Source organism: Ictidomys tridecemlineatus, chromosome 12 (assembly GCF_052094955.1).
Source record: "Ictidomys tridecemlineatus isolate mIctTri1 chromosome 12, mIctTri1.hap1, whole genome shotgun sequence".
Taxonomy (NCBI): domain Eukaryota; kingdom Metazoa; phylum Chordata; class Mammalia; order Rodentia; family Sciuridae; genus Ictidomys; species Ictidomys tridecemlineatus.
Genome location: NC_135488.1, coordinates 11,360,936 through 11,433,024, shown reverse-complemented (window position 1 = coordinate 11,433,024; position 72,089 = coordinate 11,360,936). Strand labels below are relative to the sequence as shown.

The 72,089-nt window shown below is 34.7% G+C and overlaps 1 protein-coding gene across 1 annotated transcript; it reads left to right on the top strand.

Annotated features, from left to right (window-relative positions):
* Nucleotides 1–28,386: 28,386 nt before the first annotated feature.
* LOC144369505 (inactive N-acetylated-alpha-linked acidic dipeptidase-like protein 2) lies at nucleotides 28,387–59,962 on the top strand. The gene is made up of 2 exons (XM_078029782.1): nucleotides 28,387–28,581; nucleotides 59,764–59,962. Exons 1-2 carry the CDS (start codon nucleotides 28,415–28,417, stop codon nucleotides 59,960–59,962), a joined length of 366 nt encoding a protein of 121 aa, XP_077885908.1. The 5' UTR covers nucleotides 28,387–28,414.
* The last annotated feature ends 12,127 nt before the right edge of the window (nucleotides 59,963–72,089 follow it).

The window sequence follows — 72,089 nt, the reverse complement described above, 5'->3', positions numbered from 1 at the left end:
CTAAGGAATCCAGCCAGGCTCTACATGGTCTGTCAGCTGTAGCAATTCTGTAGTGAAAGGAGTTACCAGCCCCAAACCAGGTGTCCAATAATCTTGCTCAGCCCTTGACAACAGCTGGTAGCATTGTAGGGACTGAAATAATTCCTCAGGGTACTGGAGAGGAAAGAACTCTTTCTCCTCTAGGGATAGCCACAGCTATGCAATTTCAACAGCTGGATTCTAAGTTTACCACTGTTTGCTAATATAGTTCTTTAGTGTCTCATGTACTTTCCCTGTGGTGAATCTAAGGACCAGACAGGATAGGTCACAAGGAGTTCCTAAGAAGAGCCCCACGTTTTGGAATCAAATATTTGATATACATCTCTAGGGTTAAAATCTTTCTTAAAATAAATTGCTATCTCAGAGGCTTTTGGAATTCTTCAATGACTTTGAAATTCTCTGCTACTAGGAAACTTATTTAAGTCTATCTCAGTCCATCAAGAATATTCTAGTATTTTCAAAATCTTAAGAGGGAAAGGGTTGGGTCTCAAACCATTTTTTTTTTCTGAAACTTAAGTCCTCCATAATAATATATCATTTTCTTCTTCTGCTATTGGCCTTTATGAACGTAAGCAAGATAAGCAAGTTCTTTAGCAAGACCTCCATCAAAACCTTTCTGCAGAAAGATACCCTTGAGTTACTCACTGGCAACAACAGGAGATATCTTCCAGGTGCCTGAATGTCTCTACTTCCACATGCAGCTCTTACATGGTGGTTCTTCTTGGGCTGAGGATAGGGAGCAGGGTGACTTGGATCTTGCCGATTAAACTCCGTGATGTGAGTTTTCTCAGAAGTATCCATTTTGGTAGTTATCAGGATTATATAAGTCCTTCATTTTCTAAGAGAGTTTAACTTTCAAATAATTTTTGTTTAAGTAAACTTTGTCAAATATAGACATTGAAGTTCAATACGGATTCCATTACTTTTCCTGTCAAGGGCAAGCAACAGAAAGGAAGTAACACAAATATGGCTATTCTTTAGAGGGGTGCACACAAAATATATTTTGAATATATAACTCTAGCTATACTATGAAGAATTGGTAAGATATAGAATGTCAGATCATTTAGAAAGTTTATGGAACATTCTAGATGAGAGGTAATGGAAGGCTTAAAGCTATATTTTAGCCATGTTATGAGTGCCTAGATTTGTGTGTACTGGTTTTGTGTAACACTATATAATTTCTCCTTTTTCTGGGAAAATACATCAGGTATGTCAGAAGTAATATCTTTACTACCTCTCCTATACTGATACCCTAACTTCGGAAAAGGATCATGAGAACTGGAAGGTCTTATCTTCAAGGAGATTACCCCCAGTCCCCCAGCTCCTGGAAGGCTGCCATGAAGTTTGTTGTCTACAGGGTATTTGTTGGTAAATTGGGGGTTTTCTAGTATTAAGAGGCTATAAATCAGAACCAGGCCACTTCAGGATGAATGTAACAGCCTGAAGGTCACCATACACCACAAAATCATGCTATGCAGACTCTCACCATACCGTAATTTATCAGATAATACTGCTGCTCTGAAATTTAGGAGAAGGGAAAGGACTCCCTGCAGATCACTGAATCATGGCCCTATGCACTGGTTGAGGTTCAAGTTTTCTGACTCCCGATGCCAGCTCCCTTCCCACTAATCAAGAACTATGCTCCAGTCAAAAAAAGAATTCTTCAAGTTTGTATAAAAAGTCTGTGCTTCTTTCTACCTCCAGGGTTTTGCTCATTCTCCTCCCATAGTGTGGACTACTTCTCCTCTGTTACCCTCCACCTTTCTGAGCCCAAAACACATATATGATGTGTAATTACCTGATGTCTTCAAGATAGAATAAAACATTGTTGTTTGTAGGAAACAAAAGCTTCATATTTAATAACTTTGTGCTACTAAATTCTTTCTGCAACTGAATAAACTGATGTTGCCAGTGAGTAACTCAAGGGTGTCTTTCTGCAGAAAGGTTTTGATGGAGGTCTTGCTAAAGAACTTGCTTATCGTTCTTACGTTCATAAAGGCCAATAGCAGGAGGATAAAATGATATATTATTATGGAGGACTTAAGTTTCAGAAAAAAAAGCTTATGATTTATCTACCTTTTGTCATATTATGTCACACCATGTCCTAGTGATACAGTTTCTCTCAATGTCTTTCTCATGCTACCTATAACACAGGTGTAATGATTATCTCATAGCATCAACTTCTGCAGTAGGATTCTGTTGTATTTTAAATTTCACTGAGGGCATAAAAACAATCCCACAATGATAGTTTTAACTTACAGTTCATGTATGAGATATGAACTCTGCTTACTTTACTATGAATTTACAAAAATGAAACAAACCACACAATGTTCAATGAGTTTCTTGGCCTGCAACTAAAGCAAAATTACATTATAGAGCCTTGGTATTGTTATTGCTTTAGTGAACCTATTTATATCCAACTACATTGTTTGTGCCTTGACTAATAAATCCATTCGAAGCATTTACTGCAAATACAATCACCATGCTGAGCAATGGGCTAAAATAATTAAGGGTAGAAAAATAGCCATATTTTCTAAATATTCACAGTTTATGAAATAAAGATTTATCTTTTTTCCCCTCCAAACTGATCTAGATTTGTGACAGAGTCAGATAAATAAGCACATCCCATAGGGCAAAATGAAAGAGGTTATTATTATTCTTTACTAAATTTAAGAAAAAGTCTAAAATGTATGCTACATCTATGTGTGAGTGTATATAATATTTTCCCCCAAAATGAAGCTTTCCTGTGTAAAACTTTCCTAAAATACTCTTAAGAACCTTTAAATACAACTAAAATTGTATCAGGTTGGAGAAAAAGCAAACTTTATTTGAGATAACTATAATTTTCCATTATTACCCTTAAAATCTAAAATACTTGATGTATAATTAATAATTTTTTTGACAATCAGACCTTGCCCAACCTCAATGAGACCACTAGGGTCAATATTATTTAGTAATAAAAGAATGCCTTTGCAATGTGGTGATCATTAATTTATTTTATAATTTAAAATATTTTTGTTCTGCATAATAATTTTTTCTTTCCAATTCACTTTTTCTTCATCTTTTGACCAGGAGTAAAATGGTCTAAGAGGTGTATAGAAGGAAGAACACCAGGGTCATGAGGCATAGTTTGTCCTTGTAAAGTTATAATAATGGAATTTCACAGAATTTGAATCACTCTTTGCTGATGAAGTGTGCTGCAGTGTCTTAGTCCACTTTGTGTCATTAGAATATTGCAGACTGGGTAATTTATGAACAGTAGAAGCTTATTCAGCTCACAGTTCTGAAGGCCCAAGTCCAATATCAAGGTGCTAGCACCTGGTGAAGGCCTTTTTGCTGTCACAGCATGGTGGAAGACATCACACCATCACATTGTGAAAGAGCTGAAGAGAGTGCAAGCCTGGGTCTCTTTCTCCTCTTACAATCACTAATTTCATCACGGGGACCCATCCTCAGGAACTGATCTAATTGTCATGACCTCTCAAAGCACCCCCCCACCTCCATTCACATATGAATTAGAGACTGAGTTTCTCATACCTGTATTTAAAAGAAAATTTCAAATACTACACATGGAGATCTAAATATCATAATCATTAAGGGGCTGAGATAAGATAGTATAGATACTGGCCAATATTACAAATAATATATATATTAGAAAAGATGGTTGTATAGTAGAAAGAACAGTAAAGGAGCCAGATCCACTGTATTTAACCACATAATCATTGCAGATGATTATGGAAAATTGCTTTGCAAGAATATGGGGGACAACCAATATGTAAAGCTTTTGAAAACAACTGTGCCAGTATTACTTGAAAATCTTTATTACTAAATTAAATTGTCTTTGTTGTGAGATTAGAATACATAGAATTCCCGTGAATATACATTAAAATCGAATAATCCAAATCAACATACATTGTTTCTCTGTGATTAGCAAACATTTTTCCACCCTGGAGGGAAAATGGTAACAGATTAGATGTTATTGATTTGTGAATTATAGTCAAACTGAGAAAATGTACTACAGTGTTTCTAAGTATAAACTTAGAAACTTTTATCTTCTGTTAGAAGATTCTCTACTGCTTTGGCCCATTTCATTCCTTATCATTGGTTTCATTGTGTGATGTGCTGTCCATTGCACCACTCACACAAGATGTGTTTGCCATTAATACTGCAGCACTCTGAATAAACCCTGCAAGTGGGCTTTTGGAAAGCTACTGACAATGTGCATGAACTGATAATTGTTGGCATCGTGCTTTCAGTGAGTGAGAAGACAAATGCTCATCCATTTTGTGCCACTGGTGAATACTTTGCAGCTCTGTTTACCACGTATGCAGAATTATAGTATGCAACAACCACATAATGAAAGGTTATAAACCAATGTTTGGATGAAAAAAAAACAGAATTCAACAATTATGTAGTGGCAATGATTGTGAGGTGAAATATGGTAGTTGTAGTTTTTTACAAACAACCAGCTGAGGGACTTCTGCTGGATCCTACTATACATTTTATGCTACAGCAAAGCCAACAGCATAGACCTTCAAATCAGTCAGACTTGGGGAATGACTTGAGAAAGTTACCTAATCTTTACAATCTTCAGTTTTATTTTCTATGATATGAATGGAAAATGCTTGCCTTGCTGAGCTGTTGTAAAATTAAAGAATCATGTTTGAAAATATCTAAACTTTTGAAAAGTACCGGATATATCTAGTAGATGCTCAGTAAATTCTGATTATCAATATTTGGGTTATGTTTTATTATTATTTTTCTATTAATTTATTTATTTACTTGGGATTGAACCCAGGGTTTCTACTGAGCTCTGTCCATAGCCCATTTTATATTTTTGTTTTGAGACGGGGTTTCACTTAGGGTCTTGTTAAGTGGCTGAGGCCAGCCCTGAACTTGCAACAATCCTCCTGCTTCAGCCTCCTGCATTGTTGACCTCAGTGTTTTTAGCATAAGATATTGATTCTCCCATTACCAGCCTCTAAGGCTGTCAGCATAATGCAATGAGATAAGTATAAAGCACTTGGAAAAGAATAAGGTCTTCCATAAACATAAGGGGCAGTTGAGTTGCCCTGGTGTGCCCAACAAATACTGAATTCCAGAGTGCGTGAAGAAAGTGTGCAGCTTGGCTCATCTCTTCTCACATGGTTGACAGGGCTGTACAAATTTCCCTCGTGCTTATGAAACTGCAAATAGGCTGATTTAGTCTAAGCATTTTATCATGGGCCAGGTGCCTAGGAAGTCCCACTTTTTATTGCCAGGTTCTTATTGAAAGAAATAGAAAGGTGGTTGGCTTAAATTCCAGCTATAGGAGCTGCCAAATGAATTAAAAAAAAAAATAACAAAACAAGTCAGTCTCTCTAGCAGCACACAAGGTCGCCTTTCTCCTCTTTCCGCCTTCTTTCATTTTAATCTTCTGTAATGTGTGGTTTTCAGATTCCAAAAGTGTAAACAAAACTTGTCTGTTCTGTAGTTTCTATTATCCAGTGCAAATTGGAAAAGGAAACCATAATGCTTCTTAATCTTCTTTAAAAATTTCTTTTTACAAATAATTTATTTCCAAATATCAGTGTCCCTTACACAATTTGGATGGGGTGGGTGGAATAGAAAGAGGATTAATATCAACCTATTGCAGACAATTCTCCTTGCCTGTAGTGCAGCATGATCCATGCCAGCAGTTTCCCAGAATATTTGTGATCACTATGCTGGGGAGAAAACTCTGCAAAGACATCCCAGTCATTGAGAAAGTACTGGTTACTACATTTGCAGGGAAACGTACCTCAAAGGAATGAAGGTGGATCAAAGGTGCTTCTTTCTTTCATTTGTTTCTAGAAAACACATTTTCCCAAATCAAATTGAATTATATTTTTATCACGATGTGAATTTTACGAACAATTGAAAAATATAATTTTAAATGTTAAATGAAATTTTGTTCTTGTTGAATATATATATATATATATATATATATATATATATATATATATGAATTATAAAATTTTATTTTCCTTGTAAGTTTATATCTTCTATGTGTTCCTTACTGTCTCAAGGTGGTATGCTGATTTCCCTGTGTGGTTTCACAACACAATGTCTTCATTCATTACTCACATTTCATAGTGCATTAATAATCTCAACACAAGTCATTCCCTGGGCGCTGGATTCAGAGTTTTAAAAGATATAGGGACATTTCTTAAGCCTAGGTAAATATTAAATATCAGTTATGCGAGAGAGGGAGAGAGAACAATGACATTTGCTGCCAGCCTTGCAGTCCTTTGAGATGTGTGTTTGAGCACAAATGACTTGTTGAGTCTATGAAACAGATCTGGTTCAGCTGTGGTGCTTATGTTGGTTTTCAAATATAAGTTCAGATGGGTTGTTGGTAGAATATGCGTGTACATGAACTCGAGATATGAACTTTGGAAATGCAGTTTGAAATTTTATTCATTTTAAAAATTTAAATACTGATCTGAAAAAAATATATAAATAGAATTGGTTTTGACATTTGGAAACATGGTTAGGAAGAGTAAAACATTAAGGAAAATAGTTCCTAAAATATTAAAGGAATGCTTTATATTGAATTATATTTTAAATGAAATAAATTGAGCATTAATTCTGTCTGGAGTTTTAATTAGTTTGATAAGCAGATTGTGGATCTCAACTGTTCGTGTGATAGTGATCTGAACTATTGTATAAGGAAATATTTTAAACCTGGTTATGGCTCCTTCAACTAGAGGAGATACTTCATAATAGTTTAGCTCAAAAAGAAAAGGAACAAAATGTTATGTTTATATAAAAGGGAGTTTAAGAAAATAGAGATTTTTATTAAATTCTATTTTTCCTTCTGTGTTTTTATACTCTAGATGTATAAAATACATGAAATAATAATAATAATAATAAACAAGCAAACTCTTAATTACCAAATGCTAATTACTTTTTCTTTTTCATTTCAGCTCTCAGGAGAAGTGATTTTGCAAATTGCCAATGAACCAGTTCTGCCCTTTAATGCTCTTGATATAGCTTTAGAAGTTCAAAACAGCCTTAAAGGTAATTTTTCTTTAAATTATAATAATTTTAGAAAATGAAAAATTATTCAACTAATTTTCAACAAGGAATAAATGAAGTCACCTACTATCTCATTAGCTATGGTAATGGTGTCCCTCCCTTCCTATGGAGATTTATCATGAGAAGGGCCTGGAAGAATTTTAACTGATATGTCAACACAAATGAGATGTACACAGTGTGAACAGAAGAGTTTAAATCCCGGTCTCCCTGCTTTCTTTAATCAAAGAGATTTCTAATTCTGTTTCTGTCATTATTTACCAGTTACATATGAGATAATATAGTTCAGAGATCTGATCTATTTTTTTTCAACATTGTGCCTAACACCCAGTCATTCCAAACAATGATGCCCCAGAAATTTCTCCTTTGGGATTGGTTTCTATGGAGTATGGGCCCCATTCCATTTGACTGAAATGTTGTCTCTGGTCAAAGATGATAAGGAGACAACCAGAGAAGTATTTCCACAGACTCGATTTAGTCCGTTCATGTTTGAATATGGATCTCTCTTCAGAATTCTGACCCCACCCTAATAATTACTCTCACTTCCTCTATTTCTGTATATGAATCTTTCCATTAGGTTCCTATTTCCCTTCATTAACCACACAACAAAGAGCAATATTATAATTAAAGATTTCACTCTTGTCTTGAATCACACATCTTCCTATTAGGTCTTTAATGAGTCATTTGTAGACAACTACTTCTCAATGCAAAAGCCAATATTCCAACTACAGTGCTTAAGTGGTTATCTCTGAAAAACAAATCATTCTAGAGTCAGAGATTTCCAGTAACTAGAAATTTAGTTCTTTTTATTTTTTCCTTAACTACCTGGATTGCCATTTTACTCAGAAAATTCTCCAACAATTATTTTTTCCTTCAATAGTTCATAAAGATTCTTTACTAAAGTGGCTGAACAACTATGACTCAGGAGCAATAGAGCCATAGGTCTGTTTATGTCCCTCATGGTCCTCAACATGCTCTCCATTTTGTATACTTAAGTCAGTCTTCATGTAGTTGTGTTCTTTCCTGCTTTTATCTGACAGTCTCCAGTGTGGATACCTATAGCAGTAACTCTATCTCCCATACTTCAGATTTGCTGTCTAGAATATTTTGGGTTTAAAAACTGGATAGCTATGCATATAACATTTTGCAAAGTAAGAACAGAACAGGTATAAATAAGAGACCAAATAGTTCTGTGAATAATAACTTTTCTGCAAGAATATATTTTAGAACATCTATTTTATTTATTCTGTTGATTATTTTGCTTTTTCTTTGGTTTTCCTTTTCATCCTGTAGAAAATTGCAAATGATACTTTAAGCTTTCAGAGAATAAAAAGAGGAGGTCATTATTTACATTATTTAAATACTGTCCATCTAAAAAGGAGTAGCTATTATGCAGGTTAAGGATACCCAAAGAGCAGACTTCAAAATGTTATAATATAATAGAATTATAAATGATAAAGTTGTTTTCTGAGTCTAAATTTTCTTTGATAAATGTATAACATCTTAGTAACAAAGACATGAAAAATTATATTTAAGAAAGGTTAAAGCAATAAAGCCAGCAAAAACAAAAGTATTAGCAATAGTATTTTAAATGCTAAATGCTATCATTTTTAAACAACTGAGTTTATTTCTAAAAATCCATAACTAGACCTAATATTTCACATTATAATTGCTATGTGAACATTTTTGGTAAAGTAGGCTAATACTGAAGCTCAAAAAAGGACCTATTGTTCATCATTAGAATTATATTATTAATTTTGTTTTTGGTTAAGGACCACTTTCAACATATGAATTATGATTTTTTATTTCATAAAGTAAAATATCTACAGATTTTTTTCATATAATCATTATGGACTTCACAGGATCTCTTGAATTCCTTATTTATTAATTTAATAAAATAAAAACCAACTTAAAACAAAATACAAAAGCTAAATACAGCCAAAAAACAATTAAAATTCCCACTTCTGAGAAACATACATTCATATATAGATAGTTTTCTGTAATATAAAAAAGAGGCAGAATTTTTTTTTAAAAAAAGAGCAAATTTGAAAATACCATTATGCTTAAATTTTGCCCTAATATCGATCAATATCTTTTGATCAAACTTGCATTTTCAAAATGAATGTTACACTAGAACTTAGCAGTTGTGTTACAGGAGAAAAGATGTCTTTGAAGAAAGGTTCAATGAGTTCCTGGAGATAAGGGGGAACTTGGCTCAGGGAACAGGGAGTTCTTGGAATACCCTGATGGAAAAGAATTTCCACACAAGCCAGAGACATGGACAGAGATTTATTTAGGAAAGCAAGGGAACATTCAAAGGAGAATGTGGACCATCCCTAGAGGGAGAAAACAGAGCCAGTTGGTACGGAGTGTTAGGGGCTGGACTAAAGTTGGAATCAGTGTGGAAGTACACAATTTCATGCCAGTTTTTCCTGGGCTTGCACATTGCCCTCTTATTTTTTGCAGGCAAAGACATTGGTTAAGGATGAAGACAAAGGGTGTGGGTTGGGTTACTCAAAAGTGCAACAGTCATGGGCATTTCCTGCCACTCAATGATTCTTGGTGTTTTCTGCATTTTAGAGTTTTATGGATGTTTCATTTGAGACAGTTTCTCTACTTTTATCTCCAAATCCCTATCTCAGCTGTATCCAGAGTACCAAGGAGAGATCCAAATGGGGAGTGTCAATTTGGGAGATGTCCTAACTGAGTTGTTAAGAATTTGAATGAAGGTCTAAGATGTCTGGGGAATGCTTGGATTTAGAAATTGGGAGAAGAGGTGCAATCAGAGGAGCTCATGAAGGAATAACCAAAGAATAAGAGAAAAAAAAAAATGAATGTGAAATCTCAAAGCCCAATAAATTAAAGAAGAAGAAGAAGAAGAAGAACAGGGAGTAATGGACCATGGAAGATGCTACTGATTGGCTAAATGATATGAACACAGAATTTACTACTGTATTTAGCAATTTGGAGGTCACTGCGGGTATCAGCAAAAACAGACATTTTCATGCCTTTTTGTTGTTTTGGGTAGTGGTGGTAATGGTATAAGCAAAGCTTGATAAAAGGGATTTAATGGAGAATGGGTAGGAATAAACTGAATGCAAGTGATGTAATTATTAAGAATTATAGAGCAAAGAAACTTTATCAGATTTTTCCTTTGATGACAATGCTACAGTGGATAGGGAAAATTTGTTCAAACCAGAGAGAAAAGGAGAATTTCTGGACTGATTTTCTTGAAAGGGGAAGCATAAGTTTAAACGACTTTGCCTCAATTAAGAACTGTCTTGGTCCCTTTAGGTTGCTATAACAAAGTCCCTTAGATTTGGTAAATTATAAAAGCAGAAATGTCATCACTCAGTTCTGGAGGCTGGAAGTCCAAGATGAAGGCAAAGCAATACAGGTATCATTTTGCTCTATAACCTCACCTGGCAGAAGAGGTGAGGTAGCTGTCTTTGGCTTCTCTTATAAGAGCATTAATCTTATTTTTGAGGGTTCTAGCCTCCCTCATAATCAAATCATTGTCCCAAACACCCAACCTCTTAAGATTGGGAGTTAGGATTTCAACATATGAACTCGGGGGGAACATAACCATTCAGCCCAAAGCAAGAACACAGTAGTACATCCATAGCCATGTGCAGAAACACAAAGCTTATTGTAGATGGTTTTATGGGGTTGGGACAGCTCTTGCTAAGTCTCTATAGTCTGAAAAAGCAGTAAAATTGCTCTTTAAGGGAGTGGGAGAATAAAGAACTATAAAAATGTGACAAGTTTATTGGGCACACTAAGGGTCCAGAAGAAATAGATATTTAAATAAATATATCGCCAGCTGTGGTAGAGCATACCTGTAATCTCAGCTGTTCAGGAGGCTGAGGCAGGAGGATGATCCATTGGAGGCCAGCCTAAGCAACTTAGCAAGGCCCTAAGAAACTTAATGAAACCCTCTCTCCATACAAAAAAATTAAAAATCCTGGCAGGGATGTTGCTTGTTGGTAAAGTATCCTTGCAATCAATCCCCAGGACCAAAAATAAAACAAAACAAATCCCAAAAAAAATCTGTAATCATAAATGTAATTCAGCATAAGTATACATTTCTTCCAGCCTTCAGATGGAGATGAAGGTGTAAAGGATAAAAGATTTCTTTCTTAACTCATCACCATGTTGATAGTTGTTGAAAGATTGACAAGAACAAAGCCAACAGATTTATTTAATATAAATTTCATGTGACAGAAGAGCCTTCAGAAATGAAGGTCCAAAGAAAGAGAGAAATGATTATATTTTTAAGCTAATTTTAATGAAAAATAGACAGTTGTATAGGATCGTGGTGATTGTAGTACAGAAGGTTATGGCCTAATGATAATGAACTATGGAGGTGGGTGGTTACCAATGATCTGATCTGTTTGTTCAGATTATTCTCTGCATTCCTGTCTCTTCAAGGATAAGAATGTTTCTTCCTCCAGGTACAGGCAAGGCATCTTCGATTGGAAAGTTTTACAACCTACTTCATAGGAAGGTCAGAGAATTCTTTTATGGCCTGCTTCAGGGGAAAGTAGTGGGAGACGATCAGAGAGAACTTCTTGTTTTTGATATTTCCTCAAATGTCAAGGTGCCAAACTTTGGGATAATGTGTCCTGAAACCCATCATAGGCATAAAGCCAAGAGGTTTAGCTTTAACCAGGACCAGGGTTTTTCTAAAAGGATAGTAAACTAGTTAGATCAAACTGAGATTGCATGCAAAGGAGTGTTTCTTGTGATGTATCACAACACGGTAGAACAAAGTGAGTCTATGCAGGAGTGAGAACAAGGAGGGGGAAGAAGAGCCCACATCAGGTCTTGGGCAATTCAAAGAATTGATTCTAGAAAGATAGGAAGGGTGGTCAGCAAATGGGACCCTGGAAAAGGAGAGTATGGATATTGGCAATGATAGCATCCAGGCCAGCGTGGGACCATGGGAAATGTGGCAAGTGGTCATGAAAGCTAAACTGGCTAATACGAATGAAGACCAGAATACATCAACATGGACATTGAAATTGCCAAGAATTAAGACAGAAGTGGTGGAAGAGGGAGCGACTGTGAGTCAGGAACTAAATTCTTTAGAGCATGAACAGTAACTTAGAAATGACTCAGAATATCCTCCAGGGGCCCATGATAGGAAGGGCATGGGAAAAATTGAGATCCGAGAGGACATTGTCAATAGGCAAAAGCCAGGTTTTGACTCAAACAAAAAAGTAAATATCCTGAGAAGAGGCCACATTGATAAGCTTTTCTTCAGTAGTTACATTCAAGAACATGTCATTATGGGAGGAAAAAGACAAAACTAAAAAGCAAGACTTCAGTTTTTCTCCAAAGATTCCTCCCCAGGTCCGGCACTGCTTTGTACAGATGAGGCTCTGCCTGAAATGCACGTTCTGGGTTGGATGAGCAGGAGCCCTTTGGCTTCTTGCTGTTTTAACAGACTGCTTCTGCTGCAGGTGAAGAGCTCTTCCTTTGGTTACTTCTGTGTTTTGTTTTCTTTTGATGTGAAATTCCTTGAATCTCTCTCTGTCACTTTCACTCAGAAAATGTGGCCAGTCTTTGAGGTGCACCCATCTTAAAAAATAAAAGCACACTGAAACAAAATGTAATAGATAATAGGTTCAAAAAATTCTTTTTACCATGTCCTGGAAATGAATGAATATTTGATCAAAGTCCCATGGCTGATCCCCTTTAAAGGATACATTTTTGTAGTTTATCACTACCGAATTAAAATTATCATGGTCAAACATTATTTAAATGTTAGATAAATTGTAGGCACCTGTTCTATTTTTATTATATTGGTAATGACTTTGTTTCTAAAATAGAATACTTTAAAGTACTAATTGTGAATAATGGACAGGATTTACCAACACCTAAATTAATATTTCATTTTTGTCTACAATGATAGATAATGCCATTATCTAAAAAGAGTTTTCATATTGTGTTAACGGGAATATAATTTTACTGCTTAATACAAACTTAAGTTGTTGATATATTTTTTAGTTTGTTATGACAGTTAGCAGTGATTAGTCTTAAGTTGTAAATTACAGTAGGAAAAAAAAGTGACCTTGAAGGGCTGAACTATGAAATACTGTTTCTCCTTCCTGCAAAGTGTATAAGGATGAAGGTCTCTGAAACCCAATTGCATTTTCAACAGTGTAATTTTTAGCCCTTGACAACCGGCCATCTTGTTTATTTATTACACTAGTTTACAGTAGCAGCAGACCATTCTCCACCGTTCTCACAACCACCCGAAAGAAGGATAATTTACCAGTGAATAATTTGTTTGAGTTGATTTATTGTGTCATTCTTGGAAGCTCATTTTGATGAGTGACCTTGGCTCCTAATATTTGGTCAATGCCAAACACATAATATAAAATGAATATTTATATGGGTTTATGAAGATAGAGCACAAATAGTAACTGAAAAGGTAACTGACACACTTCAGATATATTTGTGACAAAGAAAAGTTTGCACCAAAATGCACTGGGACTGGTTTGTTGGGTCAGAGGGAGGCATCAAGGAAAAAATTAAAGTATAACCATATCCTGGAACCTGAAGCAGACTAAGAAGTGATCTTAGTTCACTATTTCCCACTTTATCTGCTTTTTAAGCATAAAGCAACACTTTAGATAACAACTGTAGAGTTCTGATGCTTTTTGTTTAATATTTGCTATTTTTCTTTGTCAAATTTCTGAATGTTAATTATTTAGCATTATTATAAAAATGTATATGACCAAATAAAGGAAAATAAATTTTTATTTGATCTAACTCTGTATACATTTATTTAGTGCAAGCCAAAGACTTAGCAAGAAACATAATTTTGAATTCTATGGCTTGTTGCCACCTCCTGATTCTCTCACTAAATGTAAAATAGTTATTGGCAGCATTTCCTCCTGTTCTTTGAATAACTGACAATGCTGATTTGATCTGATTTTTTCTTTTTTTATTATCTCTGATAGTTCATTAATGCCCATAACTTTATTTTAGAAGGGACAGTATTTCAAAGTGATCCTACCACTAAGAGAAGCATTTTGTGTCTGTAGTTTCAACTTTTAAGTGTCACTGTTAACTCCTACAATCACAAGTGATATAGACATATCTACTGTATTTAATCTTCTTTTTGAGTAATATAGAATGAATTTTCCAACTGGTAAAACAAAGTTCTGTGCTATACAAATTGCATGTCTCCAATCTTGGTTTTAATTACCACAAATTCCAACTCTACACAGTCCTATGGATAGTAAGGGATCTGTACACTGCTTACCTCGTGCTCCGAACTCCCTAAGAAGTCCAAGGCACTCTGTTAGAAATCCAAGCAACTCCAAGAAAGACTTTGTTCCCATGGGAATTCTGAATCCTGCTAGATGGGTAGCCATTGGAACCTGAATTGGCATTTTGAAAACTGACCTTTAGGTCACAAGGATTTCAAAGCATTCTCTGAGAGGTATCTTAACTTGCTTGCTTGGATTAATGAAGAAATCTGATAAAATATTTCTAACAACAAATTTAGTCTTGATGTTCAATATAATTTTGTATGAATTCTAACTGTAAAGCTCTGTTAAGAATTGTATTGCCTTTGTTGGTAATCCACACCTAATTCAGAAAAAGGACTTGAGACTATTGGATCTGTAAGAGAATCTGTTTTTTCTCCACATTGTCTATATTTGCATCTAGAAGGAAGCTTTTCTTCAACACCATTTCTTATATTTTTATCACATACTATCCCTTAATTATTATTCTAATATCCCTGTTCCTTTTGTTCTCATTGGAACCTACTTCTTTTATTTATCTTCTGTCTCACAGTCAGCTTCTCTTTGTGGTCATCCTTTACTTACATGCTCACCCAAGTTTGCTTTTCATTTTTAGTTGCTTACATGTGACAGAATGGGGATTGAAAGCTGCTAGTGAGTTCTCATTTTTTGTACTCTTACATTATAGTAATGGTCTGTTGTTTGATGACTTTTCTCTCTAAATGTATTTTTAGGATAAATTTCTTTGCCCATGACAGTATAGAACCATAATTCTTTATTCTATGTATGCTGTCTCCCTGGCAACACTTTTAAAGTTATTTCTATAAAAAATATTTTTGCACAAGGTCCTGGATTTGATCCCTACCAAGAAAATAACAACAACAACAAAAAAATCTTTTTATCTTGGCTTGTAATAGAACATAAATACCCTTGCCCTCATTGTGATTAATTTTGTTTTAGCTCCTTTTTTTTTTTTGGTCTTTTTCTATTTCCTGGTTTAGCCAATACATAATTAAACTCACATATATTATTAAACATACAATTCCAGATTTCTGCTGCAGGAGGATAATGGTAAGAATAAACCACACATAAATGTAATTCATAAGAATGTTTTGGCTCATTCTTCTAAAGCAGCCAATAACTAGATCATTTAATCACAAATATATCACAGTGACATCTATGAATGATAGAAAGAGCCCAAATTTCACTTTCTGCACCAGGCTGACAGACTGGTAGAACCCGTGTCATGTAGCATATTGAAATCTTGCTAAATTTTTACTTGCTGAGGCCATCTAGATTATTGGAAAATCTTAAAAATTTATAAATATTTTTTGTCACTTTGTTAAAAAGAAAGTGGCTACCTGAATTCTTCTAAACCTGCTGATCTGGCATTTTTGCAAAAAAGCATTTCTATTGTATTGTTTAGCCAAATTATCCATTGTCTTCTGTATATAATATCCTGTATATACATGCATTATAAAATCAGTGTTAGATTCTATGAGTATCAATACTCCACTAGTTGACAGATTTCTAGCTTTACCTGAGTTTTGCTTGTATAACATCGTTTAGTAACCAGCCAAGGTGATACAGTGTGATTCATACTAAAGAAGGCAGCATGAAGAATAGAAAAATGTAGAAAAATGAAGGACTGTTGATTCCACTGGCTGAAATCATATTGGCAATTTTTTTCTCTTCTCTTTAGTGATGCCACAAGATATTTTGAAGATGACATTAAATAACATACATTTTCCTCCCCAAATAATCTCCTATTCTGCTTTTAACCACCATATTATGTGCAACATAAATCATACTTTTTCTTGTCACTATAAATCAGTGAACTCTAAGCTGTGATTGTGCAATTGTTAGCACCTTTAAAACTGTGATAAGCTCATCCATAGAAGAATAGGTACTGTGAAATACTTTAAAGAAAAAGGCTGTGTTTGTTTGATATAAAAATGTAGTTTTAGAGTATGACCAGTACATTTCACTCTTAATTTAAAATGAAATTGAGTGGGTTTTTAAAACTACAGCCACAAAATAGAACCAAAAGATAGAGAAATAGAAATAAACTAAAATCCAAAAAACTTTTGGAGTATAAAGCCCTGAAGAGACCATAATAATAGACAGTAAAATCACTCTTTAAAATAGGACTGGTATAAATTTGTCAGAAGTTGTAAAACAGACATAATACACAGGAGTTTATGCCAATGAAACTCATCACACTGCTGAGGGCCATTACCAAGTAGGAATGACGCATCGAAATTTCCTTGCCAAGCGTACCCCATGCTGCTTAGAGGACATTTGATGGGACATTGCATGCATGCTTTAATGAGGTGACCTTGCTCAAGGACCAAGGCAGATCCGGGTTTAGAGCTGATCAGGTTTGAGGAAGTAACCGGCTCCTTGAGTTTAAGGCGTTGCCAGTTTAAGATAATGGGTTTTAAGGAAGTTGGAAGTTGAAGATTATTGCTGGGATTAGGGTGTTCCTGCTGCTTGTTCCCATTGAGTTCTCGTGAGATAAAAATGGGATTTGGAGAGAGCCTCGTGGAGTAGGTGGTTTGTGCGGGAGACAGGAGAACGCGTTTGCCCCTGGACCTGCGTGGAGGTGGTGTGAGAGCTGGAATAAAGAATTGCTGTTTGAACCTACAAAGCTGTGAGTGCCTCGTGATTCTGGTGCCAAGCCGAGACATTGGCCTTGGCATTTTGGTGGCCCGTACGCGGAACGTCTGAAATTTGGAGGTGAGTAAAATCGCTCCCCCCTGAGGGAAGGCGAGAGAATGGGTGACCATTTCAAAAAACAATGTGTTCTTGTTTTGATTTATTTCGTTTTTGTTTCAAGCTGCCTATCCCTAGAAATTTCTCAGGCAAACTGGAAAAAATGGTTGGCTCAAGGTTTGAAGTTTGTTAGCCCCGAGAAAGAGAAAATTGATACAGTGAATTTTTATTCAGTTTTTGTTTCATTCAGTTGTGGTTTTGTTTTGTGTTATCTTATTGGGTTGCGTTATCTTTATAGAAGATTAGAAATTATTAAAAAAGAAGCCGAAAAAGTGTTAAGTAAATTGTTAGAGATTCAGACCATGGAGGAAGACATTTTAGGTCAAGCAAAAGAGAAGGTCTCTCGAGCTAGTCAGAGAAAGGGAGAAAATTTAAAGGAAAAGGGGTTATTAGAAAAAAGGCCACAACAAGAGGCTGTCACTAACTCCGTTTTACCAGAGGGTGTAATTCAACCAACAGCCCCACCGATGGAGACAGCTGAGTGGCCCTCAAACCCCGTAGTTGATAGATGGGATCCTGAGACAGGACCTCAAAGATTAGCATGCCCTGTATTTGAACAGGTAGGAGGGCAGCGAATTCGCCGTGCTTTAGAATTTAAAACAGTGAAGCAGTTAAAGGAGGCTGTAACAACCTATGGTCCTCAAGCCCCCTTCACGATAAGCATGGTGGAGTCCATTACTAACTTGGACATGACGCCAGCAGATTGGGCTAGCATGTGTAAATCTGTGCTAAATGGAGGACAATATTTGTTATGGAAGGTTGCCAATGAGGAATTTTGCATGGAGACAGCTAGGCGAAATGCAGCAGCCGGTTACCCTCAAAGAAATCTTGAAATGTTATTAGGAAGGGGACCTTATGAGGGTCAGCGGCAACAAATGGAATATGATCCTGCTGTATATGTACAGATTGCTGCAGACGCAGTTAGGGCATGGAAGACTTTACAAGGACATGGAGATTTACAAGGTCAGCTATCTAAGGTAATACAGAGACCTAATGAACCTTACGCTGACTTTGTAGATAGGCTTATTCAAACGGCTGCCAAAATTTTTGGTGACACAGAACAAGCAATGCCATTAATAAAACAACTGGCTTATGACCAAGCAAATCGTTGCTGCAGAGAGGTTATTAGACCATGGAGACATGAAGATTTAAACACATATATTAAATTATGTAGAGATGTTAATGAACAAGGGCAAGTCTTGGCAGCTGCAGTACAACAGGCTTTAGATGCCAGGCTAGAAACATGCTATAATTGTGAACAAACAGGACATTTTAAAAGGAGTTGCCCCATAAGAGGAGGGTTTAACAAAACTAGAAATCAAAGGAATAGAATACCGGGTATTTGCCCACGATGCCGTAAAGGGAGACATTGGGCTAATGAATGCCGTTCTCAAACCACCATAGAAGGTACTCCCTTATCAAAAAACGGACAAGGATCAGGTATTTACCCACGATATCGTGGAGAAAGGCACCAGGCTTCATTGCCAAAAAACGGACCGGGGGGCCCAATGCTCCGGGGCCCACAACCACAAATATACGGGGCAGTGGAGGAACCCAGAAACCCCATCAGGGTGGTGCCCAGGACACATTGTCCATTAAATCCCTCATCAGACAAACCCGAGGGAGCGCAGGGTTGGACATCTGCGCCTCTGCCAGAGCAGTATTAACTCCAGAGATGGGAGTTCAAATCATTCCCACAGGAGTAAAAGGACCTCTTCCCCAAGGAACAGTAGGCTTATTGTTGGGACGTAGTTCATCTACATTAAAAGGACTTATGATAAGTCCTGGGGTAATTGATCCCGATTATGTAGGTGAAATAAAAATTATAGCTAGTTCTCCAGGAGGTATATCAGTAATTTCACCTGGAGATAGAATAGCACAGTTGTTAATACTACCCAGCCTACATAATAAGTTCTCTAGTCTTAATGTAGAAAGAGGTTCCAAGGGATTAGGCTCCACAGGTGTAGATTGGGCTATGTTGTCTTTAAATTTAGATTCTCGCCCAATGTTAAAACTAAATATTCAGGGTCGTGACTTTAATGGACTGCTGGACACAGGTGCTGACCTTAGCATCATATCTCTTCAAGAATGGCCAAAACATTGGCCATTACAACAAGCCACTCAAACGCTTCGAGGCCTAGGAGTGGCGACTAATCCCCATAGAAGTGCTATGGTATTAGATTGGAAGGATCCTGAAGGATGTGAAGGAACTATACAGCCATATGTTTTGGATCACCTTCCTATTAATTTATGGGGACGAGATGTCCTAGATCAACTAGGTTTGATGTTAACAAATAACATCAATCCTAATGTGCCCACTACTAGGGCTAGACAAGGTATCAGGAAAGAAAAAAGATTAGGAAAACAAGAACAAGGTATAGCAGCGCCAATTCAAATAGATCAAGGAACAGACAGACATGGGTTGGATTTTCAGAAAGGGCCACTGAGACAATCAAAATTACTTGGAAATCAGAAAGACCAGTGTGGGTTCCTCAGTGGCCCCTGACTAAAGAAAAGATACAAGTAGCCCATGATCTGGTCAAACAACAATTAGCGGAAGGACATTTACAACCTTCCGTATCTCCCCATAATACTCCCATTTTTGTTATCAAAAAGAAATCGGGTAAATGGAGATTATTACAAGATTTAAGAGCAATTAATAATGAAATGGTCATTATGGGACCTGCTCAATCAGGGATTCCTCAATTGTCTGCTTTACCAAAAACGTGGCATGTTTTAGCTATAGACATTAAAGATTGCTTTTTTTCGATTCCAATTCATGCCGAGGATAGTCCACGTTTTGCATTTACTATCCCTGCATTAAATCATGAAGGTCCTGATGAGAGATATGAATGGAAAGTACTCCCTCAAGGAATGGCTAACAGTCCAACTATGTGTCAAATATATGTTAATAAAGCAATCCAGCCACTTAGAAATCAAAATCCTGAACTAAAAATATTTCACTATATGGATGATGTATTATTGGCACATAAAGATAAAAACACATTGCTGGAATGTTATGCCACACTTACAAACTTGTTAAAAAATTATAATCTAGAGATAGGAATAGACAAAGTACAATTAAATTTTCCAATTAATTATTTAGGAGTTCTATTATCCTCAACCATGGTCCGTCCACCTAAAATTCAAATACGAGTAGATCAACTCAAATCACTTAATGACTTTCAAAAGTTGTTGGGAGATATAAATTGGATAAGGCCTTATCTAGGCATACCAACAGGAGAGTTGGGACCTTTATTTGATATTCTAAAAGGTCCATCAGATCCAAATTCACCCCGAATGTTAACTCCTAAAGCTAGAAAGGCATTAAAAATTATTGAGACATATATGGAAAATATGCATTTAGATAGAATTGATATAAGTTTGCCTTTATTATTTATTGTACTACCAACAAGAAATATTCCTACAGGAGTATTTTGGCAGGAAGGTCCATTATTGTGGATACATTTATCTTATTCTCCTAACACTATTCTTACTAGGTATCCTGAGGCTGTAGGACAATTAATACTCAAAGGTATAAGAGCAGCAAAGACAGTGTTTGGAATTTCTCCCAATAAAATTATTACTCCATATACTATGGAGCAAATTGATGAGTTAGCTAATGAATTAAATACTTGGGCAATAATCATGTGTAAATCGAATGTTTCATTTGATAATCATTTACCATCTAATCCTTTGTTGTCTTTTTGGTCTAAGCATCCTGTAGTTTTTCCTAAAATGACAAGAAAAACACCTATCATGAATGCTCCAAATATATTCACTGATGGGTCTAATAATGGTACAGCTGCAGTAGTTACCCCTGATCAAACTTTTACATTTTTAGTTCCCAAACAGTCAGCTCAAAAGGTAGAGCTTAATGCAGTTCTACAAGCTTTTGTGATGTTCAAAGATTCTGTATTTAATTTATTCTCTGATAGCCAGTATGTAGTTAATGCTATAACATCCCTTGAAGATGCTGGTAGGATTTCCCCTTCCTCTACTGTTTTCTCTTTGTTTTCCACTATACAAAGTCTAATCTGGGATAGAAAAGATCCATTCTTCATAGGACATATCAGGGCACATACAGGATTGCCTGGAGCCCTTAGTTTGGGCAATGATTTAGCAGATAAAACTACACATGATATACATATTTTTTCTACTGTAGAAGAAGCTACAAATTTTCATAAAAGGTTTCATGTTAACGCTAATACTTTACAAAAGCGTTTTAAAATAACTAAGGAACAAGCCAGGCATATAATAAAACAATGTCAAAATTGTGTGACCTTTTTACCACAAGTTAATCTTGGAGTCAATCCTAGAGGACTGATACCTAACCATATTTGGCAGATGGACGTCACACACTTGCCAGAATTTGGAAAATTAAAATATTTACATGTTACAGTTGATACTTCTTCCGGATTTTTGATGGGCTCCCTTCATGCCGGAGAAAAAACTAAAGATGTTATAGCTCATTGCTTACAAAATTTTGCCACTGTGGGTGTTCCTAAACAGTTAAAAACTGATAACGGTCCTGGTTATACGTCTAAATCTTTTAAACAATTTTGCTCATCATTTGGTATTACTCATATAACAGGAATCCCATACAATCCACAGGGACAAGGCATAGTTGAAAGAGCTCATCAAACTATTAAAACGTACCTATTAAAGCAAAAAGAGGGAATTGGAAAGGGGTATATATCCCCCAAAGATAAACTTAAAATAACTCTTTTTACTCTAAACTTTCTAAATTTGGATTCATCAGGACTTAGTGCTGCGGAAAGACATATGTATCCGAAAAATGTACATAAGCCTAAGGTACTTTGGAAAGATATTCTAACAGGACAATGGAAAGGTCCCGATCCAGTTATTGTCTGGAGTCGGGGTTCCGTTTGTGTGTTCCCACAGGGAGAACAGCAGCCGATTTGGATTCCAGAGAGGTTAACCAAAACAATTTCTACAGAAAAAGAAGATGATTTGACTGAAATCCATAACAGCTGAAATCCAGAGCTCCAGCTTGGCTATTCTTACATCTGCGACAGTGATTAACCATGGTGCTTTTTTTCAATATCTATTTTATTATTGCATTTTTCCCACATCGTAAAGTTCTATTTTATTTTTTGAGCTCATACAAACCTAGGTTAATGTTTTTCTGATCAGTTTTGTTTTTTGACTGTGTTTTATTTTTTGACTGTGGAGTTTTTAAACATTGCAATGGAGATTTTACCTAGGTAAAGCTACAAGGCCGTTATTATTGTCTTGTATGTTGTATGTTATGTGTGCCCTGTTTTGTGTTGCATGTCAGTATGTGTGTATGTCCATATTTTTATATGAGGAGCGCTCATGAAAAAATGGATCCGAATTTTTTTTTTTTATTCACGTGATTTAAGTGGTTTAATCTAATTAGGTAAACAGCTGTTAATGATTGTTTTCAAGGGTGGTTAATAGATCTGTTTGCTTACTATTGTTTTTAAAGGTGATTAACAGATCTGTTTGTTTACTTTCACTTTTCCTTTTCATTATATTTAATAATTCTGTTCAGGATAATGTCTCTTTAACATCATTGCCAGAATTCCCATCTCCATCCCAGTGCCGGTGAAGACAAAGAAAACCAAACTACAGCTTCTATGATAGCTACCACAGTAAACTGTATAAACTGATGCATCAATGAATATAACTCAACAAGTAATGCTCAATCAAGGACTTGATTTACTTTGGGAGGAAATGGAGTTCCGATTTGAACTGCCTGCAGAACTTGCCTGGACTATATATCAGTTGCATGCATTGTGAACTATCGTCTGGTGCAGCGAATTGTGGTACTGCTGGCATATTTTTGCTGATGGTGTCACCAGTGATGCAATTTCCTTGCCAGCGCACCCCATGTTAATTGTGGTAATGCTGACATCTTTGCTGATGGTGTCACCAGTGATGCAATTTTTCCAAAGGAGCCGTCAATTGGCTTGGTGTTGTGGCATTTCTGTATCTTCCTCCCTTCTACTAGTGATGGTCTAAAATTTGGGGGCCAACAGAGGTGAGGCAAGAACCTCACCCCCCCACTGGCACCAAGGTTAAATTTGGGGGCCAACAGAGGTGAGGCAAGAACCTCACCCCCCCACTGGTGCTTAGGCCTATCCACAAGCATGGCTGAATGCTGGACCGGTAGTCAGCGACGGGTTGATCTGATTGCAGTGGATTCAACCTAAGACAGGGGACTGACGCCTAGAGGTCAGTTCATCCGATGACGGGTAAGAACCATATGTTGAATTGGACAACCTACCAGGCACGGTCCTAAGCCACATTGCTTGTTGTTTAATTAATCAGAAGGGGGGAGATGCTGAGGGCCATTACCAAGTAGGAATGACGCATCGAAATTTCCTTGCCAAGCGTACCCCATGCTGCTTAGAGGACATTTGATGGGACATTGCATGCATGCTTTAATGAGGTGACCTTGCTCAAGGACCAAGGCAGATCCGGGTTTAGAGCTGATCAGGTTTGAGGAAGTAACCGGCTCCTTGAGTTTAAGGCGTTGCCAGTTTAAGATAATGGGTTTTAAGGAAGTTGGAAGTTGAAGATTATTGCTGGGATTAGGGTGTTCCTGCTGCTTGTTCCCATTGAGTTCTCGTGAGATAAAAATGGGATTTGGAGAGAGCCTCGTGGAGTAGGTGGTTTGTGCGGGAGACAGGAGAACGCGTTTGCCCCTGGACCTGCGTGGAGGTGGTGTGAGAGCTGGAATAAAGAATTGCTGTTTGAACCTACAAAGCTGTGAGTGCCTCGTGATTCTGGTGCCAAGCCGAGACATTGGCCTTGGCATCACACGGTGAAGTGTTTCAGATGAGAGTTGGTGCCTGCAGGGCCCAGACCCTGGCAGGTGGGAACCTGGGTGACTCAGTGGATGCAGTCAGCCCTGCAGGTAAAGGCCTTATCTGGAAGTCATATGTGGATAGGAAGTTGCTGATCTACACTTGAAAGACACTTTGGGAGTACCTTCTGAGTCAAGGGAAGCACCTAGGCTATACTATCAAGGTCACTTTACAAAGCTCTGGCATTGTGACATTTCCACCTCACTCTAGCTCAGAACTGAGCTGGGGATTAAGTCCAATTTATAAATTAAGAAACTGAGCCTCAGAGAGACATTGTGTCTTGGCCAGATGTATACATTTAGTAAGTCCTAGGTCAGGCCTGAATCTGCCTTTCCTACTGCACCTGGCTGCCTCATGAACCACACTGTCTTGAGGGGAAGATCTGCAGTAATCATAAAAGTTGGCTGGAAGGCAGAGGATTCCCTGATTTGTTTCCTCCAATACACCTTTAGGTCTTTTCTGAGTTGACCTGTTCAGATATCAAAATCCATCTCAGTGTCCATTGTCTCTTTTATAATATCCACCTCCATTCTCTCCACAATAAGCTATGAGAGGAAAGTTTTATGTAAGAATTAGATCCATCCACTAGAAGGGTGAAGATTGAGGGAAGAAAGTAAGATATGAATATTGTTGTTTACAGATAAAACAACCTCTTTCCAATGCTTCAGTGTAGGTAAAATCCTAGGACTTTGAAGAGCTCGTCTTAAAAGTTTGATGTTTAGGTAAATTCATGATCTCAACACTCTAGATTCACTCCTTTACTGTGTTTAGTGAAATGATCATTTCCCCCAAACATACTGAAGGACAGTATTTGAGTAATTTATTCAAGACTGCACTGATAGAAATTATGTTCACTGGCCTCTTTTTTATCTGTCTTTGAACATTAAGTGCTTGGTGTTTAGAATCCGTACATATAACTTAAAAATAACCCTATCTAGGACAAATCTCTAGTTTCCAGTTCAATTTCTTTAGTCGAATGGACTTATTGTTTTATTAAACTTAAACTTTTAATAGCCTCTTCAATTCTGTGATTTCAACATTCACTATGCCTCAAGTGAAATTTTACATATTAGTTTTTACAGCTTATTTGTAAGGAATATTTTAATTCAATTTAGTTTAACTTTTCATTACCTTGAATTACCTCTTCTCTTTTAAGTTTCTTTCTTTTCTTTTCCAACAATTGATTTGTTGCAACCAAAATAAATTAAATAGTATTTCTTGTTGCTCATGATGCACCAAACATCTCCCTTGAATGATTTTGTGGACATGGTTTAACATAATAATATATCTCAAAGAAGGCATTATCTTATAACTCAACATTCCGTCAACAAAATTTTTAATAAATAACTACCATAGAACAGTTATTATGCAAGCATCTGAAAATGCAAAGACAAAACATTTGCTGACCATGTGTGATTCTTTTCAGTCAAGAAAACAAGAGAGACAAGGCAAATGAGGATAAAAATATTGCAAATGCTTTGATGCTATGATAAAAGTACACAGTGCAATCACTTGTTGGTTGAATGAAATGCCTGGTACAGTTTCAGTGTCAGGGAAATGACAGTGCATCAGACAGCAAATTGGACATTCTACTGCAGGTCCCAAGGGGCACAAAAGATCAGTCCTTCTGGGTCACCAAGGCTCCAGTAAAGAAGGGGGCATTTCTTTCTGGATCCTGTTTAAAGGGGGAAAAAAAAAGCAAGCTCTAATTGCCAGAGAAATGGTAACTAGGAATTATGTGGAGAATTATTTATATATCAGAATGATTGAGGGTACATGGAAAGCAGAGATGCTTTTTAATTTGTAACCTTGAACCCTTGAAGCAATGCATACTGTACCTGTGTGGGGCAGGTTTCTATGTCAGGGTTCTTTGTGGAACTAGCTAGTTCCTGAAGCTGTCAATTTTCTAAATCTGCTCCACCATGAAAGATAAATTCATTTAAAGCTAAATAAGGTAGAATGGTACAATTTGTCTCACTTGATTCAGTAGTAATGCCTTCAATTCTGTAGAGTATGTTAGATCAGAACAGATTTTTCTTTCTTAAATGGAAGACTCTCAAGGATGTCGAAGTTGTTTTTTCTGTTGTTCAGTCTTTCAATTCCAGTGTACTCTGAATGTGAGTCATTCATCTTATGCATTCCTTGTACAGATACTCCCTCTAAGTTCCCTATATATTAACTTTGGTGAATCATTATAACTTAAGAAAAATATTTATAAAATAAGTCTGAGCAACATATTTGGGATTACATTTGCACAATGAATAAAAATACTTGCTCCAGCAACCTCAAGTTTTGCTGTAAAATCAAACAAGATAATGAATGTGAAATGTATTTTAAGAATATCAAAGGCCAAAACTTTGTGGACTCCTACAAATGACTTTACTCATATTAATTTCAGTAAACAGGGAACTACATATTAGCTTCAAGTATACTTTTTTTCTTCTACCAAAGTCTTTTACTAGGTTTGTGCATATATAATAAAAACAATTATTATATTTTCTGAAAATGCTCCTTATACCCTTATACCACTGCCTGTGTATCTCATTGTATCCTTTACAAAATGATTATATATTTACAAAATTTTATTTTATCATTAGCCTTTTTCTAAACATGCTTTATTAGATTTATTTAGTAAGCAATTATTGAGTGTCAGTACTCCATTGGACTCTAAAGAAATTGACATGTAAATCAGTCCCCATTAAATTTAAATGAGAAATAATAAATATTATTTTGTTGGAGGTTGGTTATTCTATGATTCACCTATTCCATGCATCAGTACTACTTCTAAACTTATTTTCCTTTTCTTAATTTATTATTACTTTTCTGCAGTGCTTCTTAAATTTTAAGGTGCATAATTGGAGTAACATATTGAAATGGAGATTCCCAGGCTCTACCCCTAGAAAGATTAAGCAGACCTGGGGATCTGCATTTTCATGAAGTGTTTGGGGAGCTGGTGATCTCTTGGATTTCACTTGGAAAGAGTACTTACATGATGTGTCCTTTTGATCCAGGACTCTCCCTAATGAAGGCAACATCAGACCTCCTCAAATCCCTCCATCTGCCTGTCTCACTGTCACACTCTCAGACTGCCAATTTAGATTTTTCAGTCTGTATTCATTCATCACCCTGCCTTGAAATAGTCCTCTGTTGTGATGCACTGACCTTGTTGGAGTCACTTGTACCGAGTCTCCTGAGAATGACACCACCTTTTGTTTCACTTAAAAACTAAGTGATGTGGTGGAATGTCTGGAAGAGAATGAAGGAATGCCCCTGTCATGATATGACAAAAGAAAGAGTTTTAAAGGATGTCTCAAAACAAATCACCTGGGAACTGCTTACCCGTAGGGAAAATCCTTTATATTTATTAATTAGTGAATCTTCATAACAATTCTATAAAGTAGGTTCTATCATTACTTTCATTTTATAATTAAAGACACTGAGGCTCAGTAACTTTATCAATCTCACTCAAATAGTATAGGGTGAAGAAGGAGTTTAGGTCAGGTGGACTGTCTCATTTAGGGTTCAGGGTCCATTACAGTTCTAGTGCTACTTTTCTCAAAGGAGTGACTTTGTGCACCTCTTGTAACCACCATTAGCATAAGAAGAACTTTCAGTAATTTGCAAAACAAGTAAAAGAAATAGAAACAATTCTCAAAAGAAAATCAAAACAAAACTGACACTACACCAGATAGTTTTTGATGCATTTTAAATTCAAAGATTTATTTCACTGTCAAATTACAGAAAATCTCTAGTAAAGAAAAAAAAAGAGTACACATACATATAATGACATATAGTAATGTATTTCATGTTGTCAGAAGTGAAGATGACTCTTTTTATATTTTTCTCTTATTAGAGAATATTCCATGGTAAGTGTAAATACTTGAATCAGAAAAACTGGGTTTCTAATTGTGGACTGTTACTACCTTACTTGATGACCTATGAAATTTGCTTACCTTAATCCATTCTCAGGTTCTAATAAGGTGAATTGACAATGCAAGGTTTGGTAAATATGAAATAAAATAATTAAGTAAGTGCTCAAGATAATGTCTGTAATATAGCAATCTCTAAACAATCAGTACCTATTTACTGCTACTATGACTGGTAGTAATAAACTTAATTTAGTATTACTATGAAAACTAGGTTAGACAACACTTTTGGCAAAATGAATACATTATCAAAGTTTAATTGATGTGGAATCTTTTCCTTGTGATGGGCAAAATTCAAATACCTACATTCCTTTTTATGAAGTGACAGGAAAAAAAGTGAACTGTCACAGATAATACACTTCTTCTTGGGTGGTCTGCCTGGTTTACAACTTAGAGTCACAATGGCAGAAGTTGACTTTGCTCCTTTGAGTGTGTCTCTTCTGAGATGGCTCATTTATCTTCCACAGGTGATCATCCCAATGCTCAGCACCTGCTAGCCATGGCATCACGACTTCGGGAGAGCGCTGAACTCTTTCAGTCAGATGAAATGCGACCTGCTAATGATCCCAAGGAGAGAGCTCCTGTCCGTGTTCGGATGCTGAATGACATCCTCCAAGACATGGAGAAGAGCTTCCTGGTGCAGCAGGTGCCACCGGGTTTTTATAGGTAGGATATTTATTTCCAAATGTATTTATTTATTGATTTTTGCCCTTGATTAAGTTGTTTTAATTTTTAAAATATGTATTTTCTGTGAACACGACACTTAAAAAAAATAACTATGAGGCCGTAACATCTACAATTTGAAGTCTATCCCTCTGCCAAAGAAAAGTTCAAATGTAAAAATAGAGAATAAAGAAAACTTATTTTAACAGTAACCATATAGAAAATGACTAAGAATATTTTTACATTAATTTCAGCATCAGTCAAATGTGATATGGCTACTGAAAAAAGCAAACAGAATTAAAGCTCTGTGGATATTACATCCTAGTCTGGATGCCTTAAGCATCTGAATATTTGGGTAACACAAGGTTTTTAGGATATTGGCTTTTAGGACAAAAGTTCTGTGATCCAACAAGCATCTAAGCTCTCTCCACATCTTAATTTCTATGTCAATAAAGTGAGACAGTAAAATGAAATCTTTTTATTAAAAAAAAAGCTTTTCATATTTCTGATGTTTGATAATTTCTCTTTATGATTTTAAACTCAAATTTACATTTTAAATCCATAGTTATATAATATCCTTTAAAAAAAATTGTAGGTACTAGGGATTAAACCCTATGTCCCCAGTCCTTTTAATCTTTTTTTTTTTTTTTTTTTTTTTTTTTTTTTTTTACATTTTAAGGCAGGGTTTCACTAAGTTGCTTAGGGCCTCGCTAAGTTTTTGAGGCTAGCCTCAAACTTGAGATCTTCTTGCCTCAGCCTCTTAAGCTGCTGGATTACAGGTGTCTACCACCATGCCCAGCCTTTATATAATGTCTTCTAACACTATGATCCAGTAAGACTTTGGAAAATAGTCACTTATTAAAATACTTTAAATGAACTGTATGCTCCAATGCATTCTTTAAAAGCATCAGAAATGGAGCATTCTCCTTGTTGAAAACACCTGTTTTTTTTAAAAATCAGGTTCTTCTAGTGCAGGAATGGGAAACAGAAAGAATAAGGTAATTAAATAAAATGTAGTGATGGTAGATATTGTAATAAGAACTAAAGAGAAAAAGCAAACCACATAAAATCCAGCTTTATTAAAAAGTCCTTAGCAGGTTAGGCATGTTATGTTTTGGGATACATTTAGTAATTTTTTCTATTTTCTTAATTTATTAAGAAAAATTTAGAGGCTAATAAAAATCATACAAGATGAATATATTTGATATATGACAAAATAGTAAACTTTCCTCATTTGTTTTTCCTGGCACCTGCACTAGATATAAAAGACACCTCTATAAGCTAAGTTTTCCATCTAGTAAATTCTTTACCCTTTCAATAACCTGTATGTACTTAATTTACTTTATCAAGCATTTTTTAATAGAAAAGTAAGTATTTGCCTGCCCCTGAGTTAATAATGAGCAAACAAATGGTATTTTTTTTCAGTGAGTAATATTATAACAGAGTACATTTTATCCCAGCTGTACAGGCCTTGAAATGTTGATTATGAAATGTCCTGATTCATATAACAAACTTTAGGGATGAAAACTTACTGTGAAATATTTTGATATTGTGCTAAACTTTTGCTACTGTTTTTAAAGGGATATATATCTGACATTCTTTTCCCGAGTTCAAATGCTAGATCATATGAATAACTGATATTTAGCTTCATAAGAAAACTGTCCAATTTCTTCCCAAGTGGCTCTACCATTTTACATTCTCACCAGTAATAAATGACACTTTTGGTTGTTCCACATTCTCACCAAAATTTGGTATTGATGGTGGTTTGGGAATTCACTATTTTAATAGGTATATATTGATCTGTTCTTTTGAACTTACAGTTCTCTATGACACATGATTTGCAACATCTCTTTGTATGCTTATTTTCCATCACCATAGCTTCAGCAATGAAGTATCTGTTGCAATAGTCTGTCCATTTTTCGAAACTGAGCTGTTTGTTTTCTGGTTGTTGAATTTTAAGAATCCTTCCTGTAACTTGGATATAACATCCTATTATCGGATATATGTTTCATAAAGAGATTTTTATATCTTTGCTGATATAAAGTTTGTTTAGTTTTAATGTCATCTAGCTTATTGGTTTTCCCTTCACACATCATGCTTTTTTGCGTTGTATGGAGAAAGTGATCGTCAAACCCAAGGTTACCTAGAGTTTCTCCTACGCTATGTTCGAGAAGTTTTATTATTATGTGTTTTGCACTTAGGTCTATGATCAGTTTTGAGTTTATTTTTGTATATAAGTTTTGGCTTATATATAAAATTTTTCTTTTTCTGCACAAAAATGTTCCATTGTCGCACATTGTTTAGACTCCACCTTTCTTCATTGACTTGCCTCTGCTCTTTGGTCACACAATGTAGTTTTAATATTGCCTTTTGCCGGCAGCATCTTACTAATTCCCAGTAGAATAGCTCTCAGAATTAAGAATGCCATATAAAAGTGATACTGGAGGGGCTGGAGTTGTGGCTTAGTGGACGAGTACTTGCTTCCTACGGGTGAGGCACTGGGTTCGATTCTCAGTACCACATATAAATAAATAAAATAAAGGTTCAACAACTAAAAAAAATATTTAAAAAAAGAAAAGTGATAGTAGAGAAAGGGCATTGTGCTTGGGATTTACAAAAGTGAGAAGACGTTTGAGCATTAAAATGTGTCTTTTCCATTCAGATGACCTGCAAGCTAATTAGTACATGAGAACCAGATGCTCATCTCTAAAATAGAAAATCTCAATAGGCTGTTAATATTAACATAAAGTGAGATGAAATGAGAATAAGATGTGAGAAGATGATTCATAATAATAATAATTCATAATTACAAAATAAAATAATTGTATATCATTATGCTGTTTTTATTCCTGACTATCTAGTGTTCTCATTTCCAAACCCTCTTTTCCATAAAGCCTAGGGAGAGATATTGTTAAATTAAATGACACAAAAGGTTCTTTACTACCAGAATCACTATAGTGAGGTACATATTTCATTTAAATTTTAAAATATATATTATATATTGCTTTCCATTAGTAAACATTTGCTAATCACCTACCATTTGAGAGATTTCCATATTTCACAGAAAGTAAAAAAAAATTGGAGAGAGGGGATCGAATTAAATATGGAGTTAAAAAAAAGAGTAAACAGATTATTTGAATATACTAGCTTCTAAAATAAATCAAGGTACTTTAAAAAAGAGGTTAAAAACCATTTTTTAAAGTGTTCAGGGAATGTCACTGTAAGCATTTTGGTTTCCTGAGACAGAGTTTGTTACATGTATTAATGTTTAAAATTGGAACTACTTTTTAGAATTTGGCATCAGCCATTTTGTGATTGAAATGTTATCTTGTGTGTGTATTCTTCCTAGCTTATTTTAGCAAATTTCAGCAAGATTCCTGGCCTTGTCATCAATTATTAAGTTTACAGGCATGCATTCTTGAGGCTGAGGTTGTATCTATTATTTCCTTTTTTTCATTCACTGATACATTCAGTCTATATAGACTTTAAAGTTAAATATTACCAGCTCCTTCATTTTAAATGAGTGGAAACAGAGACTTTTGATTTGAAAATTTTAAATGTTCGACTAGAAACCATGGGATTTCAAAACTGCTTTCTGCAAAAATGATTAGCAAAGGTTTTTTGTTAATAGGCAGCCCAAATATAGGGGTCCTAGATATAGCAATATGAACTCATATTCATGAATTGGGGTAGAATATCTGCATAAGATCACACATTTACTATGTTTACACATTTAAAGGATAGCAATTAGAAAGAAGTAATTTCTCTTCCTTCCTATTCCCCTTTCTTCCCACCCTCACACATTTCTGCAGCATCAACTGTGGTTAGGCAGAATTTTAAGAGAATTTTACCAAAGTTTAAGATATTTGATGTGGTTTGGGGGAGAAGCATCAAAGTTTACCATTGCAGTGGTTCTAATTGAAGGATATAGGAATTTGAGAAGGAAGCAGACATGAGCCAGTGTCTAGTAATGGGTACCAGGTAGAAATGGTACTTTTAGAAAAGTGAACATCTTAAGCTCCATCATTAAAACTGAATTAAAGTCTAAATGTTACCTTTAAAAGAGATCCACTGATTAAGTTATAAAATCATCCTATTCTTCTTTCAAAATCTGATTTTTTTAGTTACATCTTGGTTAAGTAGAATGTAGGAGTCTCTAAGTAACTATATTTCTAACATTATTTCTCCAAGGTTACATCAGAGTACACAAAGATGGCTATAATCAGTGACTTAGGGAACACGGACTATTTGTAAGTTGGGGGACATTATGTTCATGTGCCTACACATGTATCCTTATGAAAGATGTGGCAACAGGTTTATGATAAAGTACGTTCTTTTGGAGATAGCCAAAATGGCCTTGTGAAAGTTCAGAGGACCATTTCAAGCTAATCCAGCTCAAGGCAATTTTTTTGTTGTTGTTAGAATCCCTGAAAGCAGGAAAATAGCAGTGTAAATGTCAAGATGCTTCTGCCTTGAACTAAGAATAAACAAACCAAGCAATCCATTAAAAGTAGTTTTCAAACACATAAGCTACCAAACTTTGTTTTAAAAAAATGTTAGAACTATTTATTCAAGGAATGACGTTACACAGAATTATTTAAAAAACACATTTCTCAGAAACCCTGTGATCAGGTTTCTAGCTATACATTCAGTATATACATTTGATTTTAAGAAATTTAAGATATGAAAATCCAAAGCCCCAAGCATTTCAGAATAACAATGATCTCATTATACAGTTTTCATGGTGTTTTAATAAGAGTTAGTTATGTAAGTACTAATAAAACCTTATGTTCAGTTTTTGATTGGAATAATGACTACTTTGTTCGGGTTGTACTCTTTCTTTTAGTGAGGTGTGGGTGGTCTGAATGGAACTAAAATCTCACCATTGTTTCTCTTGTCATTAATTCTATCAGCAATGCCTCTGATTTCTTTAGGCTATGAAAAAAATAACTAGTGATTAAGAATTACCATAATGCTTTAAAAATATTTTTAATAGCCACCACTTGCACAAAAGAGTCTATGTATGAATATGGATCATTGTCTGCACAATGTAAAATTTCCAAAAGGAGGTTGAAGACCTGGCTTGTACACAAAATTTTTACATTGATGCTCATTGTATACATTCCCTTTTACATTTTTATGAATAAGTGCATATTAGCTTTATAACTATATTAGCTTTATAGTTACATATCCCTTTCATATTTTAAAAGTTTCCACTTCTATAAGGAGCAAAGAAATAAAAAATAAAATTCTGAGTTTTAAGAGAAACAAAATTAACATACTGAAATTCTGCCTAATCTTTTGTAATCTCTCTTTTTATTAACATTAAAATAAACCATGCATACCATACTGACAGAAAATATTCAGATGCAATTTGGTTAGACATGTATCCCCTTATTTAAAAAGAGAGTGATCAGTTTATAAGCGTAATTAGTCTTCAATTCAGTCTGCCACTATCAAAATAGAAACTCATGTACATATTCTATTTGGATTTTGTAAAAATAGCTCTTTCAGGTTTGAGGTTTCTTTCCATTTAAAGTGAGGAGAAACACTATCTTTGACATATTAGCAGGTCAAGACACATTTCCCAATCTGGGGCGGGGGGAGTGTAAATTGGATTTCATGTTGCATTTAATAACATTAAGACTGATAATAATAATGATTCCTGTCACAAAGGGTGATTTACTTGTACCAGGTGCTTTGCTGTACATTTGTATATGCATATTGCCAGTAACACTTGTAACAATCCTGTCAGATTGTTTTAGTTTCCCCTTATACAGATGAGAAAACTGAGGCTTTGGGAAAGTTAATATGTAGAAGAATTAGATTTGAACATGGAATGTTTGCTTTAAAACAACTGCTAATTCTACTAGATAGTCACCCCTAATATTTGACCAAAAATTTTGGTAGTTTACTCAGCAGTCAGTAAAAATTTTAGACTGCTAATATAGTCAAAAATTGTATAAGTTCAATTTTCTTAGGTGCTCATTAAATTTAATTAGTTCTACACTTCTGGAATTGCATCTTCTAACCCTGATGATTGCAAAAATGCTTTTGTGAGGTGCCAAATCTAACCCTGCTTCTGGGTAAAAGATATGCATTATTATCTCAAATCAGTAAAATTGCCTTGTCCCCCAATATTATTCTACCCCTTATGTTTCCGTAAACCAGATGCAAGGGTAGGGAAATTTCTCTGATAAATCTCATATATCATAGTTGGATACTTTTTTCTAACCTAAATAACTGTATTTTAGGGGAGAGATCACTAGGCTAAGAATTTAGAGATGTAGATTTGAGACCCAAAAGGGCCACTTATCAAGTTGCCCTAGAATCTTCCACTTGTCTTCCATGTTATTCTTTTAGACAATTATGTAAGAGATTATAAAGCAGTGTATCTGTAAGTTCATAGAAATATTAGTTGTGAAAATATTTAAAGCTAATAATGAATTGATTATGATTTTTTTTATTGCTGTTTTCTTCTCAATGCATTTCAGAGAAATAATGATTTCATTGAATGTAGATAAATGATAAAATCCAGGTTCTACATTAAGGATTTTACCACATGATTTTCTCTCCTTTATGTTATCTGATTTTACTATCATCAACACAGCATTTTCATGTTTACAATCGCCCAACTAATTTAATATGATCCAAAGAAAATTGAGAGAAATGATCATGCTCAGTGTTTTCTTTGTAACCACTGAAGCACAAAACATCTCCTTTTTCTAAAAATGAAAGTACTCATAGATTGCATGTTTAATGGATCAAATGCTCAGGAATTATTTTGTTCTTAACAATAGCTAAATTATTAATACTGTCATTTTCTTCCTGTAAGAAGTAGATCTTTATTTCATGAGTAAGTAAATATGTAGTAGATATAGTGTATTGAGACAGAAAGGACTGAGAACCAATAGGCATGGTTCTTTAGAGTCATATTTGTTTCTGTACCCTCACCCTCAGTGGAATCCTTTCATGAAATGAAAGTTTACATGAGCTCCTCTAGTTGAGGAAGAAATCGACACATATCTTCCCTGTGCTCATGGTCATATGAAAGGCCTTCTCAGGCCGCCAGAATGACATCAACTTGGAAACTTACAAGGACAATAAAAGATGAAATGGTAAACACTCATTTCATAGTCTATAATTAGATCTAAACATTCAATTTAATAGATAATTGTCATTCTTATAAAAATACAACAAACCACCAAGTTATATATGGCAGGGTTCTAGTATGTCTTCTCAATCTGCCTTTATCAGATTTTTCTATTTTGTGAGAAATAGAAAGTAATCTGTGAATTCAAAGTAGGAACAGTCTTAGTAGAGAGAATTAGAAGTTTGTATGTGCTTTCAAAGTGCTGGAGATATAAAAGTCAAAGACAACAAAGGTTGTCTCTTAAATCAAGGACCATAGAACTGAAACAACACCCGCCCTGACAGTGCTAGCTGCCTGCAGCTCTCAAGCAGCCAATTTCCAGTAGCTCTCCATGAAAATCCATGAATCTCCTTCTGCCTCCAGCTTACCTGCCTTCAACCACTGCTGAGGGATACGGATTAATTTTCTCTTCTGCCTTCTAAGTCTTTCATTGTGCATCTTTTCCTGTGCTCTTAAAAAGGTTACTTGATCCCCTTCCTCTACCCTAATGGTTTCTCTTCTCATTCATGATACACTTGCTCCTTATTTCCCCCTCTGTCTTCTGCATAAGAGAGAAAACTACTGTACTTGTTGGAGACCAGCTTATTTCACTTTACATGATACTATCCAGTTCTAAACACTTTCTTGCAAATTAAATTGTTTTTTCTTTTTTTATGACTGAATAAAACTAGATTTTTGTATATATTCCACATTTTATTTATTCCCTCAGCTGTTGATGGACATCTACCCTGATTCAATAACTTCAGAGTTGTGAAAGAAACCATGTATATGCATGTATCTCTCAAGCATCTGATTTTGATTCTTTGGATAAATAGCCTGACCATATGGTAGTTCTATTTTTAGTTTTTAGGTTTTTTTTGAGGCATCTCCATCCTAATTTCAATAGTGGCTGAACTAATTTAAACTACCAAGAGTATATAAAAGTTCCCCTTTCCCACATCCTCACCAGCATGTATTGTTATTTGTATTCTTAAGGATTGCCAATCTGACCTGAATAAGATAGTTACTGAATATAGTTTTGATTTGCATTTCCTTCATGGCTCAAGATGTTGATTTTTTTTTCATATTATTGTTGGTAATTGTACTTTGTCCTTTGAGAAATGTATGTTGAGCTCATTTGTCTATTTATTGATTGGGTTTTTATTTACTTGGCATGGAGTTTTTTGAGTTCTTCATATATTTGGAATATGAATCCTCTGTGAGAAGCAGAACTAGCAGAGATTTTCTCCCTGTCTGTTGGCTATTTCTTTCGACTGCTGTCTGCTTTGCTGTGCAGAAAAATTTGATACCATTTATGGATACAACTTATTGATTCTTGTTATAATTTTCTGAGTATACAGGAACTATTCAGGGATTTTTTGCCTGTGCCCATATGTGGAAGTGTTTCCCTTGGTTTTCTTTTGGAAGTTGCCAAGCTTCTTAGGCCTCAGTTTTCATCCATTTTGAGAACTTCTGTATGAGATGGGAGATAGAATCCAGTTTTATTCTTCCTGGATCAGTTTTATTAGTGTTATTATTATTATTATTATTATTATTATTACTATTATTATAATTTGTGTGTGTGTGTGTGTGTGTTTATGTGTGTGTGTGGTACTGGAGATTGAATCCAGGGATACTCTACCACTAATCTACACCCACCCTTATTTATTTATTATTTATTTGTTAAATTTGAGACAGGGTCTTCTTAAGTCATTAGGCTGGCCTCAGACTAAATCTGTGCTCATCCTGTCTCCTGAGGAGATAAAATTACAGATGTGTGCCCCTGTGGGCTTCCTCCTGGATTTGCTCTATGCTGCAGTGGTGGTAGTGGAGGTAGAGCTATATCCCGTGCCAGATATTAAATGGAATGTTTAATTTATAATATATTTGTCTGTCAAGCAGAAGTTAGAAAATTTAGGGAATAGCACATAAGAATTTTAAAAAATAAAATAATCATCATGTATCATGTACCTAATGTGCTTAATGTATATCTTGGTTCTTCACAACAGCATGCATGATCTCGTTGGAGCTGGTAGTTTTGCCCAGATCCCTTATTTCAAAGCCTTCTTTCTTCTTTACTACACTCTCCAAAGTATTTATGTAAGATCCTATTTTTTTCCTTAGTTGCTCTACATATGCTCTTTTTCTTGATCTGTGAATCATTTGGGTTCATAGTTTACTCATTATGCGAGTAGACTGTGTGAGGCTCATAAAAATGAAAACTTTTTTCCAAAGTTATTAGGGATGATAAAAGGCATATACTGGTGAACCAATAAAGCCTGGTTGCAGCCATTCTGGTTTATTTTTTAACTAAATCATTGACTGCTTTGGTAATAAATTGACAGGAGTAAAATTAAAAAGGAAACTTTTTTAAAAAGATGAGTGATTTAAACAATCATATTTCAAGCTAATAAGGCAAGCAGAATATATTTTGTCTAACAAAAATTGGATATGAATCACTTTGCTTAGGCTCTATAATTAATAGCAATGGGTTAAGTGAATAATTTCTTCCTTGTATTTGCCCTTTTCCTGAATTTAATATTGTCATTTTTCATCTGTGAGGTAAGAATTGGTGCCTCTTCTTAAATATATGTATCCAGAATAACTACTGATAACATTAGATCCATTAATTCATCAAATATTTAGAGTTCAACAATTGCCAAAACTAGCCCAGGCATGGAGAATATAATGTGCATAAATGAAAAGATCAGCCCTACTCTGTGGTCTTTACCCTTTTTTGGAAAGAAACAGAATAAGAAGACAAAGGATCAAATAAATATATAATTAGAAACTTTAAATTCTCCTTAAGAAACTTTTTCTTTTTAAACAAAGCCTAATTATTTGGGGGAAGTAATTTAAGCTGAAACTAGAGAATAGGCAAGAACCTAGAGGCCATGGGGAAGGGCTTAGAAGCTATTTCAGTGCTTTAAAAATCTGAATGTATGCAGATAGTAGCAAAATTTTATCTACCTATTAATCAGTCTATCCTCCCATATCTATGTATTACTGATGTGTAGAAAAAAAGATTATTAAGGTAATGAAAGTAATGAAGAGGTTATAGTAATGTATGATTTTAATAATCTAGGGGTATTGGTCAGATTTCTCCAGGTAAACAGCAGGAGAGAGAGGCTGGGGGGAGAAATGAGACAGACAAAGAGAGAGAGAGGGTGAAAAACTATTTTAAGTAATTGGCTCATATGATTGAGGAGGCTGCAGAGCTAAAATCTGATCTATAAAGTAGACAGACTAGAGACTCAGGGAAAGAATTGGTGTTGTAGTCTTGAGTCCAAAATACCCCAAGAAAGGTAGACTGAACATTCAAATGGAATTACTATCTTGCCATCTTGAGGCAGAATTTCTTTTTCTCTAGGTAGGGTGGGGGTAGGGGATTTTGCTCTTTGTCCTTCCACTGATTAGATAAGGCCCAGCCACATCATCAAGGGCAATCTCCTTTATTTAAAGTTAACTGATTGATTGTAAATGTTAATAGTATGTACCAAATATGAGCCTAGCAATATATAGACTAGTGCTTGACCAAATGACTGTGTTACATAGCTTAGCTAAACTGAGGCTTAAAATTAGCCATCACAGAGATCATGTTGGTGGAAATGGGAATAGAAAAAAAGCAGTTGAATTTGTAATATTTTGGATATAGAACCTACAAAACTTTGTGATGGATAAGATCTAAGAGTGAAGATGAGAGGAGAAATTTAAAAAAAAAATAACATCTTTCTCGTGAGTAGTGAATTTTAATCACTATGAGGTAAATGGAATGAGTCTAAAAGAGATTCTGCTGATTTCTGCTCAAATAATATGATTGACAAGATAAGAAAACTCTTGTTAAGTTCGTTAAGTGGATGAATATTCTTGGAAAGAAATTCTGTCCATATCTGTCTGGTTATATTTGGCTAATTCTAACGTCGACAAAAAAATTCACCTTGCCTTCTCTTTCTCATCCAGAAGTAATTACATGCAAATAGTAATCGGCTCTTGGTGCAATAATGTGAAATGGGAGGAAATGTGGCCAAATATTTTTGGAAGGAGTAGCTCTTAATTTTGCCAGTTAAAGAGTCTCCAATTTTTATTTTTATTACTAATCATAGTAGGTTCACTTTCTAATCAAAGCTCACATATGCTACACCAGGGAGTTTTGAAGATAGACTAACTCATCGTAATTTTACACAATATCATTTACGATCCAATAAAATATAGCCTTGCTTGATACAAAAGTTTTGGAGGAAAGAAAGTATATTGTATGTCACCAAATGTTACATGTATTTTTTGAAGAATCTACCCCATTTCTCATTGTTCATCTCGTCCTCTTTTTCTTAACTATGAAATTAAATAGTCTTGAAAAAACAAAGAATAGACGTTTTCTGAAAGCAGATTCATAGCCAGTTTTTTTTTTCAAAATGGAATATCAAATAGATAAACAGAAAATCATTTTGGGCATTCAACTGCCAAATAAGATGAAAAAAAAAAACAGAGTTACAGAGAAATAGAGATAAGAGAAGTTTCTTGTTTTGTTTTCTTTAATTGGGGTGGGATCCAAGCAGATATCATGTTGGTAAGTCTTAAGCAAGATCTTATAAACTAGTTGACCTGGTCTTCCAAAGATGAGAATGAACAAATTGAAGGGTACTTCCCAACAAAGGCTTCCTAAATAGTATCAGGTTTTATGTTTCTCACAATCAATTTGGTAACACTTAACATTTTTCACTGTTGATTGAGATCATCAAAGTTATATGTTCTCTTAGAATGTGATAAATCCTTCAAAGAGCATTGAGTCCCTTGCCCCTATGCCTAATAACTATGAATAGGCTGCTGTCAAAAACTGGAAATAGAAGTGAACAGTTTGATGTTTTGTCATTATTTCTTCTTCCCTGGGTTTTATTGATTACCTCTAACTGCTGGTGATTGCTGCAGTTATTCGGTGATATTCTACCTCTGTTAATGAACAGTCTGTTGAGCTCTGTGCAAAGTCATTTGCCTTTGCAAGTGCTCTTTTAGCTTATTTCCGTTTGATTGGTGTGTTCCAGAGCATGACCTCAGTGTAAGGAGGAACGTTACCCTGCATACATAAACTCATTCCTATCTCGGCTCGCCCTTTCTGGCACAGGAGAGAGCAGTTTTAACTTTCATGAGGTTCTGGAGTATTCATGTTTGCGTTATAATCAGCAGAAACTTTGCGGAGAGACCTTTGAGACCTCAACTCTTTCGATCTCTAGGACAATATCTAAGATTTAGAAAATGAACCCACATTATGAGATCATAAATAACTGAGCTGAAGATAAACATTAGGATTTTGCCACACATTGAAGATCAGTGTGTAAATGCAAGTGAATTTTTTGAGTAGTTTGAAATTTAGCATATGAGGCCAACTACATTTTCCTTTCTTATCCCATATAAAATATGTGGTTTATTGTGTCCACATAGTCTCTTTCCAAAGATTGTAAATTATAGTTTTTATGGACTCTTGATGATTGAAACATAGTTGGAGCTTGAAGGTCAAGGCAGCAAACTGTACCCTAAATTTCTACTCATTGATGATGTATGGTACATTTAGTGTTACACTTTTTGCTATTACAATTAAAAATCTGTCAATGTACACTATTATTTCAGGTTTTCATAACATGATTGGTTATCCTTAATCTTTCTTGAATTATGTGATGCAAGGCCTTAACCTTGGGAGAGAATCTTCAAGTTCTTTAATAAGATAGTAAGATATTTATTTGCTTTTTTGTCCCTACTATAATGTTAAACCATAAAATTTAGGCTATGCTTGTTTTCAGTAGTGTCATAAGCAAAACTACATAGAGGCAACATTCTGCCTGTAAAAATGCTTTATTTACATGAATGTTAAGAAACAATTATTTCAGATTTCAGTTTTTACTTATTTAAAAATAAATTTAAGGAAAATATTTTAAAAAGCAATGCTATTTTAAATTCCTGGCTTCTTACTATTCCATTATCAGATGTCTATGTAGACCTAACAGTACAAACAAAGTATATATTTTGATTCATAGAATTGTTCATAGGAAAATATCATGAATCAATTTTTTAAGGACCTCAATTAGCTGTTTAATGCAACAACTGCTTATAATTATGTGACTGAAATCTATAAATCTATGTTTTTTAATATGGTAGTCACTAGCAACATAAATCTATTAAAAAGTTTGAAATGTAGTTAGTCTAAGTTATGATGTTAAAAATATAAAATGCACAATGAATTATGGTAGACTTACTATGAAAAAAGATAAATGAAAAATATTGCTAATAATTTTTTATTGATCCATGTTCAAATGATAATACGTAGATAAACAAATATAATAAAAGTACTTGACATTTCTTCTTTACATTTTTTTACTTTTAATTTATTCTAATTAGTTATACATGACAGTAGAATGCATTTTGACATATTGTACACAAATGGAGTATAACTTCTCCTTCCTCTACCTGAAAATGGTGCAGAGTCACACTGGAAGTGCAATCATACAGGTTTATAGGACAGTAATCTCTCATTCCAGTCTCCTTCCCATCTCCACACCTGCTCCACTCCCCTTACTCCCCTCTGCACAATCCAAAGACCCTTCATTCTCCCCCATCCCACCCCATTATGGATTAGCATCCGCTTATCAGAGAAAACATCCAACCTTTGGTTTGGGGGGTTGGCTTATTTCACTTAGCATGATATTCTCCAGCTCCATCCATTTACCTACAAATGCCATAATTTCATTCTTTTTCAAGACTGAGTAATATTACATTGTGTATAAATACCACATTTTCTTTATCCATTCATCAATTGAAGGGTACGTAAATTGGTTCCACAGTTTAGCTATTGTTAATTGGGCTGCTATAACCATTGATGTGGATGTATCACTGTAGTATGCTGACTTTAAGTCTTTGGGATATAAACCAAGGAGTGGGATAGCTGGGTGAAATGATGGTCCCATTCCAAGTGTTCTGAGGAATCTCCGTACTGCTTTCCATAGTGGTTGCTTATTTTGATGACACAGGGTCAGCTGAAAAATTACAATATGTAAGCATTGTGGGAGGCCCTGTGGGCTAGAAGTTTTGCAGCAATGCTTGTGCAGGATATTACACACCGTGGCTATCAGTGAACACTAGTGAGCAAATGTTAAAATTGAGATGAAAATATTTTAACCAAATTAGCTTAGTAACTTTCTTTTTATTAATTATGAATTATTTTTTGCTATTTTTACCCTCTTTTTTTCTTCTGACTAAAAATATGACCTTTTCAACACTAACTTGGTCATTTCTGTTCTTTAACCCTTTCACTCCTGACCTTACTCTACCAATTTTCCAAAATCCTCCCACCTCTATTTCTACACATTGATTATCAGTTTTGGTTGCTGCAGTGATTTCTACCTTTTGCTTTGAAAACGTATTCCTAAGGCCTATGTGAAAATAAATCATTTTCCCCAACTCTTTTACACTACCATACCCTTCTTTATTCATTGACCTAATTTCCCAAAGCCTGGTTTACTTTACCTGGTTACTTTAATCCTGCATTTTAAAGTAGGATTAAAGTTTTAATATATATATATATATATATATATATATATATATATATATATATAACTTTAATATATATATTATATATATACACACACACACACATATATATACATATTCTTTTATACACATATATATTTTTCTATGGCTTCTCTCTTCTCTTTTTTAATTTGTTCTTTTTTATATATATACATGGCAATAGAGTGTATTTTGACATATTATACATACATGGAGTATAACTTATTCTAATTAGGGTCCCATTTTTGTGGTTGTACATGATGTGAAGTTACATTGGTCATGTATTCACAAACATGTGTAGAAAAGTTATGTCCAATTCACCCACTTATTTTTTAAGCCTGTAGCGTTGGCTCCCCTTCCTCATGTAACATTGTACTGCTGTTATTATCTCCATATCATTGAAGACTACCACTCGGTTTTCAACTCTCTTTTGGAAGCCCTCCATTTTCATCCTTGGTGGAGTGTACCCAACTCGGGTTGCCTCAGTTTCCCCATTCTGTTTTCAGTTGCTCACTTTTATCTTAGAAGTTTTTCTTTCAAGTTACTTGTTAGACTCTCTTTAAATTAAGAAGTACTTTTTCCCAAAGTTAACATCCAGAAGTTTGGACTCATAGCCAATTTTGCTTAAAATAAATAGTTCAATATTTTATGATTATTATTATTACTATTTTTTTTAACAAAGTCAATACTGTGGTTCGAATGTCTCCTTCAAAACACGTGCTGAATTTAGTTTCCACTGTGATGGTATTGGCAGATGGGATCTTAAAGAGTGATTAGGTCATGCAAATCTGCCCCTGTGAAAGGATTAATGCCTTTATCAAAGGACTGGGTGGTTAGTTAGAGTGGTCTTGCTGTGCATGTGAGCTCTTTTACCCCTGTGCTCTCTTCCTCCCAGCCTTTTGCCCTCACTTGCTTTCTTGCTTTTTTCCTTTGGACATGTTAAGATGCAGCAGGAAGGCCTTCACCAGAGGGCGCCCTTCAATCTTGGGATTTCTCAGTCTCAGAATTGTGAGAGAGGATTTTCTTTATAAATTACCCAGTCTGTGATATTCTGTTTTAGCATCAGAAAATGGACTAAGAATTTCACAATGATAAAATCCCAATTAATGAGGTTTACTATTTTTTTAACTATCAAAAGAGGCAGGGATTTCACAAAGATAGATTCAATAAGAAGTGAATAGAGTCAGAGGTTATAAAGCACATACTTGAAGGTCATATTCTTTTTTATGTTCCTACTTTCTTTTAGAACAATGTCTTTATTATGCTCGAAAAGTTTCTGCTAGTTCAACCCTCTATTGGTGTGTTAAAAGAGACATAGATTTTAAGTGTTCAGAGTGGGTGGACAAGGTTTAATGTCTGTGATAAACTGCTGCTTTTGTTAGAAAACACCCTGAGGCAAGTATCTCTGCCCATCTAACATGATGTTTGAAAGGAAACCATTGTCATGAAGAAAGGAAGAAAATTTATAAGCAGTTTTCTTATTGATGAAGCTATGAATTATTGTAGGTTTGGGACATGCTATACTCTGGAAGATTGGAAAAGGTTTATTTTGTTGTTTCTGCTGGAAGCCTTTTCTGTGTGTGAGCCATGAATTTCAAGTTTCATATTTGTTGGACTATTGTTTTAGCATAAGTATAAAAACCCATAAGATATTGGGATTAATACCCTTTTCACTGTATGCTTTTATAAATCTCAATTCTGCTCCTCAGGCCTGTGGATGTTAGGCAGACTAATCTCTCCATGTCTAGTTTCTTTCTATACAAAAAAAAATGCTATAAACTGGGCACAGTGGTGCATACCTGTAATCCCAGAAGCTCAAGAGGCTGACGCAAGTTCAAAGCCAGCCTCAAAAATGGTGAGGCACTAAGCAACTCAGTGAGACCCTGTCTCTAAATAAAATACAAAATAGGGCTGGGGATGTGACTCAGTGTTTAGGTGCCCCTGAGTTCAGTCCCTGGTAATCCCCCACAAATGCTATAAGAGGCCAGGTATATGCCTGTAATCTCAGCAATTTTGGAGGCTGAGGTAGAAGGATAGCAAGTTTAAGACCAGCTTCACAATTTATCAGGCCCCAGTCTCAAAATAAAATTAAAAAGGTGTGGAGCTGTAGCCCTGGGTTCAATCCCAGTACAAAAAAAAAAAAAAAAAACGCTATAAAAGTAAGGCTGCTTACATTAAATTGTTTTGAGAATTATATGAGTTAAAGTACACAAAATGCTTAGAATGTTGTCAAGCATACATTAAATGCTCAAGGAATCTTAGCGATTACTACTATCACCATAAATACTTTATATAATCAAATTTATTTGGTGTGTACTTGATAGAAACCTGAGGAGATAAACAATGAACAAGAAACTCTCTTCATTCTTGAGCAGTTCTGCCTGAAGAAAGATAAGTATCAATAAAAGAGTCACAATGGTCTGTGATTAATACTATAGTAGATTCATCCAGCTCTGTACCATGGTGGTACTGAGGAAAGATTAATAAACTTTGCCTGAGTTTGTTGCAAAGTACTAGTAGCAGGACTCCTTTCTTAACTACATCAAACGTGTGCTGTGTTCATTCAGACCATGAGGAACTTCTTTTCCCATTAGTATCTCTGATTTAGCAGTTGGATTCCAAGTCACAGAAATCGCATTCGCTAATTTGCTACGATCATTTAAAAAATTACAAAAAAAGACCTTCCCTATCAATCTACAAATGTATCTCAGAAAACTCTACTAGGGAAGTAGAGTTACAGGAAAAGCAAACAGGTATGTGATCTAGTAGTTAACGGCATGTTGAAGTACAAAGGGACAGGTGGTTTTATTTGCACAGACACTTGCAGGGCATATGTGTCTTGTAAAATCCATGGAAGTGCCCTTTCCCTTGTTCTCTAACTGTTGCTTTTGATCCACATTTTTCTGGGCAAGAGAAGTCATCTAATGATCTCAAGAGTTCTATGAAACTAAGAGTAAAGTCAGCTGAAAGTTAAGGGGGTTAGTATGTGTGTTATCCCAGAAAACAAAACAGAAATTTCAAATAAAAACAGAAGATAGAGCATTTTGTTGTTGACCCTACCAGGTACTGCGCAAAGCATTTCACATGTAATAACTCATTTATTAGAAATACGTATATTTAGAATAACAAATAAATGATATATTATAAACATTGTAGGAACTGGTGTTTCCCATTTTACAAATGAAGAGAAAGGGTTTCAGAGAAGGTAAATAGCTTCACAATATTCTAGATCATCAGGCCAGAACATGGTGGTGATGGGTCTGGTGGCTTGTGTTGTGGGCATAGAGAGGTAAAATTGAACCTCTACCCTCTTATCATTTCTGGCTGGCCCTGAAAATTAACATTTGAGAGATTAATAGAAGAAGGCATACCACAATTTGTTTGATGATTTTTTTAAGTACCTTGGAGCCATAAAATGAAATTGAAGACTCAAATTGAGAGCCAAATTCCTATACTACACCAAGAAAAGTGAGTATTTATGAAACTGTGGTAAGACAAAGGGAACTGGGCTAGGACAATGAACTGTAGAAAGAAATGGCTCACCTGGACACAATTTGTACATTTCCCTTGGCCTCTACTTCTCATTGCTCATGACAAAATGTCTCCCCCCTCCCACTGTCCAAGGAGTGCATCTTTGTTCTATCTCAGGCATTCAGGAAGAAAAATAATGAAGAGAGAACCCTTCATGTATTTGCTGCTTTTCAAGTGTGTTCAGCTAAAAATAATTATAGACAAAGTGATATGTGTTATAATGCCATGTTTGGACTCCTTGATTTTAGACCCAGATGGACATAATTTTGATACGGACCACTTAGTATTCCCCTCTTAAACTTCCCTCAATTATTATGTTTTAGATGTAGTATATATTATTTTCAAATATGTTCCTTCTTTAAATTGTTCTTCCTCAATAGGGAATAAATGAGTCCGTTACAGCATAAATCATAAAAATTAGGTATATTGGTGAACCTCACACTATGCAATCGAATGAGTTGATTACTGGTATAAATAGCACTTCCATAAATAATGTCCTATTTTGATAAAGCATATGTAATGAATATTAAGATTTGAAGATGGTTCTTGGAATGGAAAGAAGAGTATGATGATTTGAGAGTAAATACCAAGACAGGCTGCTGTGGAAATATTCTACAGCCTGTAAGAAATCCATGGCTTTCTACCTCCACATATTTACATTGGTGCCCATGAAACAATACAACCAGCACTTTACCTCTTAAAACACAGTGTGATATATATATGTGTATATATATATATATATATATATATATATATATATATATATATATATATATATATATATAAAGAGAGAGAGAGAGAGAGAGAGAGAGAGAGAGAGAGAGAGAGAGAGTTTGGAATGTCTTTTATTCTTGATTTTTATGAGACTAAACATAGCATTTTACAGTATAATAAACAGCTTTCTGTTCAGTTATATGATTTGGGGATGGAGGCACAGAATTTAGATTTTTTTTCATATTTCATCATAGGAAAGAATTACTGTACATATACACACATATATTTTGATTATGTACATATATATCTATTCTTATCCATACATATATGTATCACATATATAAACATATATATGTATTTACACACATAAAATACATATATATACAAAATGTATATACCTCAAAATGTATATACAGATGATAAACACTGAAATAGCAAGAATAAGGCAGAAATGGTTCCAAAATGCTGTCAGATATGAAGTGTTTCTCTGAGTTGATACTTTATATGCTAATAAAACCACAGGGGGGAAAAGCTTGTATGGCTTATCCTCCAAGTCTCTATTTATTCACAGCTGTTCAATAGTAGCACTAATGATCGTTATCATTGTACCTCATTTCCATTCGGAAAGTGAAAAACAATTTTCAAATTCTATTACAAAAGGCAAAGCAAAGTTTACCTGGCTGTATAGAGCTAGGTAGAGAGATTCAATGAAATATCTTTTAAAAGTCTTCCTAAATTTTCATAGGTATGATGAGAATAATACCATTGTAACCACTTTCTTCTTTTTCTAGCAAAATGTAGGCCATCCTGAATTCATCTTTTCTAAGTGTTAAAAAAATAAAAATTTTATAATCGAAACATCATGAGACTTAATCATCTTAATGTATTTTATGAAATTCAAAAATCATTTCACTGACTACCTGACATTTATATAATTTCGACATAGAACACACTTTACTATTAGAGGTCTTGGCTTTTGTATGGCACAGAATTCAATGAGTGAAAGTGTTTGGGGGATATTGGGTTATGTCTGCCAGAGCATTCACTAAGCATAGAATAAAATGTCAAGGTGACTTGTTTCAAGATGTTTAGTGCAAAGAACCCATTAGTTTTCTCCCTCTCAACTCAGGGCCACAGTTCCAAAGGGTCTGGATAAGAGATCCAAGTACTATTTTTTGCAGAGTCAGTCAGTATAAGGCTTCAAGAGAGAAACGGGATGGACATAGATTACCAGAACACAGTCAACTGGAGAAAACTAATGGCTTCAAAAACTAGTCTGTATTTCAGACATTAACATCTACATTCTGCAAAAGAGCTAACTACCCACTCATAATATATAGTTATTAACTAAAATACACATAAATTTTAATCAATTTATTTAGGTATAATTTAATTGATTAAGAAAAGATAGGATTAATTTTTAAATAAACAGTGACCACAGTATCTGGTTTCTTACTAAAGGGGAAAGTTAGCAATTAATTAATTCAAAAAGCCAGTCACAGTGGCACAAGCCTGTAATCCCAGCAGCTCAGGGTGCTGAGACAGGAGAATTGCAAGTTCAAAATCAGCCTCAGCAAAATCAAGGCACTAAGCAACTCAATGAGACTCTGTCTCTAAATAAAATACAAAATAGGGCTGAGGATGTGGCTTAGTGATTGAGTGCCACTAAATTCAATCCCTGCCCCCCCCCAAAAAAAATTGATTCTGATTTCATAACCAGCAAAGTCAGAGAATTTTGAATAACATTTAGAAGAAATTACTGGGTTTGACTTAACCTTAATCAGCAAAACCAAATGATTATGACTTTCTCCCTTCACTTTAATAATGTGATTTATATATCCTTATCCTTTTCCTTGGCATAATTACCAAGGAAATGGGCTAAGCAATCTTAAATGAAGTCAGGTCTGTGAATATAAGTCTAAGTAATGAGCCCCTCAACAGCCCATATCCACTGTTCATCGAAAACTTCAAGCCATCACTGCTAGTCCATAAAGACTGGAATTCAAGATTATGGCTGTTTTGTTTTTAAGAGTAAAGCATTGGCTGTCCAACTGCCCGGAGGGTGAACATCCTTGAATCTGAAACAAGCAGAACTAGTAGATGTTCAAATGTTTGAGAAACCAATTTGTTTTAACTGAAGCATGTGTCACCACTCTTTTGATAAGGGATGAAGCACATTTTTAAAGTATTTTTCTGACAATTGTAATTTTAGATTTTTCTCTCTTCTTTAAACTGCACAAGTGAGACATCATCTAAAATTTCCAGTTTCAATATCCCCATTTTTCGCAGTTTACTTGCAAAACAGTCTAAATGCAGATTTTTTTTATGCATCACTCTACTCCTCCCTTCCCTGATAATCTTTTCAATTACCTCTCCACATGTAATGCACCAATACTTTGTATCAATTAATCTTTGTGAAGTTTCCCAAAACATTCGGGTTCATTTTCACAGAAATAACTATTTCCTTCACACTTAATATGTAACTATTTATACAGTGTTAATTAAATCATGTAATTTTGTATATAATTACGTAAGTCCCTGGAAGAAACTAGTTTGAGAACAAAATAAGACCAGTTGCTAAATGAAAAACTCACTGGAGGGACTGTGGAGTATATGTAGGTATTGCTTAATATGGGTAAGTCAGGGAGAAGGAAAAAATATACAAATTCATGGAAGGTATCTCAGATCCATTGCATCAGAATCTTTTAAGCAGTTTAAAATTTCTCAGGTTATTCTTTTTTTAATATTTATTTTTTAATTGTATTTGGACACAATATCTTTATTTTATTTATTTATTTTTATGTGGTGCTGAGGATCGAACACAGGGCCTTGCAGGTGCTAGGAGAGTGCTGTACTGCTGAGCCACAATCCCAGCCCTCAGGTTATTCTTTTTTCTTTTTAAATTATTTTTAAAAATTTATTTATTTGTTTGTTTGTTTAATTAGTTACACATGAAAATACAATGACCTTGACATATATCCTATCTGACTCAAATGTATTTCAGGTTATTCTTATTCACATTTAATTTAATAGCCTCTGCTGGAATATTACAGAGTACTTATCAACTAATTTGAGGAGGAAAAACACTGTCCAATACAACATCAGTATAGAGAATAATTCTTTTAAAAAATCCTCTTGAAATTCACTTTTCTTTCCCAGCAACTAGTGCAGTGAATATTGTCTGGGTTGCTGTTTTTTAGATTATTGTTGAGTGTTTGATATCAGAGCCTCTTTCCCATATGAGGGGAGACCTAGAATTTAGTGACAAGACATATTTTATACCTGATCTACAGTACAGGCATGTGACCTTAGCTCAGCTAATTGCATGAGAACCTCCAAGGACTTCAAATCTGAAAGAAGTGAAACAAAGATGTAGAACTATTCCAAATTATTCATTGAAGATGGGATCAAGACTGGCTGGGGTTGATCGAATGTTGACAGGCAGCAGTATTTCCACGGTGGTGTGTTCCCCATGCAATGATGGGGTCTCTGGTATCAATGCTTTAAACTGACTATTCCTGTAGAAGATTTTGTCAGTGCTTTCGGATATTCGGCTTCCTTTGATTACTGTCGGGTTTTTAATATCTTCCATCACATCTGTAACCATTAAATGATTTATGAAACTAAATGTATAGTATACATGTACATACATTTATTTATTCTTAAATAAGACATTATTTTTTTTTTTCTGGATGGTATAACTAGATGCGCTCCTACTTTGTGTCAGAGACTCGAGAGCCCTCTTTAGCCCTCTGACATTCTTGGCTAAAATGAATGAAGGAATCTCCTTTTAGAATTCCCAAAGCATAAAACTATTTCTACTATCTACTCACAATTTGTATTTTTTTTAACTTTAACATAATCAATAGAAGTTTGCCTATCTAGTACTTTTTATAAATATTTTTTCAATTACACATGGACACAATATCTTTATTGTGTTTATGTATTTTTATGTGGTGCTGAGAATTGAACCCAGAGCCTCAGGTGTGCAAGACAAGTGCTCTGCCACTGAGCCACAACCCCAGCCTTAGTACATGTATTTTGAGAAAATTAATAGTACTATTAAATCAGATGATTTTAGCTTTTTTTAAAAAAAATACATAGTAAATTGTTTATGCTTCATTTGTTTACAGATTAAAACCAAAGCCTTCTTATTTCCTTATGCTAAGAGTTACAGATAGTAATGTATCAATAAATTTTGAGCAAATTGTGAAGGAACAATGCCAGAGAGTTCATTTAAAATATTATTTCTTATCACATTTTCAAAGTGAATATTTGGTACTTCAGCATCTGTAACAATTTCTTAAAATATGAAATGCAATATTTCTAGTCTCTGAGTAATTTAATATTAAAACATTTGTCCATTAAGTACTTTCAAACTTTGAGATCAATATTCATAGCTTCAATAGGTCAATCACTATACTTCATATTTATTTTTCCTTCCAGCTAAGATTAAGCAAACATTACAATATTCTGTTGATTTTGAAGTGTTTATCTTGAATAATATGTTTGTTATAGAAAAGAAACCATGCCATTTTTATCCCAAAACAGTCATATTTAAATGTCAAGTAAATGAATTTTCCAAATTATTTAGTTCAAAATAAAATCACATCTACAGCTATTAAATAAATATGCACATGTTCTAATAATCACCTAGCAAATCAATAAATATTGTATATATGGATACATTTGATTGAAAGTAACATAAAACTGGTTGAAATTGGCTTGAAGAGTAACATAACTTTACCTACTGTTTTAATCAGCTTTTTCACCCCTGTGACCAAAAGACTTGCAAAGAACAATTTTAAAGAAGGAAAAGTTTATTTGGGGCTCATGGATTCAGAGATCTCAGTCCATAGATGGAGAAACACATTGTTCAGGGCACAAGATAAGGCAGAACATCAAGGTGGAAGAATATGACAGAGGAAGGCAGCTCAGGAAACAAAGAAAGAAAGTTTTCTCACCAGAGACAAAATATGCACCCAGTGAGCCACCTTCTCCAGCCACACCCTACCCAGCCTACAGTTACTACCCAGTTAATCCCTATCAGTGGATTAGCTTAAAGCCCAATCATTCACCTCTGAATGTTCCAGCATTGTCTCACACATGAGCTGTTGGGGGATACCTCATACCTAAACCATAATACTCCTCAAATTGAAAATCGAAAGGAAGGGAAGATTTTAGGTTAGTTTGGTTACACATATCAATCATATCAGTAAGATTTAATTTACTTTTATTTCTCAGCTTTACAGTTGTCTTTTGTTTCTCTGAGCATGTAACACAGTGACTTACTCATCTAGGATGTTAAATACCCTACAGGATACTGTATCAGCTTCATCTAGAGACTGGTTTTCCATTGGGGGGAAAAAAATCGTGGCATTTACAGTTTCTGATTCTGTTAACCATGCTATTGAAAAGGAGAAAAAGGATTAGCTTTTATTACTTTTCTCAGAAATTGAAGGAATTACCACTCTTACAATCCTGTAGAAAGTTTCCCTTCTAATTTAATTCCCCAAACTTGGTCATATGCCTATTTCTGAAATCCATATTATGGCAATTGGAATCAGATCACCCAAGTTAAATTGATATTATCAAGAACTATCTCTGTAGTTTTCTAAACCAAAAGGCAAAGAATCTCTACTATGAGAAATAGTTACAGACTTTTTACTGCATTATGGCAAAGGCTATAAGATAGAATACTTATATTGAAGCAAAATTTTCTAATAGTTTAACATGCATAGAATAAGGGGAAATTGTGAGACATAAAATTAAATAATATTCCACATAATATTTTAAACATATGGATAATAATATGAAAAATAACTTTATATCTATAATAATAACTCTATAAAATTATAATTATATGGAAAATAATGTTTATAATTATTTATATAATATGCTTAAATAATATTTTAACTTTTTGTTTATGTCCTTTGTTTCCAACACAGACAATAAAGTTGTCTTTTGTTTCCCTGAGCACGTAACGCAGTGACTTCCTCATCTAGGATGTTAAAAAATGCTGTTAAGTAGAATAAGCAAAAAAGATCAATATTGACTCTGTTACTCACTTTACTTAAATAGATATAGCTAAATTATGAACTTTTTCCTTTAGAGTGAACTTTCCAAAACAAATCCATCATATCCTTCTCATTGGAATCAAATATAAATGAAAGAAAAACCTGAATTGCCCTTTTTTTTGACCTGGGCATTACTGTTTACCAGAGTTAATGAAAGTAGCTAAAAGAATAATGGAGAAAGGGCAAATGCAAATATTTGGGGTGTAAGTGTAAAGGAAATGCATCTTTATTATTTGTCAAAAGACCTTTAGGGTATTCAAGTGAAATTGTCTTTGAAGCGTAAAGGTCTTTTCTATGGAATGAAAGTTGAAATACTAAGAGATAATGGGTTCCAAATAAGTTAAAAGAAAGTTATCTAAATATTAAGCTTCAGGTCATACATTCATTAGTGGTGGGAAAGTAAGTAATAGCAGTGAAAAAAAAATAAAAATAAGAGACCAATTAAAATAAGAAACCAATTATGTGAGCATGAAATAAGTAGTAAACAGTACTACCATCTTCTTAAAATTCTGGAAGGTTCTAAGAATTGTGATAATCTTCATATAATTTCTGTTTCCCCTTTGGAATTATCAGAAGGTTTCTAAGTGTAAAAATATAATTTTTCTTGTTGGCCAGCCATCATGTACTCTATCGCATGGAAGGAGAGTCTTTCTGAAATATCCTAAAAGATAACCTCTTATTCAGGAAACTTCTCTTGAAAAACAATGTAGTTATGTGGACTGAGATGTCTTGACAATAACTAAATAGAAAAATTGTTGTTTATCTTTGATATTAAATATAAAATATAGCAGAATAAGAGTGGAAACAAATAGGATAATTTTTGTCCATTTCTTGGGCTATACCACAGCAAAATGATCTATACTTTATATATATATAATTTTCTTAACTTAGACTTCCTAAGACAAAATAGCATAAAATGGATGACTTCAACAATACACATGTCCTTCTGACAGTAGAGAGCCTGGGAAGTCTATGATCAAGGCACCATCATGGTTGGGTTCTGGAGAGGACTCCACTTCCTGGGTTGCAGACCATTGCCTTCTTGCAGTATTCTCACATAGTGGAGACAAGAAGCTGTGTTCTTGCTTTTTCTTCTCATAATGGCAATAGTCTTTTGCTGGAGGTTTCACCCTCATGACCTCATCTAAACCTATTTACTTTCCAAAGCCCTCATTTCCTGGTACTATCACATTGTGGGGATAAGATTTCAATATATAAATTTGAAGGAACACAAATATTCAGTTCATAATGTTGGTTGACTTTATGTGTGTTTAATGAAAAAAAATATCCCACTTGGCACTCTGTAAACAACTTTAAAACTGAATGAATCAACACAAATAAACTTTGTAATGTGTACCTCATGAGGACTGTTTGACATGATTTTCTCATTGTTCTCTGAATTTAGTTGGTCATTTGAAGACTTGTATAATCCTACTACACCTTGTACCCTGTCAATGTGTTAAAAGATAACAGAGAACTCATTCTTATATCAACATAAACCTTTCTCTTCCGGAAGAGAAGCACTACCAAATTATATCACCTATCTTTTGAAAATCATTCCAAAATTTAGTGGCTTGAAATGATAATTGTTTATTTTGTCCATATTTCTTTAGCTTGACCATTTAGGCTGAAGTCAGTTGTGTGGTTCTTGGTCTGGGATGGAGAGGTTCTGTCCTAGCTGTGTTTGTGTCTGTAATCAGTGAGCACTGGTTGTCTTAACAAGATGAGCACCAACTCATCTGATTTTTAACTGGAAAAGGAAGGCCTCGCTGTTCAGGTCTTCGGTATTCCGTGTGGTACCTGTTCTTCCAGCAGGTAACCCAGTATGAATTTCACAATAGCTTGGGGAAGAGACAGAACGGCAGCATGTAGGATCTATTGAGGCTTTCGCATAGTAAGTATGCCACACTCTTATTTCTCAAAGCAAATATTAAGGCCAAACCAGTTTCAAGCATTCAAATAAATTCTTTACCTTGATGGAATGAGATGCAAAGTCAAGTTTTAATGGAGTCTAATAACAGAAAGAGGACTCATTGTAGCCATTTTTAAAATTTATTTATTTGTTTGTTTGTTTATTTATTGGTGCTGGAGATTGAGCCCAGATCTCATGCATGCTAAGCACACACTCTACCACTGAGCTAGATCCCCAGTCCATTTTTTCAAACCATCTACCATGCATGTCTTTCTGTCTCAGATGTCTGGAGCATAAGTTTAAGACTTGACAATATCAACCATGGTCTTAATTTTCCTTCTGCTTTGACTAGGAGAGACAAAATTCAAATTTAACTGAAAGGATATTTGTTTGCACTTTAAATAGGGTAGACATGTGTTTAGTGAATTTTCATCCAAGTCAAATAATTTTTTTCGAATATTGATATAAATATAATAGTCCACTGTTAACTATGGAGTACAGTTAGTACAATCCCTAAAATAATTAGAAACAATTATGAGAACTAGAGCTAGCCCTTTCTCTTTGCATTCAGCATGTATACACAATCAGCTTTGCAAGACATGACTTATTATTTAGTGTGATTTCATTAAGAGTTTCTCAACATGAGGTATAATGAATGTTAATTCAGGTTTACAATGGGTGGCATCCTGTGCCATTGATGAATATACAAAGGAATATTTGAAAGAGAGTTATCATTTCCATAATTAATTGCTAATTCACACACAGGGTAATGACTCATGAAGATTTTAAATGCCTTTATTTCAAAATTCATTTTTTTTTCCAGTTTTCTTTTGCATTAGTTGAATGGGAAAGATTTGTCAGTTGAGTAAAGACACTTCATCTCCCTCACCAATGCTGCCGGGAGTTATTAATTAGGTTTCTGAGTTTGGCACTGCTCTTTCCTGGTCACCGTGATGTGTCATTGAAACAGACCCATTAAAATGAGTGATGTGTGTTGTAATTTCATTAGTGTCATCAATAATGTATTACACTTTCCTTTTAGTAGTCTCTTTGTGTTGTGTGGGGGTCAGGATGACTGTATGAATTACATTTATAAGATCCAAATTGTTACAGATGAGGGGAGATAGGCATGAGGGTGGAATTAATGTTATTTTAAACATGATAGCTACTAAAATGATTTCAATTAAATAATATTTTAATTAGGTCTGATTTCTCTACATGCCATGCTGAGATGCATGTTGTGTGTATGCAAATAGGATTCTGATTTATTGATTTAGAGCCATGCTAATACAGTCCATTCTTTATGTAGAGAAACTTTCTGAAATGTACTGAAGCAGATGTATCTAAGAGCATGAATGGTTCACTAAGTGGTATACATTTTTGTGGTTGTAAAGTACAGATTATTGACATAGAAACTCTTCAAATGTATTTTTTTTCACTTCCACTCAGTTTTCCTTCCAGACCTGTGACTTTTGACAGACTATGGATCCATTCCGGGTCTGACCTAATTGGAATAATATTGATCTGTAATTAGAAAGAAGAAACATTTAAGCAGCCTGATACAGATATGCTGTTGAAATCTCTGCATTTTGTTGGACTAAAGTTCAATTTTGGTGGCATCACGTGGTAATACAAAGATGTTTAGAAGATTTAGAGGTTACCATCAGAAGCATTGATTTAACTAAAATATTTAAAAGAAAAGAAGCATTTGCATATTAAAAATGGTACAGTCATAGTTTTGGTACTCAGAGATTATCCTGGAATATGTAAGTTTAATGGTTGAGTATATAAGAAAGATCTCAGAACTAAGAAATATGTAAGAATATATGTGATGGAATTTAAGCATTACCTGGGTTTTGTTTTAGGCTTAGTTCAAATATTAAAAATAAAATAACATAATGCTACCTTTCAGAAAGGAATGAAAATGCAGAATTTTATTTTATGTAAGCAGGAAGCTATATGGTTTTTAGTACACACACACACACACACACACACATACACACACACACACACAAAGAAATTGGAAAAGATGAGCTACTTCTGCAAATCAGTAGGAGAAATGATCCATCTAATGAAAATTTAAAGATTTTTTTAATTTTTGTTATCCATAATTTGTTTTTCAGGTAATGCAGTCTTTCAAGGTGGAAAATGAGCTTTTGTTATTATAATAATGATAAACTAACTTAAGTTACATCGGCATCTACACAAATGAAGATTTTTCTCGTAAATTGAGATGAAAACATTTTAGTGTCTTGTACTCAACTAGAATCTCAGTATCTGTAGTTTTATTCTGATTTATATCCAACTTTGGTAGAAATGGATATGAGTGTTTATCTGTATAATAGCTTGCTATAACTTTACTACTCGATTCACGTAGCATATGGAAAATGTGGTTAGCTCCTTGTAGAATTTCACTAAGCAAAAAAGATTCATTTTTATTCACATGGAATGTTTACAGTCATTATAAAAGCATGTTACTATGTAGCTTCCTAGTTAGGAAGAGCAGATGTGGGTATTTAGAAAGTAATTATAATCATTGTATTTTTTGTTCTTTATACCTGGACATTCATTGTAGGATGTATTTTTATTCTTCCATATTATCTCTCTTCTAGATATTTTGCAGTAGTTAGGACTAAAATTTTACATAAATATATTAGAGACTATTCATGATTGAATGAATTGTCATCAAGGGATCAATCCTGTAACCTTTATGAGCATGTTTTATTAATATCATCTTATCATTTGACTGAATATTAATATCTAAAATTTAATAGGCATAGACTGTATAAATATGAATGTACTTTATATCGGTTTTTAAATAGTGGAGAAAATCACTGTAATAGCCTAAGAAACATTAAGTAGGTTCTTCATAATGTACTAACTGCAGTGGTACAGTTTATTTAATGAAGAGTTTTGATAATAATGATTATAATATTTTTGTTTGTGAGCAAGCTGAGCAATATGTCCTCAAGGAATAGAAGTATTTGATACAACTTTTGAAAATATCTATTTACTTTTAAGCTCTGGAAATATATTTGCCACAAATTTGCTGAGGCTGGTTTTGATCCTTCTACTTCAGCCTCCTGAGCTGCTGGGATTATAGGAATATGCTATTGTGTACCTAAATTCATCTTTCTCAATCATTTGACTAAGTATCAGGAAACCATCATATTACACACTAAGACAATGTCATTCTAGATGTCAAACATGTAAGAAAGAAGAGGGAATAGTATAATAAATTTCATTTCCCACTTTTGACAATTATTACCTAATGGTTCATATTATTTTATATATACTGTTTATAACTCCACTCTATATTTTCCCTCCAAGTATTTTTAAAGTAAATCTCAGAAATCATAACATTTATTTGCAAATATTACTTTACATACTATTGTAAGACAACAGCAATTTTAGAAGACATGCTAATGATACCATGATATCTAAAATATTAATAATTGCTTTATATCAATCAATAATCAACATTCAATTTTGTACTTCCCATATTAATGTATTTGTTTGCATAAAATCTAACAAAATCTTTATTTTGTGACTGGTTGACATGTTTCTTTTAGTCTAGAACACTAGTTCTTAATTGGGGTTACTTTTGCCCTATTAGGAATATTTTGGCAATGTTTGCACACATTTTCATTTCTTGATACAAAAAGAAGGATGCTATTAATAGCTAGCCCATGTAGTCCAGGGATACTGCTTATCATCCCACAGTGCATGGGAGAGTCACCACAGTAAAGACCCATCTGGCCCAAAGTGTTAGTAGGACATGGTTGAGAAACTCTGGTCTACAGGTTCCTCCTTTCTCTACTTTTTAAATGAAATTTAGTAGTTGAACAAACTGAGTTATTGGTTGTCTAGATATTGTTGCAGTCTGTGGTTTTCTAGAACATACTGTGCTATGATTTAGCATAATTCTGTCCCTTGAATTATTAGCAATTAAATTTGGAAGCTTCATCAGATACACATCATTTTTTTTCTTTTTTAGCAAAATTGTTTATGCTATTTCATAATGTACCATACTTCCATCAGGAGGCCCATGTCTGATTATCTCCTCTAATGTCATCAAAATGGGAAACTACTAATGGTCAATGTCTCAATCTCTTAATTCATTAGGTATCAAAAAATAGCAATATTACCTTTATAATGTCTTCATATATTGCAAACAACACTGCTTCTGGCAGTATTCATTACGGTGTTTGATATGAAAGTGGCATTGTGCATAAAACATTTACATATTCCTTTTTTCCTTTCAGAAACATCCTGTACCACACTGATGAGAAGACAAGCCAGTTTTCCATACTCATGGAGGCTTGGGAATACTGCAAGTCACTTACATCAAATGAGACTCTTCAAGAAGCCCTGTCAGATGTGTTGAACAGCATTAATTCAGCTCAAGTTTACTTCAAAGCAGGAGTTGATGTATTTGAGAGTGTCTTGGTTGGAAAGAACTGAGAAAACTCTCAGCATTTTAAAAAGTTTGTTTACAATTCTACAAGCAAAAGCTCTAATCAGACCAGATTTTCTGACATTGAAGACTCTCCCTCCTATGATTCTTTGACATGTTTAAAGCTATTATTACATTGTATTTTTTTAATGTACATATAAAAGAGCACTTTGCACATTTAGTATTTTTCTCATATCTACATTTCTGAATATGTAAAGGCAAGTTATTTGAAAAAAATAGTTAAGATTTATCTGTTAAAAAAAATCTGCTGTATTTTTATATATAAACTATTTTGGGGGAAAGTTCCAAGAAGTTCTGTATATCTTCACTTTTCTAGATAAAATGTGTAGGAGCACAAGTTATTCTCTCTGATAGAGCTATTAATGATCGAGTTTTTATAATATAAATGTAGAGTTGATATGGTTTCAGATTAACTTTACTATTAAGTGTTCAATATGAAGAATTCTAGTATTTTGACTGAGTGATTGGTTGCCCAAAACCACTTTGAATGTTTCTACTTTATGAAATGAAGTTCCCTTTTTTTAACACAACTAGATGTAGTAATACACTGGTTATGAAATTGTATTTTTTAAGTATTAATGAAAAAAAAAGAGCCATAAACATTCCAGGGGAAAATCTCAAGGTAGCTGCACAGAGCAATTTAAATGCAAATTTTTTTCTGAACAACTTATAAGGTGACTAGCTTTGAAACCCCTAATTTGCCTCAGTTGGTTTTGTAAGAATTTGGGGAGTGATATATTTGTCTTATGAGGGAAAAAAACATTTCTTATTTCTTTTTCTGTGGTTTCTGTTGGAATCAATGAAACAGAGGTTACTTCTAAAATGAAAACATCTCACATGGCTTTTCCTTCCCATCTTTTCTAAAACTCCTTGCTGTAAGGCAGTTTTCACAGAACACTATATAATTTCCTCAGCAAAATAGCAAAGTTTCTCTTTGAAAACCAAAAATATCACCAAAGTGCTTTTTATGCTCCTGACAAAAAAGAAGTTACTATGAAAGAAATATTTGTTTTCATCAACAAAAACTTCTGTAAATCTATTAAAAATATTGATTTTTTTTCCCTTCTTTATCCATAGTTGTGGCTTAGGTAAAAATGTAGAAAATATGCATACTTCATTCTTGCACACAATGCCATGTTTCCATAAGGGTATCTCTCCCTCACTTCTGTTCTTCTCTCAAGTAAGAAATTCAGCTGTTCACACTGATCTTGTCATTGACTAGCTCCAGTATCCATTATCCCCACAAATTCTAAAATAATTTTCTGTTAATGGACAGGTTAAACTTTAGCTTACCTTTAAAAACTATTTGTAAAATGTTCTTCTGATATTGGATAACTCCTTACAAATGTCTGTTAATACATTTTCCCTCCCAAACTCAACATTCACACACACTTCCCTGTTACACATTGCCAGAACAACATTGTAGACCATCCCTAGACATCTGAATCTTCACTTCTTATGGAGAAGCATAAACCTAACCTTAGTTTAAGATAAAGCTGAAGGGGAAGAATTAATCAATATTGATTAATTGATTTATATGGTCTGCTGCTTCTACCCTAAGTAATATTTATATGTTCAAAGCAGAGAATTAAGGCAATTAACTAGATAATTCAAACAAAAATTCTTTTGCATCTGAATTACCTGTGTGCACATATTTCTACATGAAAAATATAAGTACTTTACAATTCTTTTTGACCCATTTACTTATTTGAAAATATTTTCCATGTTGAAGCATGTGTTTAGGAAAGGGTTAAGAGTATTAGGTTCCTGCGTGCATTGATGTCAGCTCCCTGAATGCTCTGCAAAGATCAATAGCACACAAGCAGTCAGACTACCCACACAGACAAGTATGGGCCTATGCAGAACGCCTGATATCAGGATCTTAAATATTCAGTCAAAGTCCAATGTGTTCACTCAGTTTCTCATGTGGAGTTGAATTATATAACAGATAATGACAAACTATTATCAATTTGGTAGTCTACCACTTTAGGAAAAAAAACATAAAATAAATTCACTCCCATAACTCACAATAGTATTGAAAGCAGAAAATTGTTTTTCCTCTTTATTTTTTTTAAAGACTGTTTACATAGGTAAATCACCTGGCATACATAAAAAAAAATCTCATTATTTTACGTTCTTTACTTCTATATCATGAGGTATTTGTTATATGAAAATACTGCAGTTAAGTATATGAATTAACATGTCTTTATTAGTTTATTTAAGAGATTGTGTGAAGAAGCTTAATCACATTTACAATAGATGTTCAGCAATTCTATAGATTCTGCTCTACACCTTTCACTATGACAAACCGCTTCACTAACAGCATTACAACTATGATATGATTACCTCAAGGCCCCCCTCCAGATTTGTATCATTTTAATTTCTCCCCACAATAAATCCAAGTAAATAAAAATCCTGAACACACACAGCAAGCGTTATGTGAATTCATAGTAACATTTAAATTGTTTCCAAGACATCTGGGTGTCTGGTACTTCTCAAAATACTTCATAGGTAGAATTGTGCCAGGAGATAATGAATCATAAGTGATTATTTTCCTAAGAAAACATGGCAAATGTGTATCTCTGGAATTTGTGTTCAGGTAGAGTACCCACTGCCCTTTTATGGAAAGCCTGGGTCCTAGAGATGTGAGGAAGCCTGAGAGACACTTTGATCTAAGCCCTAGGATCTTGCCTTCAACCAGAGAAGGTACTGTCATGATACAGTGACTAAGAAATTTAGAAATAGTCACATATTTAGTGACAGGAAAAAAACCCAGCTGGAATGTCAGATTCTCTGCTTTCTTGTGCATCATGCTCTCTCCCTAAGGAGACAAGGTTACATGACCTCATCCAGTATATTCTATGTACCCAGCCATTCTGTCAAATGTTGTCTGGGTTAGGCACACCACTTTTTCATTCCACACTGGCTTACTCTCTGACTATAACTGACAAATCAAAATTTCCCAGGGAATCCAGGCAAAGTACAGAGACTGGTGACAGGGAAACAAGTGGAGAACCTCTCTGCAGGAAGCAAGAGACAACAGGAGGGAAGACATTGAGCATAATGTTTCTACAAATGAACACTTCAGCCAGGCGTGGTGGTGCATACCTATAGTCCTAGTGACTTGGGAGGCTGAGGCCGGAGGATTATAAATTCATGCTAGCCTCAGGAACTTATTGAGGCTCTAAGCAACTTAGTGAGTCCTGTCTCAAAATATATAAAAAGAGCTGAGGATGTGGCTCTGTGATTAAGCACCCTTGGGTTCAGTCTCTACTACCAAAATTAAAAAAAAAATTATGAAAGCACTTTTCAGCTCAGTGTACAATCAGCAATCTAAAGTAATATTTCTCAAAATGTGAAAATTGGGATAAAAAGCCTTAAAATATCTTTTGATTTCTGGATGATCCTTAAGCACACTAAAGGTTAAGATTTTCTCATCTGCATTAATTCTGGGTCTTGAGAAAACATTAGTTGGAACATAGCTAAGTTAATCAGAAGGATCATAAAGTTTTATTAAATGACATTATCTGAAAGAAAAAAAAAAAGGACCTATTTTATCTCTAAGAAAACCATTCTGATGCAGTCAGCATTTGTGCCTGCTACATGTCAGGCATGGTTGATTTTTTTTTTTCCCTAATTGAATCACTTTAACAACCAATTTTTAAAATGAGGAAACTAGGTTAAGTGACTTGTCCAAAATTCCAAGGTTAATAAAAGATAGTGAGGTGTTTCCCTTTTCTCTGCGGAACCTTCTACTGTCCACTCCTGTGTTCTTCACACTGAGCACTACAGAAAACATCAGAAGAATCTTTTGATTCGAGAAATTGATATAATTGAAAGTTTTAAAACCACTGACCAGATTGTCTTATCTACTTCTTCTGTAATATGGTGAAAGAGTTTGAAGAAAGGAGTCCTTATGGTGGTAGCCTACCTCAATAATGATATGCACATGTGAGTAAATTTGGGGATATCTCTAGGCATCAGACGTATACTATTGTAGACTATCAGGGCAACTAGACCCATAAATAGGAAAAGGAAAACAGAAACCATAGTCACAATTTCCCCTTCCAAATGCCTATGTGATTTTGTTGAGATTAAAAAAAAAAAAGGCATATACCGTGATTTAGAACCACAGTTTTATATCAGTTTTAAAACCTCAGAACAACTAATCGACTTTTTAAATTAAATAAATATATAGCAGACAGTAGTTTCCCCACTGGAAAGATGAGTGTCACAAAAATAAATTGTTTGTTGCCATCTTACTAATGATGAATCAGCATCTTTGCCTCAAATAAAATACTATAATTATTTGCACGATAAGTTGATAGGCCTAGTCAAAATGTTCTCCTGAGACATTTTGTGGTATGTGTAATTAATTACTTCAAAAATTAAACTTTCTCTGAGGATAGCACATTGTCATCTCATTGGTTTAATAGGCTGTTTAAGTGTGCCTTAGTCACACATTTGCTTAATAGAAAGGAATTATTTTAAACTGCTAATCCATGTGTTGAGTGGAAGGGAAATGGGCCCAAATATTCCAATAAACATATCATCAATGTAACACTTTGATAACAGGATCATGAACTCAGCCTGGGGTGGGCGGGGGGCAGGGAACAACGTGTTATTTTAGAAAAGAAATAATTTGCCCAGTCATACTTGTGAATTTGTATTCTTACATGAGTTTAAATTGCTAACTTTAAAAAAGCCTCATTAAATTTTGCTATTCTAAAAGATCCTAAAAAGCTTCAGTGTTCTAAATATCCCCATTAAATGTGAATATATTTCAGATAAGTGGATTTGTTTTGTACATCTCAGAATTATAAGTGGCGTGAAGATGAGTAGCAAAAGAAATTTGTAAAATGTAGCCCTTTCTAATCCTCTCTCTCTGTCCCCTCAATTTTCTGTTTTCTTTTTCCAGGTACACTATGGTAATGGGGATAGACATTTTTTTTTCTCACTGAGAACTAATTTTAAGATCTACCCAACACAAGATAAATACATGTTAATCAGTCAGAGTTTTAGTTCTATAATACCTTTCCTTTATCTTTCAAAGATGTAAAGTGCCTTCACCTAAAAATCTTGAGACTTGGTTTATTGAAAGATGACATATTTCTTAAAGGCATTTATAATCTCATACTCAGATTGAGTCAGAATTCGCAAAGTAAAATATTAAATTAAGGCAGTTTCAAGTAGCTTGAAGAAAAAGAAGCTGCTTCCAATTTTTAAGCTTCTGATTATATTATTTTGTTTGCGTTACACCTTTATGTAGCTTGCTGTAACCAAAATGGTAATTTTGATGTCTTAAGCCAAAAATCCAATCAACAAGGCCAAAGAAATGCATGGCTACTCTGTTTCTTGTGCAGGATTCAGTCAAGAATTAATTCAGAAACAGTTGATTCAGTGTCTACTTCTAGTCAGATCTTTAATGAGTGTAGACAGAGCCAAGCAGTATTCCACCTGATTCCTTTGATGTCTGCAGCCAATAAGTGCTGAGGTTGTTTTTCTCAGAGGGAAACAGATTTTATTTTCCAGGGGCTAATTAACATGCACCACCTCAGTCCCCAAAGGACCACACAGGTGCCTGTACTATGCCATATGTCATGTGCTATATTCATGCAAGCTCAAGAGATTAATATACAGTCATTATTATGAATGATTATGTTGCATTGAAGTTAATGTGGGTCTTTTGTTCTAATTAAAGTACAAACTTGGCATCTAAAGAGAACTTAGCTAGAGAAGTAGACTTAAAGTCCCTGTCTTAATGAACTACATATATTTTTTAATCAAAATGTGTAATTATTTAATGATCTTGCCTGCTCAGTAATTATAACTCTCCAACTACTTCAAAGAACCCTTATTCAATGTGTTACCATGCAGACGGTTAATACTTATATGTCTATCTTTGGAATCTCTCTGCCATTTTTGATCATGTTTTCAATGTGTATGGTAGTATTTTATTATGAATAATAATAATTTTTATTTCATTTTATATCAAGCTGCTGAAAATGGACTACCTTACTCTAAAAGATAGAATAAAATGTTACTATACTATGAAGATGATTTTGGCATATCTGTTTAATAAAAAACAAATATCCAAACAAAAATATTTTATTCCACCATTGCAAATTGTCTGCAAGAAACAAAAAGGCACAGATGGTTAAGTGTAACTCACATGAGTATATTCCAAAGACATCATAAATAATTCTATTTAGCAGCTGAAATAGGACTCTATTAGGTGATTTAGTGTTTGCATTGCAAACAGAAAGGTTTAGTGGCAAATATATCCCACACACTCTAACTTGCTACTCGGAGAATAAGAATTTGAATAGTACTCAGAAAAGAATAGAATTGTACTCAGAAAAGACAAAGGCTTTGTAGGACACTTTGAAGGGCTAACTTGTTTTGTTTTGTTTGTTTTTTTTTTTTTTTTTTTTTTTTTTTTTTTTTTTTTTTTTTTTTTTTTAGAAATCCAGAAAATCAGCATTACATTTTGATAATGGTTTTAAATATGTGCTGGGATTTCAACATACTCCATGTATTGAATATTTTAATGATATCTGTAATGTAGCAACATTAAAATATACAAGCCTTTGTAAAGCAGAAATTTCTCAGTGGTATAACATTAAAAATAAAATGCTACAATAAAAATTAAGGATGAGCAGGAGACTATAAACTAACATGGGGTAAAATTTGAAGGGTAATTTCTTCAAGTAAATTTGCTGTGATTAAAAATAAATACTTGTCAAGAGGTGGGCCAATTACTGAATTGCACTGAACTGCCTTAGTGTTGAAGGTTTTTTTTTTCAATATAATTTGATTATCATCTGTGATTCATTGTACAGAGATTTTCATTGTCATTGTCTTTGTTGTAATTAATTTTTACTGGCATTAATTTAGAGGAATGTGTCTGTAATTTTCTAATTACAATGCATGGTTGAATGTCTAATTTCTATAATGTGTGGATGCCTTCAGAAATGTAGGGCTTTCTGTATTTAGTCCAAGTGTGATCTCAATTTATTGTATGACCATTTTGTATTACTTAACATGACTCAATATGCAGCTTTTGGTGTGATTTGGAGTGGCAAAAAAAAAAGAATTGGGATGTCATATCCATATTCATTAAGAATATAAGTGGATATTTTATGTTTGTTGCTTAATATTTACACATAATTAAAAATATAGTACTATGAAATGAAGGCATCTTTAGAAACATGTTTTGATTCATTAATGCAATGAATATGTACAGTGAAATAGCAATGTTTAAAACACCCACTTAACATATATTAAATACAGGTGAAAATCTTTGGTTGCCACAATGTGCTTTTTATCACATGATATACAGAATGTTTCATTAATGAGTTATTTTTACATACATGCATCACACTAAAACAGGTGTCCCCTTGTTTAGAAAATGCTGTAAGATAGTCATCTTTTTTTCTTCTTTACTTTGGTTCTTTCCTTGAACTTTTAGTTCTCATATTGGGTCATTTAGATTTCTAGTTTGTGAAAAATTATAATATCAAGGAATATCAACTGTACCAATTCCAGCATTAAGAATTTTATTTCCTCAAATATACTTTAAAAAATGCTTCAGAGCTGGGCACAGTAGTACACTCTGTTATCCCAGTGACTTGGGAGGCTGAGGCAGGAGGATGGCAAGTTTGAGGCCAGCCTTATCAACTTAGAAGACCCTGTCTCAAAATAAAAATTAAAAGGACTGGGATGTGGCTCAATGGTAGAGCACCCCTGAGTTCAATCCCTAGTACAAAAAAAAATTCTGGTAATTATTTATCACACATAGAGGAATCTCTGTTTGCATGGAACAGCAAGTTTTTTGCATTTATTCATTCAAAACATACTAATATTCTATTTTAGGCCAGGTACTATATTAGGTGCTAGAGACACAAAGATGATTTTCACAGTTTGACCACCCAGAATGTCACAATCAAACAGGATATAACAATTGAATTTGAGAGCAACACAAGATTTAGAAATACTCACAGAGAGTATAGTTTATCCCAAACCTATTGACAGAGTATATACAGCTGAAATTCTCCAAGCATTCAGGCCACATGCCTGACCCAGTGGGCCTGCCTTAAGTCTGTTATTTTGTGGACTGGGAATTGAACCCAGGGATACTTTACTAAATCCCCATCCCTTTTTATTTTTTATTTTGAGAAAGGGTCTAACCAAATTTCTGAGGCTGGCCTTAAACTTTCGATCCTCTTGCCTTAGCCTCTCCTCTCTGATATTATAGCTGTGCACCATCATGCCTGGCCTTAAGATATTTTTAAAGAAGATTTTTTTTCTCCATCAGCTCCTCTCTATATAATATCATTTGTTAGGGGCTTATGGTATTGCTTAGGATCACCTGGATGATATCTTTTAATCCTCAGAATATCTTATAAGATACTTATTCTTTCCATTTGATGAATGAGAAAACTGAGGATTAGGGAAACTAATAGTATGTAATAGTTTTACTGTGACATACGTACACACATATAGATATTAACAATTTAGAGAAATCTATAGGAAAAAATTATTCTGCTCAGGAAGCAGAATCAAAGCATCAACACAATATACTCAATTATATAGTCAGGCATCAGCTAATGATAGAGATATGTTGTGAATATTGTTGAGCAATTTTATCATCATGCAAACATCGTAGAGAATACTTACACATACTAATGGGGCCACTGCGATACATGGCAAGATTTGTCATTGACTACAGCAACATTCAGCACACATATAGATATGTATATATGTATTCAAAATATTAAAATATAAATAAAAAACTAAACACCTAATTTAGTTCATGAAAGTAGGACAACAAAACAAAGCCTAATATACAGAGTGGGGAGGTAATTTGATAATCTTGCCAGCTTTAGTGTTGGGCCAATGTGTATTTGTTATATAATTCTTACTAGTTTTTTGCATTAAAAGTAAAATCTTGGAGCTAGGGATAAAGCTCAGTTAGTAGATTGCTTGCCTTGCATGCACAAGGCCCTGTGTTCCATCCCTATCATCATAAAAAATAAATTAAAATAAAATCTTCAAAATAATTAAATCCTGATACAGTGTTCTGATCTTGAAGTCCAGTAACAATTAACCTGATCTAAATGATAAAACGTATATGTTCAGTCCCTTTCTTGTCCCCTGCTTCAACTAGACTAAAGTTACAAGGACAGTTTCTGGGGGACATTCTCTAACAACCTGTTAGGGTCTGTAAACAAGTCTGGATGGCACCTGGCATTTTGCCAGGGGGAGTGGTTTGTGAGGTGGCACCCTTGAGCTATTAAGTGTGGAGATTTCTTATTGGTTGACTGCTGTATCTAGTTTACGTTAAGATAATCTGTGTGGAATGTATATATACCCCTCCTGTCCTACAATAAATGGCTCCCACTCCTGCTGTATTAATCTCCACAAGTTGTTCCTCAACCCCCCCCCCTGGCTATTTTGTTGCAGCCAGACTGTGGCGGATGGTGGCCCCTTACGGGGAGCCCCGGGACACTCGAGGGCAAGTGACGAAAAAAAAAAAAAAGCTGCTCCTCCCTAGATAGGACGGGAGCAAATCTGCTTGTCCATAGGCAGATAGGGTGAGAGGAAAAATGGCCATTTTGAGAAAATGGAAAAGGTTGACACAGTATGTTTGTGTCTTGTTTTGTCTCAGTGTATTGTATTGTCTTTGTGATGAAAATATGGAAGGGGTTAGAAGTAAATTACTAAGGGAAGGAGGCACCCCTGTGGAACCAAGAATAGTTAGGGCATTTTTTGATGGAAGCCCGGGAACTCTAGTAAGAAAGAAAAAGAACATTCAGAAGAAGAAGGATTATCAGGAAAATAGTTGCAGCAAAAGGCTATTAGTAAATACTTTTCTTTACCAAAGGGTGCGTGAATCGGCACAGTGGCTGCCATGTGCGCGAGCCAATCATGGTGAAGCAAGGATTTTCCAAGCAGCAGCAGCTGGCTCCTCCCTGCCCCCTCCCGGAGCGGAAGAGCCCAAATCCAAACCTATTCGGAGGCACAGTCTGGCGGGCTCTTGCTCCCTGTGCCCAGTGGCAGTTTGAGTCCAGAACATTCCCCCCCCCCACTTTCCCCGGGCCATCTGGGGCTGCAGGTGGAAGACAGCCAAGGCCAGTAACTACAATGGTTCTCCCACACCTGGAGGCTGATAAATAATGTGCACCATTAAGGCTTATTTCAAATGTAAAAAACCTTGAGATAATGTACGAAATTGTTCAGAAGGTTGTTTTCTTAGTGGAATACTACAGGATTTTCTTTAACATTTGCCTGAGTTCCTGCCTTAATCTCAGTGCCGGTGAACACAAAGGTGGAAGAATTTCCAGTGTTGCTGAAAACCGGACTTGAGACTTCAGATCAAGCTAGCTGGCTGCAGAACTTACTTGGACTGTGATTTAAGCTAGCTGCCTGCAGAACTTACCTGGACTGTGAGTTAATCTATTGAGACACTGCTTTACCTGGACTGAGACAACAAACTGTAATCTACAACAAATTGTAACTCGGTATCTTTGCTAACGGTGTCATTGCTGGTATAATTTTTCCAAGGGCTTCTTGCATGGAGCCATCAAGTGTCTTGGTATTGTGGCATTTTGTATCCTCCCCTTCTGCTTGTAGCAGATTGTGGTGTTTGTGTAAAAACCCCTATAGTTGTTATTTAAATTAAACAAAAGGGGTAAATATTAGGGTCTGTAAACAAGTCAGGATGGCACCTGGCAAATGTTAGAGTCTGTAAACAAGTCTGGATGGTGCCTGGCATTTTGCCAGGGGGAGTGGTTTGTGAGGTGGCACCATCGAGCTATTAAGTGTGGAGATTTCTTATTGGTTGACTGCTGTATCTAGTTTATGTTAATTAAGATAAACTGTGTGGAATGTATATATACCCCTCCTGTCCTACAGTAAACGGCTCCCACTTCTGCTGTATCAATCTACACAAGTTGCTCGTCACCCCCTAAATGCTTCCAGATATAATTTCAGTATACTTATATTCCTTACCCAATTTGTTCCTCTTTAATTTTTCCCTATCAGTAAAACACCAAAGAGTGAGAATTATCTCATCATTTTATTTACCTCATTCCCTAAGTCCAATTCATCAATGAGTTGGTTAGTTCTGCTGAAAAACAGAGCTCAAATCCATATATTTCTCTGTCGCCACTGTTACCATCCTCTCCGTGCCAGCATCTTCTCTCCCCTGTATTGAGTAGTCACTGTAAGTATTTTAAACAGAGGGGAATTTAAAACAAGTAAATGATTGCAAAATTTTTGAAAGGATTGGAGTAAAAAAAAAATTAGAAGCATTATTTCTCAGATAATAACTGCAGGAAACTGCTACTGACCTTAAGGCTGGAGAAGGAAGGAGAAAAACTGTGATAACCCTGTAGCCAAACTGTCACTACTGCTGGTGGAACCCCTGTGCACAGCTGTGTAGGATTGCCACATGGCTGAACAGAAGTCCGGGAGTCACCACTCCCTCAGGCTCCCCTACAAGAAGCAGAGAAAATCAAGATGTCTTCCACATTTTTGTGACTTTTACTCTCTTACAAATGTCTGTCATAGGCAGATCAAACTATAATCCAGCTGGCATGAGGGACTGCTCAATGAGTTTTCACGCTCCTGGCCCTGGTATTATGGGGGCAGCATGTGGTTGGGTAGATGAAGGGTTGAGTTTATTTTTTTATGTCTCTATTGGGTCTCTTTTTTTCTGTGAATGAATCAGTGAATAAACATACCTAACTCGTACAACTGCATATATCAAGGTTCCTTGAAACTATTTCTCTGAAGGTATGCAAGTTTTTCAGCCACATAATTTATAACAAATTAACTTGAAATGGTTTGTGGTGTATTTCCTCACCTACTTCGTAACAAACTGAATGACTGTCTCTGGTGCAGAGCCAAGGGAATAGAAGGGAGGCAAACACACAGCTGTAATGAAGCCCTGAGTCTTAGAACAGAGTTCTACAGAAGGAAAAATGAGAAATTAAATGAAAACAATTAAGTCTTATAGAAGTCAAGTCAAGATTCTTAGTGAAGGAGAGATTTGAGTTGAGTCTGAAGGGTGAATTCTTAGGGATAAAAGGAAAAGAATAGCATTATAGA

What these genes read in the sequence shown, in the direction of transcription:
- LOC144369505 (XM_078029782.1), top strand. Translation starts at nt 28,415, where the DNA reads ATGGCATCACGACTTCGGGAGAGCGCTGAACTCTTTCAGTCAGATGAA. An exon ending in GTGCCACCGGGTTTTTATAG is followed by an intron (nt 28,582 to 59,763) that starts GTAGGATATTTA and finishes TTTTCCTTTCAG; the next exon opens with AAACATCCTGTACCACACTG.